Raw genomic sequence first — 72,089 nt, 5'->3', positions numbered from 1 at the left:
CAATGGGGTTAGGCCAGGTTCAGTGGGAGGATGGTCCCACTGTTTTTGAAGTAGTAGTCAGAAAAACCCTGACAAGCCAAGAAAGAGCTATAAAGATGATTGAATTATTCAGGATCAGGAAGAATTTATGTATTGTTAGTATTATACACAAAGCCCAAAATTTCCAGATAGAAGATATTCAAAAAGATTGAGAAATTAGAGGAATGAAAAATACTTAAATGAGAAAAACTGTCTAAAGTTTCAAATGCAAATTTGCATTCATTAATACAACAGATCCTTGAAAATATTACATAGACAAAGAAACCTTGAGCCACCTGGAAAAAAAGAGGTGATAAAGTGCAAAGTATAAAGAATAAAACCCAGAGATTTCTGAAAGGTATAAAAAAGAAACATGGACATGGGAAAGAAAATGAAATCTGATATAGTGCAATATTTATTCAAAGGAGAAAGCCAAACTAAACAATACAAAAAAGCAGCTCCACGATATTTGAAGAGAAATATAAGCAAAGGCATACAGATATAGAAAATTTCACAATACAAAAATGGGAACACAAAGGGGGAGTGTACAACAGAAGATTTAAACAAATAGAAACTGAATAATTGGCTTTGTTTTTTGGGGTCATTCAAAGGGGGTCCAATATTTGTCAGCCTGAGAGGCTAACATACAACTGGAACATCCACAGAGGTACCTCACTAAAAGAACACAGGGCATAAGTAAAATGTCCTATGCAGACCGCCTCAAGGCCCTATCCCTGTATTCAGTCTCCTACAGCCTTTGAGGGGAGATCTATGCCTGGTATACAGAGCATTGTTAGACCCCATTCTGAAGGACCTCAAGCATATCCACAAAACAAACAGCACCAGAATTACAAATTTTAAACACTTAAACCTTGCCTGTGATATAAATAGGGCCTGCTGGTAAGATAGGTATGTATCCCAGAGACTATCCCATCTATGGAACAGGCTCCCCATCCATGTGAAGCAGAGTTCCTCCCTAATCCAATTCAAGTGCTACTTAGACAATTAGATGGGAAACCAGAAGTTCATCCCTGGTTTAGCACCTATGTCTCTAATGGACACAGGTAACCTATAAATGGTTCATCTCCCAGGCCCATGCTTACACTTCTCAAGGGTATCAGAACTTGTCAGAGATTTGGGATCCATGACTAGGCTTAACAAGACCCTTGTGGTCATTAGCCTAGTAAACACCTATGAGCATATGATATGATCGACAGACCATGCTGGTTCATCAGGGATGGCCTGCATCTGTCCCATCTAGGGTTTTGATTATTAGCAAAGACATTGTCCACCTCCATAGTGCCTTTTAAGCAATGTCAACCCGATAAACCCATCAAGATAATGAGGCATGCTAAGTAAAAATATGAAGGTGTTACTAATCAGTGCTAGGAACCTGAACAGGAAACTCCACTCCTTATAAGCCCTCCTCAGCCTGGAAGAAATTAACATCTGTGTAGTGACAGAGACATGGTTTCAAATAGCGGAGATCACTCCAGCTGTGCAGGCCTGTAATGCCTTCCCCAAATTTAGATTAGCTACTGTGCAGGAAGGGAAAATGGTGGAGGTGCCAGAATCTACATCCAATAGAGCACAAAAAGGCTGGCAAAGCACCATGATGCACTAGAGCTTCTTTATGTCCAGATAACAAATAGCTAGCTACAGAACTCACTCTATGACAAAAGAAAGCCACAGCGCCTATTTACACAAACTAGAATAACTCGGTATTAAACCCAGTACCATTTTCCTAACTGATCTAAACTATCCAATTATAGACTGAGAAACTTACACCATCATTGGTGAACAAGCACAGAGATTCTGGACTTTGTCAATATAAATGCCACAGAATAATTACCCACTAGGAAGTATAACATCTTGGATCTTGTCCTTTCTAATATGGTAGCATCTTGCACCATCCCTTGCATATCTTCATCACTTATTAGGGCTAACCATATAAAGCAGTCTCCTTCAAAATAAAACAGAAACCAGAGATCCCTTCTAACTGAGGTACCTTTAGAAATTTCTTTAAGACAAACTACCCATGCCTAAGCAATATACTGGCAAGCTTCAAGTCAAAACAAACCCACTTAAGTCCATTGAATATGCAGAAATGTACAACATAACACTATACCAGTATGTAAAGGAACAAGTGCAAGGCAAACTCCAGAACCAAACCCATATGCTGGAACTATAATATCATTTATAATTAAAGGAAAAGAATTTTGACCAAAAGTAAGAAGAGTAATTCCTAGAATGCTAGAGCCCTTATCAGTGAAATAAACAACTCAGGAGCTTAATAAAATCCACCAAAGCCATGTTTGGGGATAAAACAGCTAACCAAGCCAAAGACAATCACAAGGCATTTTTAAGAGCAATAAACTTATCTCTGATTTTGAGATTTCCTTTTTTTAGCATAATAAAAAATAGTAAAATAATATTTTTATGTTTGTATGTTTTAATACCTCTATTAACCTTGATGCTATACATAATTTGTAATATAAAGCCATGAAATATCTTGTGTATTAAAAACAAGTTTATGTGTATATATAACATCGACTATACAAATTTAACAACTTACACTGAAAGCCATAATCCATAAATCTATATTTCTCTAGTCTTTTTGTAAATCTCCTTTGGACTTCTTCAAGTTTTTTTCCATTGACCCAGAGTATAAATACAAAAAGTGTTACTGGACTCCATTAATGGTCTTATACAAGTTTTAAATACCAAAGTCAATACATGTTCATCCCTAGTAGATAACTACCTTAACAGGTACCCCATCTACTTAGTTGCCTTTATAGATATTTGATCTACATTTGCATTAAAAGCAACTTAGGTGTAATAAGTATACCCAAGTTTTTATACTCCTGTATCTCATTTAATGGGGAAGACACCAAATATATAGGAAGCATTGGGCATCTGTTTGAAAAATACATTATCACACACTTGTTTAGACTGAATGTTAAACCTTTTTCCAGTGCCCAACAACTTAGATACTGTAAATGATTATTTAACTCATTTACATTACAAGAATTTTGAAATCAGAAACCAATCTTGCAATCAACAGCATACTTAGAAACACAAAATGTATCATTCTTGGTTAATGTAGCAAACACCATATTATACAAGACTGGTCCCAAGACAGAAACCTGAGGTACTCCAGCTCATACCTCTCAACCTGGAAACATCAAAAATCTGGACAAAGGCCCATGAAAAATAGGTACAAATCCACATGCTGATTAACATAAAATCTGCATATACAATTAAGTAACCACACCCACTTCAATGGAACTGTGGGACACCAACTTTCAAATGCAAACTAGAGAATAGACAACCAAAATATGGCCCCAGCCCAAACCCTGTAGTAAATGGTAACCATTTTTAAATGTGTAGCAATGATGTTCACTGGGAAGGGAGAAGATGATGAACCTTAGGATTTTGTTTTTGGTGACTTGCAGTATGTGGGCTTTCTGGTAAAAGTAGGGCATTTAATGGTAGGCAATATTCTAATCTTAGCAAAAGAATATTATAGCTTGCTAGAACCTCCAAAAGTCATTCTCCATGGCCTACTGATCAGTGGCATAGCTTAAGTTTGTGCCGCCCGGGGCTGTCAGAGTTTGCCGCCCTTCCCCCCCTCACAAATTCATGGTCAAATGGGGCCCCCATACACAGCCCTCCCCCATGCAGCCATTCCAATGTTCCATTACTTGGCTATTTCGACCCATTTACCATAAACATTGTAATGTGCGTACTGGTTTATTTCTATGATGATCATATGGATTTCATTTAAAACTTTTATTTTACACTTTATAGCACAAACACTAATAGACATCTGCTAAACAAAGCAATAGTCTCACAATGAAAATACATTTAGCATTAAAACTTCTCTGCCCTTGAAACTCACATTCATTAAAACAGCACTGAAATCCACATTCAAAAAAAATGCAACTAGCCAGTGGCTGATAAAGATTACTTTTGGGCTGTTTTTGAATCATAGGCCCCTTGCACATGAAACATACATGTGCTCTTTGATACACCTTTGTGACTGTATTAAATTACATTCCTTGTATAATACAGTGCACTTGTTAGAGCGCGTTTTAATTTTATTGTTTTGAACATTTTTCCAGTAAGCAATTAAACAAAAATGCATGAACCAATAATGACAAAACTCCAATTCAGAACATTTCCATCATAAAAGTCTGAGTAATTTCTACAATCCACCAGTATCAGTAAATATGCACAATCTCTGCAGAATAAAAGTCATCTAAATAATTCCACATGAAAGAGATATGTAAGATCTGTAACTAATGAAGAGGTTGCTGCTAGTAAACAACTTAATATTTCATTGTTTCATCTACAAAGAAAGTGCCTGTTACCCTTGGGGAATAAATTGCCTATGCTACATTAAAAAAATGATAAGCTAGTAGTATTGCAATACGGAATGGATGGCAAACTGATAACAGGTTCATAGTTAGTATCTCTGCCAAGGAGGACATTCTCAGGACTGCAGCATCCACCCCCTTTAAAAGTACAACAGTACAGTATCAGTAATCCATCTACATACTGTGAGAGTAGAACCCACAGCCTTCTGCATCAAAAACAAGTATTCTACCTGTTGTGTTACTAACAACACAGACTTGGCATAAGCAGCACTAAACTTTGCTCCCCTTTAAGACCTACACAGCACAAGAAATCTGGAAAAAGCCAAAATTTATTGGGGGTGGGGACAAAAGCCCAAAACCAAGGACAAGTTTTAAACATTGCTTGTGTTATCTTAGAAAAGTTGCTAGAATAAAATATTTTGTGTTACCATGCATTTCCTGAAACCAGGAATACTGAAATTTAAATGGCTATCATTATTTAGGGAAATCAGTTCTCACAGATTTGCCAGAAACCACAAATGTTAAGCGGAACAGACCAAAAGTATGGGCCAAACATTCCAGACATTCTGTAAAACATTGGAAAGTTGAGAACTGTGGTTAACTCCTTGAATCACAAGCGGTGGTGGTATAGGTAGAAATTTCAGGCTCTTGCTCCTAGTACCTAAGGTACGGGGTTTGAGTCTGAGTACCTCTAACTAGCAACTATAACTAACTGGGGCATTCACACACACACACACACACACACACACACACACACACACACACACACACACACTCATCTGGGTTTATTCCCAGTTTACTTAGCTTTTCTACTATGCCTGAGCCTGCAACTGTTAAATAAGAAAAGATGCTGCTGTACACATCCACCCCAAATGAAAGCACAGTATAAGTAATCACATAGACAAACTAAAGCTGCTGCTGTTTGTCCTGCAGCTATTACATAAAAAAGCTGCCCCTGTTCATATAGGTTTACTGTTTACATTTTTACCTGGAGGAGAGCCGAGCCGGGTAGAAAGTTGTGCTGTACACACACAGACCGGTCTGCAGAAGCTGACATCATCATGCACTCCCTGCACGTGATGATGTCAAGAGTAAAAATATATCAAACAGGAAATTAAAGGGGCCACGCAGGAATTCGTGGCACCCCAATATTTTGCCCTCAAAATTGGAATTTACAGAGGAATTCAGTATGGTTGAGAGGTATGCTCCAGCTTTAACCTGTGAGTAATCAGAATACAAATGTTGTATTCTTACACATTGTTGTCTTCCATGTAACCAATTACCAGTCCACCTTATGATGTATGTATTACCTTTATGTTCCTGAAAATATTTAATAATACCCTTGTGAGGTAAACTCTTAAAAGCTTTCGCAAGATCCAAAAAATTAACTCCAGGATATAGGCCTAGATCAAAGGCCATGGTTATCTGTTCATAAAAGCTAATCAACTTACTAAGAATAGATCACCCTTTTATAAAACCATGTTGATTAATATCCAGGATTTTTATGTTTCCTTCTGATTTCTCAATAAGATCTAATAGACATCTCGTAATACATTTTTCCCAATAAGGAAGTTAAAATGAGAGGTTAAATTACCCATCTAATCTTTTGAGCCACCTTTATGAAATGGAGTTAAACAGGGAAGTTTCCTGACTTCTAGTACAGTTCCCGATTCTAAAAGTTTATTAAATATTAAACTTAAGGTAGGTAAAATAATAGTTTTTACAAAATTCAACATCTGACTTGAGATCAGATCAGGGCTCATGGACATGGCATATTTACCCTGTTACAGAATAGCTATAGACATCATACTTATCTTTACTATCTTGCCAAATGCTTAAGAATAAATTAAATTAATTGGCAATTTTACTAGTTTCAATAATCCATGGATCCATCTCTGCTTGGATTCATCAAGGGGAGGTCATGCTTACTCAACCTGGTGGATTTTTTGAAAAGGTCACCAAAGTAATGAATGAAGGTAAAATGGCACACACCATATACCTGACTCTGGCCAAACCTTTTGACACAATTCCCCACTCAGGCATAGTAGAAAAGCTAAGTAAACTGGGAATAAACCCCTATGTCACCCCTGGATTGCCAATTGGATCAGAGATAGGATGCCAATAATCAAAACTCTGGAAGGTATCTCCACAAAGAGACCAGTCACGAGTGGAGTTCCCTAGGGTTCTGTGCTAGGACCTCTCTTGTTTGGCATCTACTTTTCTGAAGTAAAAGCTAATAACAACAGGCTCTTGCTGACTAAGTTTTCAGATGACTGCAAACTAGGAGACATCACTGAATCCCCAAATGACTTAGCCATCCTGCTGGAATGTTTATCTCAAATAAATAACTGGTGCCAGAATCACAGACTGAAACCAAATGCCAAAAAATGCATTATATCCTTTGGGAAGTCATCTACCACAGACAATTACTATATTAGCAATATGCCCCTAAGAGTTGACACAGTTGCTTGAAATTTGGAAACTTATGTAGACAATGACCTAACTTTGACCAACATGTACTTGTTGTAAGAAAGTTCTTCTATATCGCAGAACTTATAAACAAAGAGATTCTGTCTAGATCTCAGGATGTCATCATCTCCTTTACTCAGCCCTCATTAGACCAATCATTGAATATAATGTTTCTTTGGCACATATCTGTCCAGATACATGTGTTAAACTGAATTATCAACAGGTTATACAAACTGATATTGTACAACTGTATATTCATATATTGTAAGGCTTATTGAAACAAGCTGACCAAGCACTACTGATAAGATTATAACATTTTCTTCATAACGCAGATCACTGTCAGATACATTGCACTTCCTCAACTGACTCAGATTACAAAATGTCCACCAGATAGTCTTTCACAGTCACTTTTATCTAGTTTCAAAACTTTGCCCTTGATGAAACATTCTTCATGTATTGAAGCATTCTTTGTCTGCATCTTTATCTTATCCAGAGAAAACCAATTCTCAGCAGGCGAAATGTTCTTTCATTGATAGGATAGTCTGTAACTTTTTCTGCTGCGTTAGCCACTTCCTTATAGCAGGATTATTCACTTGAATATCTGTATACATTCAACTGTTTATGATATTTTAATACAACTCTATTGCCAATGGCATTTGTTACAAAAACATTCAGAAGTATAAAACTCTATTGTCAATGGCATTTGTTACAAAAACATTCAGAAGTTTAATACTCTTTGTTTCACACAAGCACATTCTGTTAAGCTAATCATATTTGTTTACTGCATATTTCTTGTCTGTACTTGCAGATGCTGTGTTCTAAAAATATCACACAGTTACTATGATAGAAAGCAGTTTTACCAAATCTGTTACTGTGAAGGAAAAACAGTTCTACCAAATTATATATCTATTTTTCTATCAAATACATCTTATTACTATGAGGAAAACTAGTTTTACTTTATACAATTCTTTCAAAATGGAACAACTGGAATGCCCACCACCATACCTTATTAAAAGGACACAATGCCTAAACAAGTCCTACATCAAACAACTCAAAGCCCTGTCACTAGACTCGATATCTACAGACTGCTAAGAGGTGACATGTCTGGCATACAAGGCATCCTCCGACCAAATACTGATGGATTTACTGCACATCAGAAAGTCAAATAGCATCAGAAATACTCAGTTTAGGGATCTAAACCTCTTCTGTAACATCAACAGAATGATTTGGAGAGACAGGTATATCTTGCAGAGGATACTGTTGCTACTGTGGAACAATACAGTTCACCCCCTGTTCATATTCAAACACAACTTAGATCTACGGATGGGAAACAGAAAACGTACTCCAGGACTATCCCCTGTACTACTAATGGACAGTGGTAGCTCTTAAATGCTTTATTTCATGCATGGGTCCCCTCAAATTATCTATGGTATGATCCCAGTTATTCTCATTAGGGGTGATATATAATTATCAACAATGGGATGGGTAAGGCCAATCTATAACCAAATGGGATAGGTTATTTTGAGCACAAAAAGGGAAACTGGCTAGACTTAAAATGGCCCACAAGGGCAGCTAGCCTAGTGCTTACCTATGAAACTATGAAGTTATTGAATACCTGTGAAGTGAAGGATTTAATGTAGAAAGTCTAGCACAGGTTAAGTCACAGCATGACAGAAGGATAAGTCCCAAAATTAAGGAGAAATAGGTGGAACAGGAAGCATCTGACCACTTGCCACATGATGATGATCTGGAGTCTTCAGTAGGAAACCAGTACAGTTTAGTTGGACTTGCACAGCAAGGGAAAGTGCAGGAAACTGCAATGTTGTGGACTGATGGATCAATGGGTTCTCATATGAAAGAGCAATGGATGATGCCGGATGCAGCTGAAGAAGATGTGACACAGGAATACATTCTGGACCTTTCTATGAAATACCCACATGATACACAGACCATAGAATGTACTCTCAATTTAGAAGAAAGTGATCTAAAGGAAGAGTTGCCTTATTTAATATAGATGGATAGGCATATTAAGAAAGATGAAAGAAATAGATTGTAGAAAGTAAATAAGATCCAAAATGTTCAAACTCTGATAAAACAGACAAACATAGTAATCGTACTTTTAACAGAAATTCATGTGATATAACAGAAACAAACAGGGTACATTACTGTGCAGCTAAATTAATAACAGATAAGTTTTATCACAAATATACAGAGTAATAAGGGAAATGAAAGGAAGAAATAAAATGCCATCATGAAAGTATCAAATAGAGAAAAATATAAAGCAATTAAGGCAAGAAGTGTCACTGTTAGAAAAGGATAGATGAGGGAACAGATCAACAAAAGTACTTAGAAAGGTAGACATGGTAAAAGTAACACACAGTATCAAACACAGGAGGGTTATGGCTGACAAAGTTTGCAGATGACTCGCAACTGGGCGCCATAGTCGAAACACATCTGACACAGATATCCTCCAGAAGGGCCTCACAGAAATGGATAACTGGTGCCAGAGCCATGGCCTGAAGTTAAACGCCAAAATGCATAGTCATACCCTTTGGGAAAAAACAAGGCTACCCTAGCTACCATATAGGTGGCAATCCACTGAGCACAGAAAAGTCATCAGAGATCTGGGGACCCAGGTTGACAGTAGCCTTTCGCTTGACACTCATGTTGCTAAAGTAGTTAGGAAAACCTTCTATATCACCCACCTGATCATGAAGGGATTCACATCTAGATCAAGGGAGGTCATCGTCCCCTGTACTCATCACTTATTAGACCTATGATTGAGTACAATGCCCGCTCGGAATGTATCTGACCAGACACCTGCTGCAGCTTGAAAGGCCCCAAAAGTTCCTCACCAAAAGGATAAAGGGTCTCAAAATATGTCTTATGCTGCCCGACTGAAAGAACTCCAGCTCTATTCAGTCTCATACCGCTTGCTCAGAAGTGACCTGTGCCTGACATATAAGGCCATGTCAAACCCAGATTTGATGAATATGCTTCACCTAAAAAATCTAGATCCCTCAGAACCACAAGGGCGGGAGACTTAAACCTTGACACGGTTATAAATAGAACGTGCTGGAGGGACAGATTCATCACCCAGAGACTCCCTATGCTGTGGAACAAAATCCCGGTACATGTGAGGCAGAGCACCTCTCTGGTCTTGTTCAAGAGGAATCTTGACCAATGGATGGGAGATTGCAGATATACCCCAGGGATTACTTCAGCGTCACTGTTTGACAGAGGCACAGCAAAATGATAGGCATAGTTTTTATTCAAACTAAAGGGGTGGCGAAAGCCACATAACTATGGGCTAGGCTTATAAATGCCCTTGGGCAGATAGCCTAGTATGAACCTATGAACCTATGAACATTGTAATGTGCGTACTGGTTTATTTCTATGATGATCATATGGATTTCATTTAAAACTTTTATTTTACACTTTATAGCACAAACACTAATAGACATCTGCTAAACAAAGCAATAGTCTCACAATGAAAATACATTTAGCATTAAAACTTCTCTGCCCTTGAAACTCACATTCATTAAAACAGCACTGAAATCCACATTCAAAAAAAATGCAACTAGCCAGTGGCTGATAAAGATTACTTTTGGGCTGTTTTTGAATCATAGGCCCCTTGCACACGAAACATACATGTGCTCTTTGATACACCTTTGTGACTGTATTAAATTACATTCCTTGTATAATACAGTGCACTTGTTAGAGCGCGTTTTAATTTTATTGTTTTGAACATTTTTCCAGTAAGCAATTAAACAAAAATGCATGAACCAATAATGACAAAACTCCAATTCAGAACATTTCCATCATAAAAGTCTGAGTAATTTCTACAATCCACCAGTATCAGTAAATATGCACAATCTCTGCAGAATAAAAGTCATCTAAATAATTCCACATGAAAGAGATATGTAAGATCTGTAACTAATGAAGAGGTTGCTGCTAGTAAACAACTTAATATTTCATTGTTTCATCTACAAAGAAAGTGCCTGTTACCCTTGGGGAATAAATTGCCTATGCTACATTAAAAAAATGATAAGCTAGTAGTATTGCAATACGGAATGGATGGCAAACTGATAACAGGTTCATAGTTAGTATCTCTGCCAAGGAGGACATTCTCAGGACTGCAGCATCCACCCCCTTTAAAAGTACAACAGTACAGTATCAGTAATCCATCTACATACTGTGAGAGTAGAACCCACAGCCTTCTGCATCAGAAACAAGTATTCTACCTGTTGTGTTACTAACAACACAGACTTGGCATAAGCAGCACTAAACTTTGCTCCCCTTTAAGACCTACACAGCACAAGAAATCTGGAAAAAGCCAAAATTTATTGGGGGTGGGGACAAAAGCCCAAAACCAAGGACAAGTTTTAAACATTGCTTGTGTTATCTTAGAAAAGTTGCTAGAATAAAATATTTTGTGTTACCATGCATTTCCTGAAACCAGGAATACTGAAATTTAATGGCTATCATTATTTAGGGAAATCAGTTCTCACAGATTTGCCAGAAACCACAAATGTTAAGCGGAACAGACCAAAAGTATGGGCCAAACATTCCAGACATTCTGTAAAACATTGGAAAGTTGAGAACTGTGGTTAACTCCTTGAATCACAAGCGGTGGTGGTATAGGTAGAAATTTCAGGCTCTTGCTCCTAGTACCTAAGGTAGGGGTTTGAGTCTGAGTACCTCTAACTAGCAACTATAACTAACTGGGGCATTCACACACACACACACACACACACACACACACACACACACACACACACACACACACACACACTCATCTGGGTTTATTCCCAGTTTACTTAGCTTTTCTACTATGCCTGAGCCTGCAACTGTTAAATAAGAAAAGATGCTGCTGTACACATCCACCCCAAATGAAAGCACAGTATAAGTAATCACATAGACAAACTAAAGCTGCTGCTGTTTGTCCTGCAGCTATTACATAAAAAAGCTGCCCCTGTTCATATAGGTTTACTGTTTACATTTTTACCTGGAGGAGAGCCGAGCCGGGTAGAAAGTTGTGCTGTACACACACAGACCGGTCTGCAGAAGCTGACATCATCATGCACTCCCTGCACGTGAAGATGTCAAGAGTAAAAATATATCAAACAGGAAATTAAAGGGGCCACGCAGGAATTCGTGGCACCCCAATATTTTGCCCTCAAAATTGGAATTTACAGAGGAATTCAGTATGGTTGAGAGGTATGCTCCAGCTTTAACCTGTGAGTAATCAGAATACAAATGTTGTATTCTTACACATTGTTGTCTTCCATGTAACCAATTACCAGTCCACCTTATGATGTATGTATTACCTTTATGTTCCTGAAAATATTTAATAATACCCTTGTGAGGTAAACTCTTAAAAGCTTTCGCAAGATCCAAAAAATTAACTCCAGGATATAGGCCTAGATCAAAGGCCATGGTTATCTGTTCATAAAAGCTAATCAACTTACTAAGAATAGATCACCCTTTTATAAAACCATGTTGATTAATATCCAGGATTTTTATGTTTCCTTCTGATTTCTCAATAAGATCTAATAGACATCTCGTAATACATTTTTCCCAATAAGGAAGTTAAAATGAGAGGTTAAATTACCCATCTAATCTTTTGAGCCACCTTTATGAAATGGAGTTAAACAGGGAAGTTTCCTGACTTCTAGTACAGTTCCCGATTCTAAAAGTTTATTAAATATTAAACTTAAGGTAGGTAAAATAATAGTTTTTACAAAATTCAACATCTGACTTGAGATCAGATCAGGGCTCATGGACATGGCATATTTACCCTGTTACAGAATAGCTATAGACATCATACTTATCTTTACTATCTTGCCAAATGCTTAAGAATAAATTAAATTAATTGGCAATTTTACTAGTTTCAATAATCCATGGATCCATCTCTGCTTGGATTCATCAAGGGGAGGTCATGCTTACTCAACCTGGTGGATTTTTTGAAAGGGTCACCAAAGTAATGAATGAAGGTAAAATGGCACACACCATATACCTGACTCTGGCTAAACCTTTTGACACAATTCCCCACTCAGGCATAGTAGAAAAGCTAAGTAAACTGGGAATAAACCCCTATGTCACCCCCTGGATTGCCAATTGGATCAGAGATAGGATGCCAATAATCAAAACAGTGGAAGGTATCTCCACAAATAGACCAGTCACGAGTGGAGTTCCCTAGGGTTCTGTGCTAGGACCTCTCTTGTTTGGCATCTACTTTTCTGAAGTAAAAGCTAATAACAACAGGCTCTTGCTGACTAAGTTTTCAGATGACTGCAAACTAGGAGACATCACTGAATCCCCAAATGACTTAGCCATCCTGCTGGAATGTTTATCTCAAATAAATAACTGGTGCCAGAATCACAGACTGAAACCAAATGCCAAAAAATGCATTATATCCTTTGGGAAGTCATCTACCACAGACAATTACTATATTAGCAATATGCCCCTAAGAGTTGACACAGTTGCTTGAAATTTGGAAACTTATGTAGACAATGACCTAACTTTTGACCAACATGTACTTGTTGTAAGAAAGTTCTTCTATATCGCAGAACTTATAAACAAAGAGATTCTGTCTAGATCTCAGGATGTCATCATCTCCTTTACTCAGCCCTCATTAGACCAATCATTGAATATAATGCTCTCTTTGGCACATATCTGTCCAGATACATGTGTTAAACTGAATTATCAACAGGTTATACAAACTGATATTGTACAACTGTATATTCATATATTGTAAGGCTTATTGAAACAAGCTGACCAAGCACTACTGATAAGATTATAACATTTTCTTCATAACGCAGATCACTGTCAGATACATTGCACTTCCTCAACTGACTCAGATTACAAAATGTCCACCAGATAGTCTTTCACAGTCACTTTTATCTAGTTTCAAAACTTTGCCCTTGATGAAACATTCTTCATGTATTGAAGCATTCTTTGTCTGCATCTTTATCTTATCCAGAGAAAACCAATTCTCAGCAGGCGAAATTTTCTTTCATTGATAGGATAGTCTGTAACTTTTTCTGCTGCGTTAGCCACTTCCTTATAGCAGGATTATTCACTTGAATATCTGTATACATTCAACTGTTTATGATATTTTAATACAACTCTATTGCCAATGGCATTTGTTACAAAAACATTCAGAAGTATAAAACTCTATTGTCAATGGCATTTGTTACAAAAACATTCAGAAGTTTAATACTCTTTGTTTCACACAAGCACATTCTGTTAAGCTAATCATATTTGTTTACTGCATATTTCTTGTCTGTACTTGCAGATGCTGTGTTCTAAAAATATCACACAGTTACTATGATAGAAAGCAGTTTTACCAAATCTGTTACTGTGAAGGAAAAACAGTTCTACCAAATTATATATCTATTTTTCTATCAAATACATCTTATTACTATGAGGAAAACTAGTTTTACTTTATACAATTCTTTCAAAATGGAACAACTGGAATGCCCACCACCATACCTTATTAAAAGGACACAATGCCTAAACAAGTCCTACATCAAACAACTCAAAGCCCTGTCACTAGACTCGATATCTACAGACTGCTAAGAGGTGACATGTCTGGCATACAAGGCATCCTCCGACCAAATACTGATGGATTTACTGCACATCAGAAAGTCAAATAGCATCAGAAATACTCAGTTTAGGGATCTAAACCTCTTCTGTAACATCAACAGAATGATTTGGAGAGACAGGTATATCTTGCAGAGGATACTGTTGCTACTGTGGAACAATACAGTTCACCCCCTGTTCATATTCAAACACAACTTAGATCTACGGATGGGAAACAGAAAACGTACTCCAGGACTATCCCCTGTACTACTAATGGACAGTGGTAGCTCTTAAATGCTTTATTTCATGCATGGGTCCCCTCAAATTATCTATGGTATGATCCCAGTTATTCTCATTAGGGGTGATATATAATTATCAACAATGGGATGGGTAAAGCCAATCTATAACCAAATGGGATAGGTTATTTTGAGCACAAAAAGGGAAACTGGCTAGACTTAAAATGGCCCACAAGGGCAGCTAGCCTAGTGCTTACCTATGAACCTATGAAGTTATTGAATACCTGTGAAGTGAAGGATTTAATGTAGAAAGTCTAGCACAGGTTAAGTCACAGCATGACAGAAGGATAAGTCCCAAAATTAAGGAGAAATAGGTGGAACAGGAAGCATCTGACCACTTGCCACATGATGATGATCTGGAGTCTTCAGTAGGAAACCAGTACAGTTTAGTTGGACTTGCACAGCAAGGGAAAGTGCAGGAAACTGCAATGTTGTGGACTGATGGATCAATGGGTTCTCATATGAAAGAGCAATGGATGATGCCGGATGCAGCTGAAGAAGATGTGACACAGGAATACATTCTGGACCTTTCTATGAAATACCCACATGATACACAGACCATAGAATGTACTCTCAATTTAGAAGAAAGTGATCTAAAGGAAGAGTTGCCTTATTTAATATAGATGGATAGGCATATTAAGAAAGATGAAAGAAATAGATTGTAGAAAGTAAATAAGATCCAAAATGTTCAAACTCTGATAAAACAGACAAACATAGTAATCGTACTTTTAACAGAAATTCATGTGATATAACAGAAACAAACAGGGTACATTACTGTGCAGCTAAATTAATAACAGATAAGTTTTATCACAAATATACAGAGTAATAAGGGAAATGAAAGGAAGAAATAAAATGCCATCATGAAAGTATCAAATAGAGAAAAATATAAAGCAATTAAGGCAAGAAGTGTCACTGTTAGAAAAGGATAGATGAGGGAACAGATCAACAAAAGTACTTAGAAAGGTAGACATGGTAAAAGTAACACACAGTATCAAAAACTACTAGGCTCTACCATACACTATTGCAAATAATAAACTAAATATATCAGCACAGACAGAAAAACTTAAAAGATATGTAGAGACATCCCTGAATATGATTGCCTTACATTCCCCATATACTAATATTACTCTGTGTCCAAGACTGGGCTATCTATATATCTATGTTGGTTAGCAAAGTAGATTTACCATGTGTGTGAACCAGAAAGAAAGTGATTTGTTGGCTGCTCTTAAACCTGATACATCCTGCATTAGGTAAACTAAAATATGTGATTTAACTTGCAATTTCTATGTTTTGCAGATGTAGAAAACATATATAAAGTTTGCAATGAAAATTGCAACTTCCTTCTGTTAGAAACTGCAATTACATAATCTTTTGTTCTTCCTTGCTTCACCTGGAGCTGAAGGCATTATAAAATCTTGAAGAGGTATCTCCTCTAAACTGTTTATATTGTAAGATTCTGTTGGGCAACCGAGAAACAGTCCTCCTAGGCATTCTGGAAGAAAAGCAGCAGTTGCGATTTGCTCTGTAGTCCAATATGATTCCACATCTTGTTCCAATAATTTCCATAATGGCATATGTATAGCCGATATAAAACAAAACTTTGAAAGATACTGCGTCATATAAAGAAAATTTCATTAATTTGTCCATGCACTTTCTGAACCAATACTTTTTTACATGATAGCCAAAATAAGTAAGAAGTTTCACTTCAATGACTTCAGTTCATTCTCTTTCAAAGTAAGCACTTCAGATATTTAGACATACTTTGTATTACACACTGCACTTATGTCTAGCCTAAACACCGTACTTTGATTAAAAATCTTAAGCTTTACTTCACAGATTTCCAAAAGATACTCAGGTCACAGCTTGCCTGTATATTTTCTTGCTCAGTATTCACTCTGCACATTTACAACACAAACCAACTTTCAGAACTCATTTTCATGACATTTTTCTAATACATGCAATCTCTGACTGAAAATGTGATTCTTTCATTTTACATACTTCAGCAAAATGACTAATTTCTCCACAGCTTCTACACACTTGGTTAATTATAGAACATTTAAATTTTCAATGTCACATCACATTTCTCAAGCTTCTTGTGTTTAGCAGTGATCTCAAGACTCACGCTTGCTCTTTCACTTGTTTTAACCTTATTTATTTATTTATTTGTGAGAAAATGTACCATATTTTTTCTCAAATTGACAGTATAAATTACTATTTTTGCCAACTAAAATGTTAAAAACCTTTACACTATAACAGATCAGGATGTGGGGACTGAGGAGTTGAATCTATCAGACATATGTTGAGCAAGCATACTGGGTTAGAATTCCACAACTGAAACAGCTCACTGGGTGAACCAGTTATAGAAAATACTTTGCAATTTGTTTTAGTGGAGAGACATATATTCAGATGTGTAGAATGGCAATGGAGGCCTCTGTTGTCACAGTTATGCTAGTTTATATATAGCATATTGAGAAAAAGGGTGTCTGCACAACACGACTTTAAATCGTATTATTGTAGATTCACTGACAATGCTTTTTTTCCCCTTCATGCAAGTAGATATGATGAAACGTCTTGTTTTCTAAGCATCAAGGAACAGTATAAAGATAGAAATGAACTATCACTTTTGAGTACATTTTGATAGCGTTAAGTGATTGCATATAAAGAGTTATGAAAGTTTGGAAAGCATACATATTGTACAAGAATGTTACCATCTGTAATAGTATAGTGTACGCGTCTTGCTGTCATCCATCCATCTATCCATCCACAACCCTCTTTTCCCATTTTTATACAAGGTTGGCATGTCACTTCAACAGTGACAATAATCTACAGCCAAGGTTCATACCACTGAGTGGCTAGTCATGTCATATTACTAATAATGCATCTCACTGACAGTTTTAAGGATGTGCAAAAATGTTAAGTGAAAATTGGGTGTTTGATGTTAAAGTGCAAGAAATGAATAAACAATCTGTTCAGTGGGGATATAACTACAGAAGACCAAATAATACAATTACATTTACAATTAACAGTTATAGGCTACAGGTCTAACAGGGCACCAACAGTTTCAAGTAATCTTAGAAAGATAAGGTTTCACTTATAACATACAGGACAAGTGGTAAAAAAAAACACAGATGCAGTACAAAACACTGGCAAATTGCACAGAACAAGACTGCCAACAAGGAGCTAGCTGGAAACAGGCCTACATTTGTCTAATAAAAAGAGGATTACTGTTACGATTATGCAATATGTAAACACAAAGTGACTCAAATTTTATTCATTCAATTGCAAAAAGTTTTTTTGTTTTTTGTTATAAAAATTATGTTATGTCATACGAGGGGTTTATATATATAACCCAAAGCCTATGTAAGCGCTTCTACACAGGTAGGACCCGTGGAATACTAGTATGAATGTGCATACAGCTAATACTAGGAATGAAAGGATTACAGCACCTTTTTTAAACATGCTTCTAATACTGAATGGTGAGCATTATTTAACTTTTTTCTTGATTTTTGGGATATAGAGCTAATACATACAGTATAAAAGAGTACGTAATTAAGCTTGCTTCTTTCCTCTGTTGGTCTACTGAATCCTGATGCCTAAGGATGGCAGAGACTATAATGTAGTTAAAAGCATTGATTCTGTGTTGGCATCAAATTATGTCAGTGACTTACAGACATCAATACAAGAGTTTCTAGTTAAAACATACAGTTGTACCAAGGGAAACATATTTAAAGTTATTAACTTTAAAATAAGCCGAAATATTGGTTGAAAAGTTAATCAGAAATATATGTAATTAAAGATGATTGAACAATTTTGCATGTTTATCATCAGCAGTCCAACAGTGGGTAAAAGAGCATAAAAAAATCAAGAACACAAAATGTACCCTTTGTGGGAGATTTCTTGTAAGCAAGGCAATCAGGGTCAAACCTAGTGCCTACACATTTATGCCCCCCCATGCCAGGGATAAGACGGAGGTCCTAGATTCACTAACGCAGGAATGCTGAGTTCTGCTTTATCCATTATATACCTCTAGTCAAGGTCAACTATTTAGACAGAAAGTAGCTGTAGTCAAAAAAATAATATCACGTTTCAATAGTAAATGTTCACAGTGCTTAAAAGACTCTCCCTCGGATTCAGGCATTAGACAAAAAAAGTTGCTATAAAATGTATTCATGATGATTTTAAGAACTATTGATTGTAATATAAAGGTCATAAAAATTCTGGTAGGGTTAATAATTGCATCACCATGCCCTGTTATATTCGGGACACATTTTTGTGCATTTTATTTATTTATTTATGTTTAGAAAAAAAACAAAATGCGTCAACAATCATTACTACAGAACAAAAATGTGCATTTGGATGCATCCACTATGTTTTAAAAGATCAACAAAATAGCTCCTGTTTACAAAATATGTGGGTAAAATCTTTAGCTAAACATAAATATTTTATATTTAAAATTCATTAAAATGCCGAAGCATCCAAACACAAAGGAGTAATTTCTAAAGTTGTTAATTTGCTTTAGTTATTAAAAATTCTTATTATAAAAAGAATATGAGCATTATATGGGATCTCATTAAGGCAGTCAATATATCTAGCTAGGAATGGCCAGAGATGTAAATGAATATTGCCAAACTTGTGAGTTATGTGAATTAACTTCTTTTTCTTACAAGCCAAAAAAACAATGCCGTTGTTAGCCTTACATTTTGTTACAAATCCCTTTATTCAATCTGGTGTAGACAGCACAGTCTATAATGCATCATTGATGTCAACGTATATCAAGATTCAAGAAGATCAATATAAATTTAGTAGTGCAGGTGTACTACAGCACGCTATAATCAGGCAGCTAATATCAGTGTGACAGTGTTGAAAGAGATATTTGTTTGTCTGTCTTTGTTTACTAGGAAAGTCTGACTGGGTAATACTTATTTTCAACAGAGGCCCAAGGAGAAAAGCTTGTTTGCTTACATTGCATTATACTAAGTTCCAGTTAAACAGAGAGTAGTTATACAGGTAATATGAACTTCACCATACCATCAAAAGTTAGACATCTTAAAAGAAGGATTCAAGAAGACTTCTAAAACAATGTTGTAAAAAGTTCTTGGATATTAAGTGTGCTTTTGATATGCTTAAATATTCTTACCACAACCTTGTTCAGCAGCTACAAGTATGAGGGATAAGAAAGCCAATATTATACATTAGTATCTAGGAATGCAAAATTATATTTTTATCCCAAGCACTTAAGTGTGTAGGCAAAATTTTTATCTACATTGCGCAGTTGTGGACAAGTGCAAGAATAATATGAGACCACATAAGGCAATCTTAAGTATGTGTTAGCACAACAAAGAAGAAGCTATAAACAACACTACTCATATACATACCACTATTCATACACATAGTAACCCATCAAACATGTAAATCCAACTATGCAGAGGTTCTCTCGAAAAACTTACCAAAACACCAGAGACCTCCAAAACATAAGACTGCTACAGATAACACAGGCCCCACAGCACCCATGACGCATAGCAACACCAGTGTCTCACCCACCAAGCCTGTAAGGGGTAACACTGAAAAAACAAGTTTTCTTGTCATTGGAGACTCAATAATGAGACACACAGATGTCCCACTCACCAGGGTGAACAAGGAGAAAGTCACGGTCAGCTGTCTGTCCAGTGCCAGGATTCATCAAATCACACATGCACTCAGATCAATCAACAAGTACTGTTACAACTCTGTCATAGTTCATGTTGGTGTGAATGACTTGAGATGTACCTCACTGAACTATATGAAAAGAGACATGGTTGAGCTCTCTGAGTATGTGTCCCAAGCAGTTATGTCCCTAACCTTGAGCAGTATTCTACCCTCACCTAGAATGAGGTCACAGTCTAAACAAAAAAATGATTGATTTCAATAACTGGCTCAGTTTTTGGTGTCATTCAAAGGGGATCCAGTTCCTGTCAGCTTGGGAAGCCATGGATGACAAACCTCGCTGCTTTCTTGCCTCCCCCATAGTGCCGTTTTTACTCAAGGTCTCGAAAACATTATCGATGTGAAATTAACCAATCAGAACAAAATAAGAGTCATGCTGCTTAATGCTAGGAGCTTCAATCAAAACTGCACTCCCTGGAAGCACTTCTAACATTAGAAGATGAAGATGTCTGTGCAGTCACAGAAACATGGTTTAAGGCCTCAGAAAGTACCTCGGCCGTTCAAGGCTACAATGCCTTCTACACCTTTAGACCGCAGAATGAGCATGAGAAAACCAAAGGAGGTGGTGTTTCAATCTATATTAAAGATAAATTCACCTCCTGTCTAGTGAGACTGGACAACTCCATGGAGTTACTCCAGGTCTAGATTACAGTGGGTAATACCCCCATTCAAGTCTTAGCCAGTTATAGATCCCCCTCCATGGGTCACAACACCCACAAACCCTACATAACCAAACTGAAGACAATCCAAAATTTGCAGAACACATAGGTTATGGGGGATTTCAATTATCCTACCATCAACTGGGAAACCTATGACAGCCCAAACTCACTAGCACAAAAGTTCCTTGACTTTGTGAATTCAAATGCCCCGGAACAAATTGTCCATACCCTGACAAGATGAACAAACATTCTAAATCTGGTCCTCACCGATATGTCAAATAGGTGCACTGCTGCAACTGTTGGACCCTCATTAGTTAAACTGACCACAAATCTATCACCTTTGAACAGACACTAACATCAGAACTCACAAAGGGTGAAATCAGACTAAAAAACTTCACCAAGGCAAACTATACCATCCTAGGTGAAAGTATAAATGCATTCCAAGCCCCATCCCAAATTGGAAGTGGTAACTATGTCGAAGCTTACACTAAAGCCCTGTACAATCACTTGCATATGTGTATAAACTCAGCTATACCGGAAAGTATCAAAACCAGAGCCCCAAGAAAAAACAAGCTGCCATGGTGGGCATCCAGTATCAACAAACTCTACAATAAACACAAAAAGTTGCAGTCCAAGAAAACAAAGGCAAGTCCCCAACAAAGGAAAAGTACCCTCCTCAGCTTCAACTGGCAAATAAGACAACTTGTCAAATCCTCCAAGAGCTCCCTTTTGAGAAACCTAGAAAGTACAACCAAGGATAACCATAAGGCCTTTTACAGCTATGTACGTAACCTAATGGGTAGGACCCAAGCATGTGCAGAACTGGTGGCCAATGGTACCACACACACTAACTCCACAGAGATAGGAAATTTGCTAGCAGATAGGTTTGCCAAAAGTTTCACTCCCTTATCCCCCTCCTAACTTATAACAAACCCTCCCCCAAGGCAAAAAACAAAGCTTCTATGGGACCAGATGACATATCAGGCTGTCTTACAAACAGGCTAAAACATGAACTAGCATCACCACTAAGTACCCTTTTCAATCATAGCCTAACCACAGGCTTTGTTCCTGCGGAATGGAGAACAGCTCCAGTTATTTCCCTCCACAAAGGTGGCCTAGCAACAGACCCAAGGAATTACATACCCATAACCCTGACCAGTGTTATCTGTAAGGCCTTGGCATGTATCATTATGGACCTCATAAATAAAACATAGGTGACCTCCAAACCCTGGAACCTACCCAATTCGGCTGCGTGAAGGGCAGATCCTGCGTGTTAAATCTGGCGGATTTCTTGGAAAGTGTGACCAAGGCCATTGATGAGGGCAAATCTGTACACACAGCATACCTCGACTTGGCAAAGACTTTCGACACAATTCCACATTCAGGCATTATCAGTAAACTTAGCAAACAATGTAAACCCCTTTGTTATAAGATGGGTTGCGAACTGGCTCACAATCTAGATACACTCTATCAAAGTGCATCTCAATAAACACTGGCTTTGCTTCTGTACCAATCCAGATTAACTTTCCTTCTTCCTCTCTCTCTTTTCTTCTATCATAATTACTCTCATTCCCTTCTCCCTGTATCCTAGATAGCTCTCCCTTTACATAACATCTATGTAGATAAATGTTATCTCATATATACTGTATATCCTTGATAGCTACCCCTTTACATAACATCTATGTAGATAAATGTTATCTCATATATACTGTATATCCTTGATAGCTACCCCTTTACATAACATCTATGTAGATAAATGTTATCTCATATATACTGTATATCCTTGATAGCTACCCCTTTACATAACATCTATGTAGATAAATGTTATCTCATATATACTGTATATCCTTGATAGCTCTCCCTTTACATAACATCTATGTAGATAAATGTTATCTCATATATACTGTATATCCTTGATAGCTACCCCTTTACATAACATCTATGTAGATAAATGTTATCTCATATATACTGTATATCCTTGATAGCTCTCCCTTTACATAACATCTATGTAGATAAATGTTATCTCATATATACTGTATATCCTTGATAGCTACCCCTTTACATAACATCTATGTAGATAAATGTTATCTCATATATACTGTATATCCTTGATAGCTACCCCTTTACATAACATCTATGTAGATAAATGTTATCTCATATATACTGTATATCCTTGATAGCTCTCCCTTTACATAACATCTATGTAGATAAATGTTATCTCATATATACTGTATATCCTTGATAGCTACCCCTTTACATAACATCTATGTAGATAAATGTTATCTCATATATACTGTATATCCTTGATAGCTCTCCCTTTACATAACATCTATGTAGATAAATGTTATCTCATATATACTGTATATCCTTGATAGCTCTCCTTTACATAACATCTATGTAGATAAATGTTATCTCATATATACTGTATATCCTTGATAGCTACCCCTTTACATAACATCTATGTAGATAAATGTTATCTCATATATACTGTATATCCTTGATAGCTCTCCCTTTACATAACATCTATGTAGATAAATGTTATCTCATATATACTGTATATCCTTGATAGCTACCCCTTTACATAACATCTATGTAGATAAATGTTATCTCATATATACTGTATATCCTTGATAGCTACCCCTTTACATAACATCTATGTAGATAAATGTTATCTCATATATACTGTATATCCTTGATAGATCTCCCTTTACATAACATCTATGTAGATAAATGTTATCTCATATATACTGTATATCCTTGATAGCTATCCCTTTACATAACATCTATGTAGATAAATGTTATCTCATATATACTGTATATCCTTGACAGCTGCTCCTTTACATACCATCTATGCAGATAAATGTTATCTCATATATACTGTATATCCTTGATAGCTAACCCTTTACATAACATCTATGTAGAAAAATGTTATCTCATATATACTGTATATCCTTGATAGCTAACCCTTTACATAACATCTATGTAGATAAATGTTATCTCATATATACTGTATATCCTTGATAGCTATCCCTTTACATAACATCTATGTAGATAAATGTTATCTCATATATACTGTATATCCTTGATAGCTCTCCCATTACATAACATCTATGTAGATAAATGTTATCTCATATATACTGTATATCCTTGATAGCTCTCCCGTTACATAACATCTATGTAGATAAATGTTATCTCATATATACTGTATATCCTTGATAGCTCTCCTTTACATAACATCTATGTAGATACATGTTATCTCATATATACAGTATATCCTTGATAGCTCATCCTTTACATAACATCTATGTAGATAAATGTTATCTCATATATACTGTATATCCTTGATAGCTCTCCCTTTACATAACATCTATGTAGATAAATGTTATCTCATATATACTGTATATCCTTGATAGCTCTCCTTTACATAACATCTATGTAGATAAATGTTATCTCATATATACTGTATATCCTTGATAGCTCTCCCTTTACATAACATCTATGTAGATAAATGTTATCTCATATATACTGTATATCCTTGATAGCTCTCCCTTTACATAACATCTATGTAGATAAATGTTATCTCATATATACTGTATATCCTTGATAGCTCTCACTTTACATAACATCTATGTAGATAAATGTTATCTCATATATACTGTATATCCTTGATAGCTCTCCCTTTACATAACATCTATGTAGATAAATGTTATCTCATATATACTGTATATCCTTGATAGCTCTCCCTTTACATAACATCTATGTAGATAAATGTTATCTCATATATACTGTATATCCTTGATAGCTATCCCTTTACATAACATCTATGTAGATAAATGTTATCTCATATATACTGTATATCCTTGATAGCTCTCCCTTTACATAACATCTATGTAGATAAATGTTATCTCATATATACTGTATATCCTTGATAGCTCTCCCTTTACATAACATCTATGTAGATAAATGTTATCTCATATATACTGTATATCCTTGATAGCTCTCCCTTTACATAACATCTATGTAGATAAATGTTATCTCATATATACTGTATATCCTTGATAGCTCTCCCTTTACATAACATCTATGTAGATAAATGTTATCTCATATATACTGTATATCCTTGATAGCTCTCCCTTTACATAACATCTATGTAGATAAATGTTATCTCATATATACTGTATATCCTTGATAGCTCTCCTTTACATAACATCTATGTAGATAAATGTCATCTCATATATACTGTATATCCTTGATAGCTAGCCCTTTACATAACATCTATGTAGATAAATGTTATCTCATATATACTGTATATCCTTGATAGCTCTCCCTTTACATAACATCTATGTAGATAAATGTTATCTCATATATACTGTATATCCTTGATAGCTCTCCCTTTACATAACATCTATGTAGATAAATGTTATCTCATATATACTGTATATCCTTGATAGCATTCCCTTTACATAACATCTATGTAGATAAATGTTATCTCATATATACTGTATATCCTTGATAGCTCTCCCTTTACATAACATCTATGTAGATAAATGTTATCTCATATATACTGTATATCCTTGATAGCTCTCCTTTACACAACATCCATGTAGAAAAATGTTATCTCATATATACTGTATATCCTTGGTAGCCTTCCCTTTACATAACATCTATGTAGAGAAATTTTATCCCATATATACTGTATATCCTTGTTAGCTATCCCTTTACATAACATCTATGTAGATAAATGTTATCTCATATATACTGTATATCCTTGATAGCTACCCCTTTACATAACATCTATGTAGATAAATGTTATCTCATATATACTGTATATCCTTGATAGCTCTCCTTTTACATAACATCTATGTAGATAAATGTTATCTCATATATACTGTATATCCTTGATAGCTCTCCCTTTACATAACATCTATGTAGATAAATGTTATCTCATATATACTGTATATCCTTGATAGCTCTCCCTTTACATAACATCTATGTAGATAAATGTTATCTCATATATACTGTATATCCTTGATAGCTCTCCCTTTACATAACATCTATGTAGATAAATGTTATCTCATATATACTGTATATCCTTGATAGCTCTCCTTTACATAACATCTATGTAGATAAATGTTATCTCATATATACTGTATATCCTTGATAGCTATCCCTTTACATAACATCTATGTAGATAAATGTTATCTCATATATACTGTATATCCTTGATAGCTATCCCTTTACATAACATCTATGTAGATAAATGTTATCTCATATATACTGTATATCCTTGATAGCTGTCCTTTTACATAACATCTATGTAGATAAATGTTATCTCATATATACTGTATATCCTTGATAGCTCTCCCTTTACATAACATCTATGTAGATAAATGTTATCTCATATATACTGTATATCCTTGATAGCTCTCCCTTTACATAACATCTATGTAGATAAATGTTATCTCATATATACTGTATATCCTTGATAGCTCTCCCTTACATAACATCTATGTAGATAAATGTTATCTCATATATACTGTATATCCTTGATAGCTCTCCCTTTACATAACATCTATGTAGATAAATGTTATCTCATATATACTGTATATCCTTGATAGCTCTCCTTTACATAACATCTATGTAGATAAATGTTATCTCATATATACTGTATATCCTTGATAGCTACCCCTTTACATAACATCTATGTAGATAAATGTTATCTCATATATACTGTATATCCTTGATAGCTCTCCCTTTACATAACATCTATGTAGATAAATGTTATCTCATATATACTGTATATCCTTGATAGCTCTCCCTTTACATAACATCTATGTAGATAAATGTTATCTCATATATACTGTATATCCTTGATAGCTCTCCTTTACATAACATCTATGTAGATAAATGTTATCTCATATATACTGTATATCCTTGATAGCTACCCTTTACATAAGATCTATGTAGATAAATGTTATCTCATATATACTGTATATCCTTGATAGCTCTCCTTTACATAACATCTATGTAGATAAATGTTATCTCATATATACTGTATATCCTTGATAGCTCCCTTTACATAACATCTATGTAGATAAATGTTATCTCATATATACTGTATATCCTTGATAGCTACCCCTTTACATAACATCTATGTAGATAAATGTTATCTCATATATACTGTATATCCTTGATAGCTCTCCCTTTACATAACATCTATGTAGATAAATGTTATCTCATATATACTGTATATCCTTGATAGCTACTCCTTTACATAACATCTATGTAGATAAATGTTATCTCATATATACTGTATATCCTTGATAGCTCTCCCTTTACATAACATCTATGTAGATAAATGTTATCTCATATATACTGTATATCCTTGATAGCTACCCCTTTACATAACATCTATGTAGATAAATGTTATCTCATATATACTGTATATCCTTGATAGCTCTCCCTTTACATAACATCTATGTAGATAAATGTTATCTCATATATACTGTATATCCTTGATAGCTCTCCCTTTACATAACATCTATGTAGATAAATGTTATCTCATATATACTGTATATCCTTGATAGCTCTCCCTTTACATAACATCTATGTAGATAAATGTTATCTCATATATACTGTATATCCTTGATAGCTACCCCTTTACATAACATCTATGTAGATAAATGTTATCTCATATATACTGTATATCCTTGCTAGCTCTCCCTTTACACAACATCTATGTAGATAAATGTTATCTCATATATACTGTATATCCTTGATAGACCTCCCTTTACATAACATCTATGTAGATAAATGTTATCTCATATATACTGTATATCCTTGATAGCTCTCCCTTTACATAACATCTATGTAGATAAATGTTATCTCATATATACTGTATATCCTTGATAGCTCTCCTTTACATAACATCTATGTAGATAAATGTTATCTCATATATACTGTATATCCTTGATAGCTCTCCCTTTACATAACATCTATGTAGATAAATGTTATCTCATATATACTGTATATCCTTGATAGCTCTCCCTTTACATAACATCTATGTAGATAAATGTTATCTCATATATACTGTATATCCTTGATAGCTACCCCTTTACATAACATCTATGTAGATAAATGTTATCTCATATATACTGTATATCCTTGATAGCTCTCCCTTTACATAACATCTATGTAGATAAATGTTATCTCATATATACTGTATATCCTTGATAGACCTCCCTTTACATAACATCTATGTAGATAAATGTTATCTCATATATACTGTATATCCTTGATAGCTACCCCTTTACATAACATCTATGTAGATAAATGTTATCTCATATATACTGTATATCCTTGATAGCTCTCCCTTTACATAACATCTATGTAGATAAATGTTATCTCATATATACTGTATATCCTTGATAGCTCTCCCTTTACATAACATCTATGTAGATAAATGTTATCTCATATATACTGTATATCCTTGATAGCTCTCCCTTTACATAACATCTATGTAGATAAATGTTATCTCATATATACTGTATATCCTTGATAGCTACCCCTTTACATAACATCTATGTAGATAAATGTTATCTCATATATACTGTATATCCTTGATAGCTATCCCTTTACATAACATCTATGTAGATAAATGTTATCTCATATATACTGTATATCCTTGATAGCTCTCCCTTTACATAACATCTATGTAGATAAATGTTATCTCATATATACTGTATATCCTTGATAGCTCTCCCTTTACATAACATCTATGTAGATAAATGTTATCTCATATATACTGTATATCCTTGATAGCTCTCCCTTTACATAACATCTATGTAGATAAATGTTATCTCATATATACTGTATATCCTTGATAGCTACCCTTTACATACCATCTATGTAGATAAATGTTATCTCATATATACTGTATATCCTTGATAGCTCTCCCTTTACATAACATCTATGTAGATAAATGTTATCTCATATATACTGTATATCCTTGATAGCTACCCTTTACATAACATCTATATAGATAAATATTATCTCATATATACTGTATATCCTTGATAGCTACCCCTTTACATAACATCTATGTAGATAAATGTTATCTCATATATACTGTATATCCTTGATAGCTCTCCTTTTACATAACATCTATGTAGATAAATGTTATCTCATATATACTGTATATCCTTGATAGCTCTCCCTTTACATAACATCTATGTAGATAAATGTTATCTCATATATACTGTATATCCTTGATAGCTCTCCCTTTACATAACATCTATGTAGATAAATGTTATCTCATATATACTGTATATCCTTGATAGCTATCCCTTTACATAAATCTATGTAGATAAATGTTATCTCATTTATACTGTATATCCTTGATAGCTACCCCTTTACATAACATCTATGTAGAAAAATGTTATCTCATATATACTGTATATCCTTGATAGCTCTCCCTTTACATAACATCTATGTAGATAAATGTTATCTCATATATACTGTATATCCTTGATAGCTCTCCTTTAGATAACATCTATGTAGATAAATGTTATCTCATATATACTGTATATCCTTGATAGCTACCCTTTACATAACATCTATGTAGATAAATGTTATCTCATATATACTGTATATCCTTGATAGCTCTCCCTTTACATAACATCTATGTAGATAAATGTTATCTCATATATACTGTATATCCTTGATAGCTACCCCTTTACATAACATCTATGTAGATAAATGTTATCTCATATATACTGTATATCCTTGATAGCTACCCCTTTACATAACATCTATGTAGATAAATGTTATCTCATATATACTGTATATCCTTGATAGCTCTCCTTTTACATAACATCTATGTAGATAAATGTTATCTCATATATACTGTATATCCTTGATAGCTCTCCCTTTACATAACATCTATGTAGATAAATGTTATCTCATATATACTGTATATCCTTGATAGCTACCCCTTTACATAACATCTATGTAGATAAATGTTATCTCATATATACTGTATATCCTTGATAGCTCTCCCTTTACATAACATCTATGTAGATAAATGTTATCTCATATATACTGTATATCCTTGATAGCTCTCTTTTACATAACATCTATGTAGATAAATGTTATCTCATATATACTGTATATCCTTGATAGCTCTCCCTTTACATAACATCTATGTAGATAAATGTTATCTCATATATACTGTATATCCTTGATAGCTCTCCCTTTACATAACATCTATGTAGATAAATGTTATCTCATATATACTGTATTTCCTTGATAGCTCTCCCTTTATATAACATCTATGTAGATAAATGTTATCTCATATATACTGTATATCCTTGATAGCTACCCCTTTACATAACATCTATGTAGATAAATGTTATCTCATATATACTGTATATCCTTGATAGCTCTCCCTTTACATAACATCTATGTAGATAAATGTTATCTCATATATACTGTATATCCTTGATAGCTATCCCTTTACATAACATCTATGTAGATAAATGTTATCTCATATATACTGTATATCCTTGATAGCTATCCCTTTACATAACATCTATGTAGATAAATGTTATCTCATATATACTGTATATCCTTGATAGCTCTCCCTTTACATAACATCTATGTAGATAAATGTTATCTCATATATACTGTATATCCTTGATAGCTACTCCTTTACATAACATCTATGTAGATAAATGTTATCTCATATATACTGTATATCCTTGATATCTCTCCCTTTACATAACATCTATGTAGATAAATGTTATCTCATATATACTGTATATCCTTGATAGCTCTCCCTTTACATAACATCTATGTAGATAAATGTTATCTCATATATACTGTATATCCTTGATAGCTACCCCTTTACATAACATCTATGTAGATAAATGTTATCTCATATATACTGTATATCCTTGATAGCTCTCCCTTTACATAACATCTATGTAGATAAATGTTATCTCATATATACTGTATATCCTTGATAGCTCTCCCTTTACATAACATCTATGTAGATAAATGTTATCTCATATATACTGTATATCCTTGATAGCTCTCCTTTTACATAACATTTATGTAGATAAATGTTATCTCATATATACTGTATATCCTTGATAGCTCTCCCTTTACATAACATCTATGTAGATAAATGTTATCTCATATATACTGTATATCCTTGATAGCTCTCCCTTTACATAACATCTATGTAGATAAATGTTATCTCATATATACTGTATATCCTTGATAGCTCTCCCTTTAAATAACATCTATGTAGATAAATGTTATATCATATATACTGTATATCCTTGATAGCTCTCCCTTTACATAACATCTATGTAGATAAATGTTATCTGATATATACTGTACGAGCATTGTAATCCATAAAAAAAAAAAAAAAAAAAAACTTTTTATTTCATTTTTTTAAGACATATTATTATTACTCTTTTGTTTTTGCTCCTATCATATTTGCGTATTACATGTATTAACTAACTCTGTTTATAAATTTTAATCTTGTATTACCTATTTCTGTTTAAACTTGTAATAACCATTGGAGCTTTTCTCCCCGGGCCTCTACTGAAAATGGACATATATCCAGCTGGATTAGCCCGGTCAACAAATGTAAAATAAATAAATAAAATAAAGTGGGTGTCTCCACATCAACCAGCAGACCTGCTACCAGCAGGGTGCCACAGGGGTCAGTCCTGGACCCCATACTGTTTGGTATATACTTCTCAGACATTCAGGTCAAAACTAAGAGGTTGTAGCTGACTAAGTCTGCAGACGACTGCAAACTACGTGCAATCACTGAATTCCTAAATGAGGTCAGTATACTCCAGGAGGGTCTCATGCAGACCGACGACCATTGTATTAGTTATGGTCTCAAACTGAATGCAAAGAAATGCATCATCATTCCCTTCAGCACAATGTCCCTTCACACTATCATATCAACAACAATACCCTAAGTACCCATGAAGTGGTAAGGGACCTGGGATCATAAGGTTGACTGCAACCCTAACTTCGACCACCATGTGTCTACCATAATAAGGAAAGCTTTCCACATAACACACTTGATTAGTAAAGGCATTGCCTTGAGAGCAAAAGAAGTTATAACCTCGCCTATACTCAGTACTTATCTGGCCCATAATTTAGTACAATGCCCTATTCGGCATGTACCGTACTAAGCACCTGCATTAATTAGAGAGACCTCAGAGGCTTCTAACAAAGAAGATCAGGGGGCTGTAGCATGTGCCTTACACAGGCTGACTAAAGTCCCTGTCACTATACTCCATATCGTATAGACTTTTTAGGGAAGACTTATGCCTGACCTACAGAGCAATCCAAGACTCAAACCTAATGAACCTGTTGTATATCTGAATATCAAGTGGGTCTAGGGCTGCCCACTACAGGGACTTAAATATGGCCTGTGATTTAAATAAGACATGCTGGAGGAACAGATTTATCTTCCAGTGACTGCGAAGTCTATGGAACAGGTTACTAATTCATGTGAAACAGAGCACCTCTATGACACTGTTCAGCAGGATCCTAGAAGAGTGAATGAGGCACCATAAGTTCTTACCAGGGATAGCACCCACAGCCCTTCTGGACATGGGCAGTCATCACTAAATGCAATGTTGGGTATTGACTAGCACTTCTATGGTATTACATTGGGTTGAAATGGCTAGGCTTAAACTGACCTCTGGGTCAATAGCCTAGTAATCTCCTATGATGACAAAGCCTAAATACAAAATGTTTAGGCAAAGCCCCCTTTCTGCAATGCTTTATCTTTTTCCTAAATTACTGAGTAGTGTCCCCTGTAGTAAATATTTCTCTTTGGTTTAGATTTAGACTTGATTTATTGTAGTTTATGGATAGGCTTTGGCACTGAAAAGCTCCTTCAATTACCCTTTAAATGCTGCTACAGCAGTGTCTGCGTCTGTCTTAAGGCCATCATCTTAATAAGAATATAAGGCTATCTGCCTGCTCCTCAAATTTGCAAACCTCCATGTCAAACATTGCCATGCACTATTTCTGCTCAGGGAAGGTCAGTGCATTCTTTAAAGCCACTATTCCTAATTTCCTTGTTATAGTGATATTGTTTAGATGGGATACATTTAATACAGACCTTCAGACTATGTAAAGTCTGAAATAAAAACACAATCCCTACTATTTTTCTCAGATCTAATGTATTGCCATTGTCTTTAAACCTTATGACATTAAACATAACTCAATCTCTACTCGGTGTGCTGCTATGTATGGAAATGCTGCAAGACAAGTGAGTTTTGAAATTCTATTAAATAGCTTCTTGAAATGATTTGTAGAACGAACCTGAATCAGGCAATATGTTGTAAAGTTGAGAAATATGACATCAAATAGCTCATAGTAGTATGGGTGAAGAGCAGGTTTCTTGTCAAAGCCAGGCTGAGGTCACTGGAATGTGTTCTGCTGTTGTTATTGCTGAGGCTTTCTGTTTGTAGACTTCCTGCCATTTTTAATATAAAAGGGGTTTCTTGTTGTCGGGGAATAATTTCAAAAGCTTAGGGCTAGGTTCATGAAATGCTGTTTTACTGTTGTCCTTCTTTTGTCTTTTTTCTCCAGATCTGTTAACAGCCATCAGCTAGCTTACTAAATAATGAGTTAGTGCTTGTTTGGGCCATTCAGCAATAAAGTCTTATTAGCTCTAGACAGGACACTGTGTGAAACAATGAATACCTTCTTAATACAATTCTATTTTTTTTAAGCCAGGACATGCACACTTCAGCATATGCAGTCACAGTCTTTGTTTTTTATTTGGATGAAATAGCAAATGTCCCCATTTCTCTTTTATATATCATTATCATGCAAAGTTTGGACTAAGACCATAACTGTTATAAATCACCATGAGGAACAATAACTGAGGCCTCTATTTGAAAGGTAGTAGAACTGAATACCTTTTCTTATCTGTCTAGGATTCTGATTCTCTGCCAAAAGGTAAGGGAAGCCAAATGGAGAGTTTTCATCTGACATTGTTTTGAACTCAATGAAACAATAGTGGGATCATCCTTCAGATTGTTGTATAAATCTGGTTTCTCTCTGGAAAGTCTATAAATCCTGTTTGTTAGTGGCTGAAGCCTGCATAGGTGAATGCCAACGCTCTGCATGAAAAAATGTTTGTGAAAAACAAAGGAGGAACAGATTATTTGATCAATTTCATCAGATTATTTGATCAATTTCATTGTCATCATCTCACATTATCTCCCTTTATAAGATGAATCTACCCAAAAATGTTCCCATGTAGATGTTTCCTCACATATAATGTCTTAAGGAGAAAAAGCAGAAAATTGAGAAGATGTGTTATCATTTTTCTAAATATGGATACATAGGGAAATATTCTACTGTAAGCTAAAATATTTATCTTCATTAAAAAAAAACAAAACAAAAAAGAAAGCTACTGTTTTCTTCTTGTATTGTTTATGTTATGGGTACTGGATCTATAACAACAGAGGACCTGCAGCAGTCATATGCCATTGTTCGCAAGGGTTGTTTGGTTTGGATTTTGCCATCGCCTGCGCTATAGTGGAATATTCTCTTCTGAACACCTTCTAGTTAAATTATTTGGGAATACCAGGTGAAATTCACTGAGTTGTCTAAGAAACAGATGTCAGTAGTATGAACATCACATTCTTTTGAATGTGTGAGCCCTAGTGGATATTTAGGTTTCTCCATAATTAAGTATTCTGTGTCTTACTCCAGGCTGGAGAGATCTCACAACTGGGGAACAATTTTTCATGCTCTGCTGAAAACACCAACATTGGACTTGTTCAGATCAGTTGTCTTATGATGGTAAATGGCCATTAGTCACTTCTTTTTTATGCACCTTTATGAATAGCTTCTGTAACCTAGAAGGGGTGCCAATGAAGGTAAAGCTGCTTAATCCATGGGGACCAAGGAAGACAAGTTTTTTTGTGTGTGTTTCTTTGGTAGTACCTCATTTCCAGCCCCCTTTTCAGTCAATTGCTCCCTGTTTTCTTCCATTTTCAGAGTAGTTCAACCAGCAAACACATTGCTACCATTTTTTCTCTGAGAGTTTCTGTAGTTTTTACAACCTTTTATCTATTAAATATGAAAATAAACTTTTAACCTTCCACATCTAATAGCTTTTTTAATTTCAAACAATGTTCATAACTACTGGTATTATGGTCTGGGCCTAGCAAGACTCAATGAAAATCTTAGGGAACTATTGATCTACAATAAGCACACTTGTAACTGATATTGAATGAGAAGGCATACCCTCCCAATAAAACATTTCAAAGAAATGCAACTCTTAAAATGGGTAATTTGATGGAATATCAGTGAATTGATAGGTGGAAAAAAAGATCCAATGACCAAAAAACACAACTAAGAAACTAGTGGTTTAAAGACAATAGGAATAACTAATAAAACGCACATGCTAACACCACTTAAGCAGGATCCTTGTGTCACCTGTTAAACTGCCCCTCATCAAAGTGTTACCTGGTAAATATACATCTGGTCATGACTTTTTCCATGCTGGAACAGAAACTGAAATATGTACAAATGTCAAATCATGAACTGTTTGTCTAAAGGAGAAAAATAAGAGTACTGCAAATACACTCAATACCAATGACTGCGTAAGACCCTTAACACTTTAAAAGTGGAAATAAATATGAAAAGTAAGAAATGTGGGTGCAGTGCTTCTATTTAATAACTCACATATCCTTGCTCAACCCTAAAGAAGAGAGGGATGTAGCACTTCAGACAATACATCACCTTTCTTTTAACATGAAATATTAATTTAATATTTTGTTATAATTTTCCTAATGTTTTAGTGTCTCCGCAAACTGTGATGCAAGTTCCAGTCTCTAGTCTGGCTCACCCTACCATTGAGGTCATATTTATTCTTCAGCCTTGATCCCTTCCCTTGACACTACCTCTTCCTATTTTATTGTTCCTGCCCTAACTACATACTGGGTACTCTGACAAGGTTTACATCTCAGCTGTTCTGTTTACCAAGTTTCTCTCTAATTATCAACTCACTATTATTATGACTTAAAGTACTTTACTAGCAAAAGCCTCCTCAATATCAGTGTACGATCATTAGGTGAAAAACCAAAACGATACCAAACTTCCACTGAAAACAAAAAAGTAGAAGAAACGGCCACAGCAGAAGTAACAGAGCACGGTCTTTATTGTAAGCACTTTCAGTCGAAGTAATACCTCAACCTTCTTCAGACATACGCAATTAAAACAACCACAGAGACATCCTTAAATATGCAATGCATGATTAGAAAAAAGTGTATACTAATTAATCAATTAATTATTATGAACTCTTAAAGTTACAAAAAATAATGTCAAAACATGCTAATGAATTTAGCTTATTTTATATAGAATTATTATATATAATTATTGCACAAGACTCTCCAACAAACAAACCAGACTCATAATTCAATAAAAAACATTATATATGTAAATATATAAAGAACCATTATGTATGTAAATATATAAAAAAGACACCATGTTAATGAGTTTATAAGAGATAACCATATAGCTTATGGCAAATTAGAACACTTGCCCAATTTCCCCCAGGCTTGAATGAGTATGCATAGATTAAATGTATACTAAAATTAAGGGCATTGAGATAAATGGTTTATTGTTTATATGTTTTACATGCAACAGTATCAATTTTGTTGTTTTTTATACATTTTTACATAATGTGTGTGTTTATAGAAATACTCACACTTTTTTAGACAGCCTAGCCTTTAAGCTTTTTTCTAATCATTAAGGATGTCTCTGTGGTTGTTTTAATTGTGTATGTCTGAAGAAGGTTGAGGTATTACTTCGACCGAAAGCGCTTACAATAAAGTCCGTGCTCTGTTACTTCTGCTGTGGCCGTTTCTTCTACTTTTTTAGTGTACGATCATTACCTAACTCAAAACTGCTCCAATTGCTCATGCATCACTTAACTAGTTACAGACTTCCTACGGAGGTCAGGTTCTACTGGGTGCATACCTTCATGCACTCCCCACCAGTTAGCACAGAAGATATACACACACACACATATATATATATATATATATATATATATATATATATATATATATAAACACAGACAAAACACACACACTTTATTTGTATTTGTTTACCTGGATAGTGCGCTAATCAATATTGACCAATTTCAGGTTCAGCCCAGGTGAAATACAAGACATTTCACAAACAAAAAATACAGAAATGTAAGCAATAACAGAGTAGTTCATATTAATTACATGGGGGAAAAGAACTGTGTACATACATTCTAGTGAAAAAGCATACTGCAGTGTATAATCAAGCAGAGTGTAATATACGATATATACATCAATTTCTAAAGTGGTTCAATCTTCAGTAAATCTTGAGAGAGGAGAAGAGACTCAGAAAGGAGACAGGTTAGGTGTTATATCCTGTGTTGAAGCCGGAGCATTTGGTTAGATGAAGTGATTTTGAGTTGCATGCTGAATTTGTCATAAATGTTCATTTCCTTAATGTCAATGGGAAGAGCTTGCCAAACTGTAGGTGCCTGAAAGGAGAAAGGCATGTGCAGTGCTGTAGAGTTTGGTTCTAGGGTAATGAGAGTTGGTGTGGCTTGTAAGTAGATTCTCAGGTTGTATGAGGAGATTTTTTTCATGAAGTATAGCTGTAAGGGAAGTAAATATGTGCAGTTGGGGTAGTTTGTAAAGTTGGGATACTAAAAGTAGGTTAGAACTTTGTTTTATGGGTATCTGTTTGCTTTTTTAGGGTGATACAGTGATGCTCAAAGAGAGGTGAGCTTGTAATGAATTGGTAGATACTGTCAGATATAGTCTGGAGTGTGGCAATGTTTTCTTTGGAGGCAGAAACAAAAATTGGGAGCCCATATTTAAGTTGCCAATGGCTGCTCTGGCTGGGGGTAGAAAATTAAAGATCTTTTTGTCCCAGAACACAAGGAAACGTATTTTAGCTCTCACTTCGTCTTGGTGAAAATGGAAGTCTAGTGACTGATCAAGCCATACTCCTAGGTATATGAAGGTAGTGGTCGTCTCTATGGAATGGTTGTGTAGATCAAGGATAGTTGAAGAGTTAGGTGCTTGGTGAATTTTCTGTTCAGGTCCAAAAAATCATTGTTTTGGTCTTGGTGGGGTTGAGAACTAGTTTATGGTTTATGAGCCATTGGTGGAGCTCATGTAAGTCCGACTGTAGCTGGCATTGAATGTTGTATGTGAGAGTGACCTGACTGGTAAATGATCATATCAACACAGAGGTTATGTGGGAGATGGAGGAGATTACAATGAAATTTATTAATAAATATAGAGAAGAACAGAGGAGGGAGGGAGGCAAGAGTAGATCCTAGTGGTACACAATAGGTGCATATTTTGAGTGGGAGGATCTTATTTTGATTCTGAAGTGTCTGTCAGTGGAGAAGTTTTTAAACCAGGAAGCAGCATCTGGACTGATATCAATTTCAGTTACTTTGTTTATGAGACGATAGGGGTCAATGAGGGCAAATGCCTTTGTCAGATCTATTAATAGGGCACCTGTATGGAGGCCACTATCAGAGTTTAGCAGGATGTCATCAGTTAGGGACCAAATTGCTGTCATAGTATTTCATCAAGGCCAGAATCCATGTTGTTTTGAGGACAGCAGGTGGTACAGCTCGATATAGAGAAAGAGTGGGGTGAAGACTAATTCTTCAAGACGTTTGCCCAGAACTGGGAAGATGGATATTAGATGGAAGTGAGAAGTATCTTTTGGGTTGGTTTGCTTTGGGATGGGTTTAATTACAGCAGTTTTCCAAATCCATGCCATGATATTTTCTGTGAGCTATAGATTTTATATGTGGGTGACAGGAAGACATAGATCCTCTCTCTAGTGATATATGAACCAGGGATTTATGTTGTCAGATCCAGGAGGGGTTTCAGTGGAAATATTTTCAAGTAGAATAGAGACTTCTTTGGGATGCATGCATTTGAAGTGGAATTGAGGGGTGAATATTGATGGGGTTGGCAACTGATGATCTGCCGGAGGTGTGCAATTTATTTATGGGAGATTGCTAAATTCTTTTAAAAAAATCATCTAGAGAAAGTTTTATTATGCCACATTTAATGGTGTTTATAGACAGTGTATCATGAGGAGGTTTTCTTCCTGTAAGTTAACCTCTTTCTAAAAGTGCTTGGGGAAAAGTAAGAGGGTAATTTGCTTCTTTATTTGGAGATTTTTTTGTGTAGCTGTCAGTTGTTGGGGGGGGGGGCTGTTTCCAATTTTGCTTTATTTCTTAGAGTTACAAGATGTTTGAGTTCAGTGGATAACTGTTCAGTTTTTGGTGAGTTTATAAAGCCTGTAAATAAGCTGGAAGAATTTGTTGTGCAGCTGGAGTAGAAAGGTGGTTAAGGCTTACATATGTTGTATTAGAGTAATGTAAAAAACGTATAATGTTACAGTTGTGAGCTGTGGGAAAAGTTCTGAGTTTGTCTATGTTTGTGCTGCTCTAGTTTCTGAAGGCTTTTAATACTGGTGGTAGTTTTATAGGATGGTCGACAACTGTAAAGGTGATTGGGCAGTGGTCACTTAGTGATGGTTGCAGAATGTTTATGGTGGAGATGGAGTCTGGTATGTTTGTAATATTCAAGTCAAATGTGGATTATTTGGAGAACCTGAGGCTACGAGTTGAAGGAGACCTAGGTCTGCTAGGAAAGTACCCAGTTCAGATGAAACAGGCCCAAGGGGACTTCAGTCTTAATTATGTTTGTATTTGTGGCACACTTAAGGATGTTAGTGATGAGTGATATGAATTTATTTAGGGAGTGTAGTAATCAGTAATCAGTAATGGTTTGGCTTTGTGAGTTGCAAATTTTAGGAGACTCCACTTAGGACTGGAGTCTGAGGAAGTGTTCACTTGGGCAATGACTTTTGGGTTTAGGTTATTTCTGTACAGAAATAGAGAGAGCTTCCACCTCTTTATTTGCCGAGTCTGGCATCATTGACATACTTGTAGGAGATTGGAAAGTCTTGGAAGTTGGTGGAATCTTTTTTTGACCAAAGATTCTTTGACTGCTAGAATGTCCAGGTTGTGCAAGGAAATAAAAGCACTTATGTGGTCTAGCTTGTTTCTGATGCTATATGTCTAGAGAGGGGCACAGGCAATGTAGGAAGGAAGTAGTTCTGATGATGAGGAAAGGGAGTTGTTGGACCTGGGTTGGTTCAATGTTACTCTTAAGGAAGAGTATAAACATTATGGAGGACAGTCTGTAGGAGATCTTCAGTGTTTTTAGGCAGAGAGAATAATATTTTTAAGTGTTAGTAATCATAGAGAAGAGTGACCCTGACATTGGTGAGTTGGGGAATGGGTTTGGTCTGATTACTGGGGGTTGTAGTGGTGGTTTGTTGGTAAGGAAGTTATGGAAATGGGTAAAACATAGTAATATAATAATTGGCTGTGTAAGTGTTTTATGAAGATGTTTGTTATTGGCTGTAGGGGGTAAGGGAGGTGAGGAGAAAAGAAGAAGAAGGTAGAACAGAGTAAATTGTGGAAAGAGGAACATTTTACTGACTATATGCATGCTGTGTTTGCACAAGAGGTTGTATGCAGTAGCTGAGACTTCCAGTAATATTGGCGTACTATATGAATGCAGTGAGGTATGTAGTTTTATGGTGGTGTCTTTTTAAAATGTGTACCTGGAGGGTATATACACACACATATGTATGCACACAATATACACATAAATACAATATATATATATATATATATATATATATATATATATATATATATATATATATATATATATACACACACACACACACACACGCACACATATACACACAAACATAGGCACACACACACAAACACGTATGCACACAATATACACATAAATACAATATATATATATATATATATATATATATATATATATATACACACACACACACACACACACACACACACACACTTACATGTGTATGCATTTATATACATGTAAATATACATATCCATATATCACTCCAATTCCACCTTAGCCTTAATCTCCTGACTCCTGATATATATTCTTCCTCCATGTTTCTCAATGCTTATACATGGTTTTTATGAACTCATTGCATGCAATACTACATAAAACCATCATTCTCATCATAATTCAGATGATATTCTTCCTATAGCGTTATACATACCAACTGTATCAACCTATCATGAGGTAATTTATATGACTATGTGCTAGCTCCTTTACTGTAAATTTCCATTGCTGGCTCAGTACCTTCATTTGTAGTTTACTGGACGTATCATTTAGTTACAATACATGATTCTGATCTGAGCTGTGCATGAGTTTATTTATATCTGGTCTGGTCTGGTCATAAGTATGAAATCTAATTAACTAAACACAGCAGACATGAATAAATCTATGCATTACCCACATCTGAATAATGTATTATAGCTATTACACTATGTTTCTGAGCTTGCATAATAGTTAATATCAGTTTTGTGCCCTCACATTGAACTGTGGTTCTTGTTTTGTAATGTTATATTTTGCCTGTGTGTTTTATTGTTTGGTTAGTATTTTCTAGAAGTATTTTGTTAAGCAGACATTTATGTCTTTGATTTCATAAATATATTGCATGGTAAAAAAAGCTGAGATGAGCCGAGTTGCCTTTTTAAGTTATTTTGTTTCCATAATGTTTTTAATAGTCTCCTTTAATAACGTGAATTACTTTTCTGTAGTGCCTCTGTTGCCTGCATGAAGGAGGTATAGTTTAAGTGTGTTACTATTTCTAAAGGGGTATATTTTGCTATGAAGTCATTATTTGTATACATGTGTCCTTGTTTTGGTGAAATGTGAATATATTGAACAAGTACTGTGGTGTTTGCCAAAAAATGTAGCAAGGGAGTTTGATGCCCAGAATAACTATAGATTTAGCATCCCCAGCCCCTCCTTGGCCCCTAAATCCCACTGCAGTAAAACTATGCCAATGAACTAATAGTAACAGGTACTATGAAATATTTGAACTGTGCTTGTCTGACTGAAGTTGTGACAAGTGCATTTTATAAGACTGAACACACATTGCTGACATAGCACTATTGTGTGGTAATACTCTGTATTCTGAAATACCAAACTGCACTTCTCTGAATAGAGTTGTGACCCCGGGGGCTGACTGGAACTGAACTGTGACATTTTCACTGCAAGTAATAACCATGCTTAGCATGGCAAGACAACATTACTGGACTGGATCCTGCGACTTAAAGTACGACACAGTATGCTAAAATGTTTTCAGAGGCCATTACTTAACATTGTGTTGTTGAATTAAAAAAGAATTGCAATACCCACTGTTAACAACATAGGGCTACTGTGAACTAACAAAGACCTATTCTGAGATATACAAGATGACCATGATGGGGATATAACTGCAGCTGTGACACTTTGCACTGCACTTATAAGAAACATTGCACATACTATATTAAAGTAAATCTGAAAAGCAACATTTTCCACTGCAGTACTTTTCTGAGGAGCTGTAGTCTGCTTTGCATTTTTTATTAGCTGGATGTAACAAATGCAACTGACATAACTAATGTTCATAAGCTTAAATAAAACAAGACAACCTCCTGTTCTACCTTGTCAGTAACATCTATTTATGTATTTAATTTGCAGTTTGTTGACCAGGAAAGTCCATTGAGCCAAGATGAGCCCTTTTTCAATGGAGGCCCGGGGAGAAAAGCTCCACAGTAAAAGTTTTTACAAACAATTTCAACAAGATATAGTGTATACAATAATCAGCAAAAAATATTGCCAGGAGATATACCAGTAACAGCTCTTAAGAATATAGGTACAAACCTCTGCAATATGTTAGTTATAAAGTCATTAGCAGATAGGCCATAATGTTAACCAAAAGTGATGAATTTCACAAGCAGTTTAAAATTTCTAAAGAGAGAAGGTATGTTATGTCTATGTGGCAGGTAGCATTTCCAGCCTAGACTGGGGTATGCTAGATCAAAATCTATTCCCCAGTCTCTGGACAGTACTGCCGTGTATGCCTGTGTGCTCGGCTATCATTAACATCCCTGCCGCGGCTGCTCCCCTCTCCAACAAGCTAAACTGTGGTCTGACCCACTCCACATCACTGAACGAGCACCTGAACTGTTTCAAGCCATCCCTGGACTGATTCTGAGTATTGTTAACATCCCTGCCGCAGGTCCTCCCTCCCCAACAAGCTAAACTGTGGTCTGATCTAATTCTTCACCTTGTAGAACAACTCAGTATGAGAAGAAAATGTATACTATATTAAACAAATGTTATGAAACAACAGTAAGTATTTTGTCTGTATGTTACAAAGCCAGCAGTCCTCTTTTTATGTTACAAAGCCAACAGTCCTCTTTTTATGTCACCTGTTCTTCAACAGATTAAGCATGAGAGCTTCTTGTAGAATGCCTCCTCTTAGGCAGTATTTATTTCCTAATTTACTCCACTTTTCCTTGTACTTCTCTTTGCTAATGCAGAATTAAAGTGTCCTAACCAACAACATCTTTCTGAGCCATTAAATAAGAACATAATGACATCATTGAATGGTGCCTAGCACAGTTAATAACTACAGAACAATAATGCAAACCCTAAGTATTTGTTGCACAGTTCTTGTTTACTTGACATTGTTCATTTGCTTACTTTTGTAACTGTTGTCTCCATACATCTCAGCTATCCAGATTTTCAGAGAATCCCCATATTTTTGCCTCATATATGTATTTTTTTTTTTTGGTTTTCTGGCAAATCTCTGAAGACTGAAGTTAGAGCATAATGACAGACATTCCAGTTTCAGACTTCATACTTGCTAATGGAAAAACCTATTATTCTATCAACTTTCTAAGTTTATAAGAGCAACATTTAAAAACTGTCCCTATTCTTGGGCCTTTGCCCCCCACAATATATGGCTTTGTACAGATATCTTGTGCTAAGAGGTTGTCTCTGTTGTGTTTGTCACATGGCTGGGGAAATGACTGAGAACAGTCTTGCACCAGTCCACCTTCAAAATTAACAAACAATAAATAAAATATGTTTGTCTTTTTGGCTTTTCCTGGTTAGGGGTCGCCACAGCGGAACTCCGGTCTGCTAATGATTGGCAGTAGATTTTTTATGGTGCCGAGTTGCCAGCCCAACGCCCAACCTTCAGTGAAGGCACGCCCATTCACGCATGTCTTTCGGAGGCCACTTGACCGCGGGGAGGACATGCAGACTCCACACAGAAGGCACTCCAGCTGTGAATCGAACAGGAGAACCTCTTGCTGTGAGGCAACAATGCTACCGCTGTACCACCGCGGCTTCCTATTTCTAAAACTAGGCTTAATGCTTTATCATGTTCAACTAACTTTTTTTTCTTCCAAATGTAATTTGCACTATTTTAATGTTGGATAAGCCAAATACCCCTCCCACATATTTATATATTAATGTCATGTTTCGTTAGAATTCTGTGTATTACACCATTACTCTATGTTCTTATTTTTGTAGAGGTGTTTCATTATAACTTTGTGAATTAGACCATTGTGGTATGTTGACTCTATTTTTATGCTACGGATTTTCCTTAGAACTCTATGTTTTAGAACATTACTGTATGAATTTATATTCACATTGCTTGGAGCTTTCCTCTCCAGGCCTCTTCTGAAAAGGGGAATCTCTTACCAGACTATCTCAAGCAACAAAAATAAATAAATAACCCTTCTAGTTATCTATTACTTGTCTATTTAATTAAACTTGCCACCCTAGACAATTCTTCTCAGATAATAACAACATCCTCTCCTTAAAACATTCAATACTGTCTATTCTTGATAGAAATAAACATAATATCATGAAGACCTATTAGTTCTGCCCTTTTAAACAAACACCACTGCATACCATACCTCCTAGACCTACTTTTCTTGATTTTCGTGTACAGAGTAAAAATGCACATCTATTTTTCAACATTTTAGCAAGAAGTCATAATTCCCTTTAAACAAACTTTGCTTATTCTTTCTTTTTACAAGACTCAGGCCTATGATAGAATTTCCACTGTCATATTCTTCCTCTTCCAATTTCTCTTCACCATCTTATTCTTCCTCCTCTTGTATAAGAATTAATTATTTTCAAGCACTCATTTTCAGCCAATATATCTCCGACTTAAACACTTCAGAATATAGAAGAATAAAAAATAAAAAACACGAAGTACCAAATTTCAGGAGCAGGTGTAAAGCTTTCATTCTTTGTTAGTGTGAAGAACTTCATCAGGCAAAACAATGAACATCGAAGCAGTAGTTAAATGAGTATCCCTTCACGTTCTTTTCTTTTTCTTAACAGTGACAAATACATGTTCCCTAACCTTCATACTATGTTTCTAAATTTCCTAACTCTCCACAACTTGCTCTGCATTATTACAGTTCTTTATGTCATTATTCTTAACATTACAGTACAGCCAGAATTATTTTCTGACTTTAGTACAACTCTTTATGCAGTTTTCTACTACATAATCCTCTTGGCTATAATCTGCATTGCACTTCAAAGAACACTACAGAGCTTGCACATCTCCCCCTGACTCATGAGTACACGAGCATAGACACACACACACACAAACACGCACACACACACACACACACACACACACACACACACACACACACACACACACACACACACACACACACACACACACACACACAAAGCACACACACACACACTCACACACACACACACACACACACACACACACACACACACACACACACACACACACACACACACACACACACACAAATAGACACACACACACACACACACACACACACACACACACACACACACACACACACACACACACACACACACACACACACACACACACACACACACACACACACACACACACACACACACACACACACACACACACACACACACACACACACACAGCAGAACAACAGTGTGATTGTCCTAGGAATGTTATGACGCCATCATTATGTCAGTAACAGTAATATTGGGCAAATGCTTTGAATGTCCTTTTCAGCTGGTAAATATAGCAGTCCATCACATAGCCACAGTTTATCCCTTATTTTTGAGGCATCTTGCACATTGTTTAGTTTACTTAATTTAGAGATAATTTCCTGTCCTTTCAGTGAGTCATTCCTTAATTATATCTGAAGATTTCATAATTTTAAAAGATAAAATTATACGCAGAAAACTTGCTCCAAAGAAAGCAATCATAATTTCTTTCAACAAGTTCAAAAACTGCTTAAAGAAAGATGACTGTCAAATCCTACCTTGTGGACAAACCCTGACAAACACAAACAAAGCTCTAAACTGAACTGTTCTGAAACAGTGTTTTCATACTTTTGTATCGTGTGAAACAAAACCATAGGAACAATGTGATCATGGGAACTGTAAGATGCCTAGCCATACACACCATTAAGTAGACATGCATAAAAGTCCTTGTCACCCCCTTCAAGCCCTCAATAATGCTCAAATCTGATATCAAGCAGGGCCGTGCATGATAATCCTCACATAAATTTGTGTCTACCTATCCATTCATCAGGGCTAGTCTTAAATGTAGTCAAAATAATTCTTTGTTTGACCTGTAGCCTAACGTATTTCACATATTGGGAATATGTTGAGTTACAAACTTATCCCTCCAGTGTGTCTTGTTTATTTTGTTGCTGTAACTTTTAGGTCCCTAGTAGGGTGTTTGCTGAGCCACTAGCTTTACAAGGTAGAAGTCAAATAGGGCTAGCTGTTTTACGGCTTGACAAGCAAGACACAGGTCACCTCAGAGCAGCCAGTAGGCTAATGAGCATAAGTAGAGTTATGCTAGTCATATGGGAGAGCTGAAGGTTTTAAGACGTTTAATTTTCTTGGTTAGAAGGTTTTGGGACCTTTCCAATTCAGCAAATTCCTTGGATCTGTGCATATCAAAGGAGACATTGTATTTGATGATGGTTCTGATAAGGGAAGAATACAGTTTTAGGATGACTTCTTTGAATCTTAAAGATACTCTTGAAAACCTAACTGGATCAGATAGAAGGATTTGTTGACTATGGCACAAACATAATGACTGAATGAGAGAGGAAGAGAGATATGTCTGCATAAATACCCAAGCCTCATTATCATATCTGTCTGAAGAGAAGCACCATTTACAATATGTTATATTCATCTGTACATTCACCTATTCATACTTCCTCCCTACACTCTCCACACATTGCACCAAACCTATTTAATGATCCCTGTCACCTTTACTCCAAATATACACTGATTAACTCCATTTCAACTCAAAACCAAATCAACTTGAGTGTTAAAATACTCTCAAAAAAAAAAAAAAAACAAGCATCAGTATTAGATGATGTAAATGTCAGTTAAATGGACATAAACTCTAGCTCCCATACATCTAGCATGAACTTATTTGGTTTCATACAACTAATTAATAGCACCTCACATTATAGCAAGACATCAAATTCCCTATTAGACTGGATCCTAATATCAGACTCTAGCAAATGCAACACCTCAGGCAAAATGTCTAACTGCTTTAGTGATCATCTCCCAAGCTATACAACCACACATCCACTTAAACAACATGCTTATAAAACACAATGCAACCTTTCCAAATTTAACCCAGAAATGTTCATTACTAACCTATCATTTATTAACTGAAACATCCTATAAATCCTTCCCTTAGATAATGCTGGAAATTAATTCAGTGCAACTTTCCTGAATATCCCAAATAGCTTTGTACCCCCTAGAAGGAAGAGTCTAAAAACAAATAATGCAATTTGGCTATCCAAAGAGTAGAGTGTTAATGTAGGATAAAAAAGTATGGAAAATATGTCAAAAATATAAAACACCACAATATCTTGAAAACTTCAGAATGCTTCACAATTGCACTAGAAAGTAAATTAATGAACACAAAAAACTTTACTATGCTATAATAACTTTCTAAATAACAGTAAACACAACCTTAAAAAATTCTGGACAGCCATTAAAGAAATCTTGCATCTTGGCCATAAATTCAACCCTAACTCCTCCCCAAAACCTCATCACTTGAAACCACAATACAGTTCAACTTTTATTTCATAGCATCTACAACCAAGAATTCTCCAACATCTAATCCAAATCCTACCCAGTAGCATTGTATCACCACATCCACCCTCATCTTCAAACCTATACCCACATTCTACATAAAACTACTCTTAAACAAACTCAAACTGAGCTCTACTTCAGCTGATAACCTTCCAAGTGAATACATTAAAATAGCAGCCAATAGCATTGCCTACCCTGTCTCAGTCTTATAAAGTATAAGTCAGTCCAAGAATCCCACATTCCCTTTCTCTGGAACAAGTCACACATTATCCCCTCGGCATAAAGGGGGAAATCCAACACACATTACTAACTTTAGATCTATAGCAACCCCCCCCCCTCCAAAATACTTGAAAAATGTATTCAAAAACAATTGCTAAACTATCTCCTGAAGGAAGAACTCCTATCCCCCACAAAACATGGCTTCTGTCCTTCCCATAGTACGAACACTGCACTTCTAACCTATACAGATACTGTCAATACCTCTAAAGATAACAGAAAACTAGCTTCCTCCTTATCTGTAGACTTGTCTAAATCCTTTGACACAGTTATTCTCAGCAAACTTCTACTTCAAATGTTCTCATTAGGTCTCTCTCAGCCTACCCTTTTATGGTTCAAAAGTTACCTCTCCAAGAGGTATCAGGCAATAAAATTGCATCCCACCCTCCCTCCATACCTCCCAGTCACTACTGGGGCACCATAAGGTTCTATCCTTGGTTCCCTCCCCTTTAGCATTCTCATCAACACTCTCTACACATCCATACAACAGACCTTCCTAACAGAGTACACAGATGACTCCACACTGATTTACACATCTAACAATGTGGCACACCTCCAAACAATTCCACAGGAACTTTAACAGCAACTGAAACATGGCTGTGTAACTCATAACTCATGATCAACCCTAAAAAAAAACAAGCTACTACTTTTTTTCCCTTAAATCCCTCTCACGTGAAAAAAAAAACAAAACTTAAAGTCATGTCTCTTGATAATACAACAATTGAAGTTACTTCTCATAGAAAATTATTAGGGATAATAGAGGATGATAATCTTAAATTCAATCTGCATATACAAAATTGCATAAGAAAAATTCTTCAACACTAGGAATGTTTTATAGAGATAAAAACTTTCTCACTGATGCAACTAAAGTTACACTTGCCACTACTTATCTCCTCCCAACACGTCTTTATGGGACTCCCATCCTTACTAAACTTCAGGCATCATAAAAATCAAAACCTGACAATACTATAACAAAGTTGCTAAATTTGTAGCAAATACCCCTTTCAGAACCTATCACTGTATAGCATTAAAAAGCCTAAACTGGTTCAAAATACCCCATCAACTAATACACACACAGCTTCTTACCACCTATTAAATTATCCAGAATTCATCTGCTTGTCCAACACTAAATAACATTCTACACAACTATGTTCCTATTCGTTTATTATGATCCAATGACCAAAACCTCCTGTCTGTCCACAACCATATCAACTCTTCTGGGTATTGACTGCATTTATACCATGTTGCTAAAACATGGAACTCCTTTTCTGTATCTAGCAAGTCAACACCCTTCCTCCCATCCTTCAAAACCATTCTAGGATCATAGCAAGTTACTACGTTAATGGGCTTAGGGCCTTTACAAGCCTAGCCAAGTTCTACCCTTATTTTCACGATAAGCATCTAATGCCTGTGTCCAAGAGGGACACAGGTGGAACCCACAGGGTGAATATACAGCTGCCCATCCAATTGTCCAATTGAGTTAGAAGAGGGCCAATGAGGTGCTCTGTTTGACATGAAGTGGAACTTTATGCCAAAGGTGTGGTAACCTCTGGGAGACAAATCTGTCCCTCCAGCAGGTTCTATTACTGTCACATACCAGGTTAAGGTCTTTACAGCACGTAACCTGTGTACCATTTGATTTGTGGATATGCAGCATTTCCAATAAAGGAGAGCCAGAGATTGCCATATACGCTAGGCAGAGATCGCCTCTGAGTAGTCTGTATGAAAGAGAAGTGACAGTGATTTCAGACGATCCACATGGGATAGATGCTGAAGACCTTGAATTTTCTTTGTGAGGAACCTTAATGGGTTCTCCAATTCCTGCAGGTGCTTGGAAAGGTGCATACCAAAAGGGGTGTTGTACTCCATTATTAGCCTGATGAGGGAAGAGTACAGCGAGGTTATAACTTCCTTTTTTCTGGAGGCAATGCCCTTACGTATCAGATGAGCAATACAGAATGCCCTTCTTACCACTGTGGAGACATGGTGATCAAATGCAAGATTACTGTCAACCTTTGTGCCCAGGTTTCTCACCACTGAATGTGTATTTAGGGTGTTGCTATTGATGTGGTATTTAGCAGGAACATTGTTCTTACTGAAAGGGATGATAATACATTTTTTTGCATTGACTTTAAGGCCATGACCTTGGCATCAATCATTTGTGTAAGACCCTCTTGTAGGATGTTGACATCACTTTATGTGGATTCTATGTCCACTCCCAGTTTGCAGTCATCAGCAAACTTTGTCAGCAACAGACCATTAGTTTTTACTTGTACTTCAGAGAAATAGATTCCAAACAGTAGAAGTCCCAAACTGATCCCTGTGGAACACCACTGGTTACAGGTCTGCTGTTGGAAGCAAATTCCCCTATTTTGACTATATGTGTTCTATCAGTGAGACAGTTACTGACCAATCTAATGATATAAGGGTTGATATCTAGCTGGGTGAGTTTGTCAATGATGCCTGAGTGGGGGATAGTGTCAAAAGCCTTGACTAAGTCTAGGTAGGCTGTATGCACAGATTTCCCCTCATCCAGGGTCTTGGTGACTGTCTCAAGAAGTCCACCAGGTTTAATAGGCATAATGTCCCTTTGACAACTTCCTATCCAAAAGCTAGCTCTGTTCTTTCTCATCACCAGGATAAACTATATCCCTGTTCATACCTTACACCTTCTTACTCTCCCTGCTTCACTCACATCCTTACTTCTATCGATTTCTCTGCCCTGGGTTTCTCTCTAAATATGCCATAAGCCTCCTTTTTCTCTCACTTCATATTGCAATTCCTGTTTGTATTATACGAACTTATCTTTAATTTCTCTACAAGCTGGCTAAAATTTCTCATATAATATTCATATAATAATTGTCATATAACTTGAATCTATTCTTAACCAATGTTTTCATATCTAATTTGGTATAATTATTTAAACTGCATTTGTTTTTTTATATTTTTAAAGACTGTAAAATGATTGTTCTTAAAATGTTTTGTAATACTTTGGAGTTTTTCTCCCCGGGCCTCCACTAAAAATGGGCTCCTACCCAGTCAGACTTTCCCAGTAATAAAATCTCAATAAATAAATAATATAATATATACACAGTTTTTTATTATTTTTAATGCTACTACTCTATACTTTCTAGCATTTAGTTCATGACTGTGCTTGACACACCAGGTATAAGCATATTCTAGCCCTTGCTGGAGCTGTTTAATATCAGTTGATTAGCAGAAGTGTAGTTATGCAAGTTTGCTGATGACTACAACCAGTGCCCACCTTGAAGTCATCAACAAACTTGCTCCACCACACTTCTAGGATATAGGCTTGAATGTCTGCAAAATAAATGCCAAACAAGACAGGGCCCGGCACTGATCCCTGCTGTATCTCACTAGTTACAATTTTACATTGAGAGGGCACCAGCAATCTTCATACCTTGGTATCTGTTGGATCCAGCAGACAATACAGGATTTACATTAAGTTTGTGTAATTTTTCAGTTATACCAGCATGGAGGATAGTGTCAAAAGCCTTCGCCAGGTCAGTTTAAGCAGTGTGTATTAAGTGACCACTGTCTATAGCCTCTGTAACCTTTTTAAAGAAGTTTACTAGATTCAGAAGACAGAACTGGTCTTTCACAAAATCAAACTGATCGAGCTCTAAATATGTTTTTCTATGATACATTCCATGGTTTTGCATATAAGACTAGCGAGGCTGACAGACCTGTAATTGGGTATGTCTGTAATGGGGCCACGTTTGTTTAGGGGAGTCTCAGTAGCTCTTCTCCATGCAGCAAACACAAACCCTCTGTATAGGCTGTGGATGAACAGTGGTAAGTACAGGCTTGCTTAGTGCATCCATGGCACTGATAATTAATTAATTAATTCTTATCTGTCTTTGTTGACCGGGAAAAGTCCATCTGGGTAAAACCTATTTTCAGCAGAGGCCTGGGAAAAAAAGCTACATATTTAAGTTACACATGATGCATTTATAATTTCATGGCTAAAACATGTATACGTGCTTGTTGGCACATTTCTTACATGAACATAACATTTTAACGCAAAAACAAGACAGAAAGAAATTAATATAAATTGACCAATTATTAAATAGAAAAATAAAACAGTTAAGCTAGTTATAGCATGATGGCTGCAGGGGAAAAAAAATCAAACTGGATGTTTTTGAGGTTAGCAGTAATTTATAGACAGACAAGTAGTAATGCAGCTGAAAATTGATAAGAGAGTGCAGCCTCTTAGATTGTGTGGTTTCATGGTGTAGAGGCTTGCTTGGTGTATCCCTGGCACTGATGAGATTACAGCCTCTTAGATTGTCTGGTTCCATGATATAGAGACTTGCTTAGCGTATCCCTGACGCTGATGAGATTACAGCCTCTTACTTTGGTTCCATAGTTGTTTTAGTTGCATTCTCTGACAGAGATTCATAGACTTGTTCCAAGGTAATTTAAGGAATACAGCGGATAACAATGTTGGTAGGTGATGGAAAGTTATCTCTAAATTTCTCAACTTACGTATTGGCTAGATCCTTGGGAATGGAAAGTGTGATACCATTATGGTTGAACACAGTGCATTTTTGGATAGCATCCTTTGATTTCCTAACAAAACTGAAGAATGGTTTGAAGTTTTCCATTGGTAAGTGTAAAGACATTAAGCGTATACTCTGCTTTCTGTTTTTGTAATAGTAAAACAGAAGCTCCTTGTTGGCAGTCTTGAGGTAGAAGAATGTGCATTTCTTACAACTTTTCATTATTTTCTTTTTTTATCTTATATTTTATTAATATGCAAGTTCTGCCTGAGAGGTTTATTCCTGAAATTACCATCATATTCAGAGTGGACAGGTACTGACTTTTACCATTTGTATACAGCTGCATAGAAAAGACAGAAGTGAATGTAGCAGCCCTGTCAGCTGGAAACATTTGTAGGAGATTTTTGGGAATTTTGTGTAGGGCTTCTACAAGCTGAAGTAGGTTTGCCCTGGAGGATTCTTTACAGTCTCATTAGGTAGTGTGGTGGCACTACCAAGTCTTACAGGGGAGATGACTGATTTGTAGTCAGATTTAACCAAAGATGAGGATATGCGGGGTGAGGTACAGGCAGATGCTCAGTTGATAAGAACAAGGTTAAGGATATTAGAGCTTCTAGACAGGGTGAGCTTTACAATTTTGGTACAGCATATTGGTATTAAAGTCCAGGGAATGCTGAGAATATCCATTTTCAGAGGTGTAAATGCATCAGTTTATGCTTGTGTAACTAAACTGCCCTACCAAAAAGGTATCTTGTTTGATATTTATCTCCTCAGTGGTGTGAAGGTAATTTCTACAATCTTTTGGGATGGGGATCCGCAACTAGCAATGAAATAATATCTAGATTTGTTAAGGGTGATTTGAATCTCAAAGTTAAAGTTATGTGCAATTTAATGTAAGGTAATAGTGTTTCTGACAACAACAGCTATGTCCTTGCAGTTCCCCAGCAGCCTGAAGGACTGATAGGTGTTAAACCCTGGTGGAAAGGAGTTCAGTGAAACCATGTCTCAGCAACTACACAAATATGAATGTGTTTGAGTTGTAGGGGGGCCTTGAATTCATACCTCTGTGTAACTCGCACCACTGAGCAGCATCACTATGATATATGAGTTAGAGTTTCCTATGTAGGAGTGCCCAGTACGGGTCTCTGCATAAAGATATGAAAGCAGCAAAGGCTTAGCCAGTAAGGCTGCTACAGTGGCATAGAGGAATAAAGCCCTGACTGCAGCCCAGCTGACTCAGGTAAAAGGTCTGGTGACAGTGTCAGGGAGCAATGGACAGTTAGGAGGGCATTCTCTGCAACAATCCCTGGTACAGACTGGGGACATTATGTTGAACGGGTGTAGTTCTGGGTGGGGAAAAGGGGATGTTTGACTTGGATGAGCTGCCAGGGACGTGAACACACTGCATGTCTCCACTGCATGCCTGTCCTTTGGACACACTCCATGGAAACTGCACTGGGAGAGGAGTGCAACAAGAGTTGGCTCAAGTAAAAAAAAACAAAAAAAAACAACCAAATGTGTAAGATAGCAGCCAGACCTCCTGGATGCTCTTAGCGTCAACAACCTGCTTCAGCTGCAGCAAAGGAAGTCCAGAGGAGAAAGTGGAGACCTGGTAGACCCAGACCAGATATTGGGCACTAGGTAGAATAGGCCTTAGGATGATGCAGGGGAGCAAAATGTGCTCAAAAAAGCCTTTAGCCAGCATGCAGAACCCATGGTATAAGAGATGTCAGTCATCCTTGCAAAACAGGAAGTTTTATCTACCATATCATCCCAGGCTAACACATACTGTGTCCCTTAAAATGACTCCAATTACATAGCCAATTATTAAAGCTAATTATCTTGTATTGGTAACTAAGCATAATTCTTCATGAGGGGAATGTACTACTCAAGACCAGTGTCTAGCATAGTAAGTTCTATCATGTCATTCTGCATGCCCCTCAGAGTGGAAGGCCTCAGGCCATTGCCTTCAACATGGGCCACCACTAGGCCAAAGTTATTTTTGCCTGGTGTAAGGGAACTTATGATTTTAAGACAGCATGGATCCTAAGACTGGGCTAGCAGCTTACAGCAACCCTCTTCTCTTCCAGTATGAGAAGTGTGGAGCCTACATGCCTAACTGCAGAGGTGCCTATAACTAACACATTTCCCTATATGAAAGTGAGCTTGGTAGGCCTTATGGGCTAAGGCCTGCTTTCCTGGTGACTCTTGAATGAACTGTATGACTTTTCAGTATGTGTTAAGTGAGGGAAGAGAAGATGTTATCTTGTGTTCTGGAGGCTGGGATTTTTTACAGTTTGTACTGGAGGCTTTGGCATTTTTTTTTATATCCTCAGAATAAGTTATTGGCCTAGTGATATGTTGTGACTGATGTGCTGTTGCAGAGGTATGATGCTTACTAATATTATCTTGACAAATCAGAAGACAAAAATATCTGCTTATTTATCTGTGCCTCACCACAAACCATCTTCCATCTTGTAATGTTCCATTTCTTATACAGATACAGCCTGTGCAGAATGACTCCTGTTTGTACACTACATCTAAGAGCAACTCTATATTTTTTCTGCTCACTTCATTCTCCAGTTGAAGGCCAACTTCTACAGCCCAGCTCTTGTACAGTATCCATAATATCATTAGTGGCCATGGCAGGAGTTAAACAGCCGCATGACTTTTTTGTGTAAACCTCTTCTGCCACTTACTTGGCCAAATCCATAGCAAAACTTTTTCTTCTTCCACATAGACTTCTTTCTGGACAATCGGAACAGCATTCATATTTAGTAACATCATATGTTAAACCTCCAGTACTTGCATAGGGCATCTGTTTGAGGCTGGTAATCCTCTTTGTGAGGTATTTATGCAGCCTTTCCAGTTGTTGTAGATGTCTTGTGAGGTACATACCAAAAGGGGCATTGTACTCTATAATGGGTCTAATGAGTGATGAGTAGAGGGGAACAATGACCTCTCTTTTCCTGGATGAGAAACCTTTTGTGATGAGGTATGCCACATAGAAGGATTTCCTGACTACTGTGGCGATGTGATTATCAAAGGAGAGACTACTATCCACATGTGTCCCAAGGTCTCTTATCACACTTTCAGTGTTAAGTAGACTACCGCCTATGTGGTAGTTCATGGGTACAGAGTTTTTACCAAAAGGGATGATAATGCACTTTTTGGCATTGAGCTTGAGGCCATGGCTTTGACACCAAGCATCTGTCTCAACGAGGCCCTTTTGTAGGATGTCCACATCTTTTGGAGTTTTGATTATGGCTCCTAGTTTGCAGTCATCTGCGAACTTCATTAACCAAAGACCATGGCAATAACATTTGCCAAGAGGTAGATCTGGAGGCATGTATTTCTTTACTTTTTCCACTAGCCTAGAGCCCACTGTCATCCAAATATTCCATTTCATTTACAAACATGAGCTTAGCTTTACCTCAGACCTAACAACACACTTGTGACCTTCTTGTATCTCCCTCAGAACAAGCAATAATCATGAACTATGTTTTTCTCACATATAAAAATATTATCAGGGACTCTATCATGTGGAAAGTTTATAAAATAAAATGCACCAAACATGACTGATTTATTTTTACCATTGATATATCATGGTAATTAATGTAATAGCTCCTTCATTTTATCTCATTTCTTAGTGTTTATACCCATCTTTCTTTTCCATTTGATTGGTCCATGCAGTGCAGTAATACAGGTGGTGGATTCTATATGCTGAAGACATAATACTTCTTAAAGCTGGCAAATCACTCACCATTCTACAAACCTACCCACAAAATATTTTACTGATTTATGCCAATGATCTGCCACTAATAAAGGACTTATAAATAAAAAAGCTAATATGCTCTTTCTCGCACCCTAGAAATGATCTCACATACCTACATTTATAATCAATGAATTGTATGGTAATGTCATTCCAATTGTCTGAGAATATAAATACCCACTCATTACTTGAGTCTCCTCCTTAACAATCATACCAACAACCTGACAAAAGCTAATGTCTTAACTCATGTTATGTTGTAAGCGTCCCCCCCTCTCATTGTTAATAATGTGCATCTCCCTGCAATTGAATACAAATTAGTGTTACTTACACTGCAGTCATCCCATAGTACGCAAAGAATCACAATAGTAAAAAATGACCTTTTCAGATCCACACTGTTAGCTGAATCATGCACCCATCATTTTAATCATTAAAAGTGTGATGATGTGAGGTATTGCCAGCTATACCAGAAGTAGGACAGTGAATATGTAACATATGCCAGCATAGCTAGCTGTAATTTTTAAAGAATTATATGTCATTTGTATATGAAATGATTTGTACAGATGCTTGTGTTGAAAATGTATTTGTAAAGCTGCTTGTGTTAAAAATGTACCAACAGTAGGTCCTGCTGGACAGAAATGAAATAGACCTATATGTCAATCTGCATTGCACTGTTGAAATGAATATATTGTAACAAAGGATACTGGAAGAGAATAGATTAATCTCAGTTCAGCTAACTTTGAAAAATATTCTGAAATTAAATTACTTAGTTTACGCCAAAAAGATATCTTACAGTTCTGACTGTAGCCAGATATGAAATGTTTATGAAAAACCAGGACTAGGAATCCTACTGTATTATCTTTAGGGGTGAACCAATTGCTACCCTGGAAGGGTGGACATTTTGAAATGATTTTATAGCTTCTAGATGATATAACACATCTCAGCAAAGCACTATCTATGTGTATGGTATGCTAAATTCTGGTTCAGTTTCTAGCAAAGAGGGTAGTGTGGGAACCAGAGTCAGATAACCAGGTGTATGTGATGTTATTCTGTAATCCAGCAGTGAAATGATGTTTTAATACTAGATGAGACAGAAGTCTCAAAGCAGTCTGCTTTGAAACCTGACAAAGAAGGATCACCCACCCACTTCATCATACCTTGCTTTAGTAAGTAACTAGGGAATAAGAATTATTTACATCAGTCAGGAAAGTATAGTGAGATTAGTTAAGTACTGTTTTTCTGTACCTGTGTGAATCTATTCATTTGTATTATTTTTAATATTTCCTGTGATTGAAACTGTTTTTTATTGTAAATAGATATTTAGTATTTTTGTGTTCTTTTATTATTTATTTTTAAATATATTTAAACTTTTCATTGTGGCTGGTTTTTAGAGAATATTTTAACCTTTGAGAGTATGTATATTTATTTGGGGACACTGTGCCTGCTCCTGAAAACCTTGCTATATTGGTCAAACACTGCTATTTGTATTAGTATTAATTTTACTCAGTATAACTGGGTACCATTGTAAGAGTCTTAGAGTAGTTGGCTGGTGTGTGTGTATGTGTGTGTGTGTGTGTGTGTGTGTGTGTGTGTGTGTGTGTGTGTGTGTGTGTGTGTGTGTGTGTGTGTGTGTGTGTGTGTGTGTGTGTGTGTGTGTGTGTGTGTGTGTGTGTGTGTGAGAAAATCAAATCTCAAAGAGTGCGTGTGTCAGGTACTTGGAGAAGAGACACAGAGCATTGGTTATACAGAGACAGTGGTGGAGGACTTTGCTTGGAACACTCTGCTGAGGACTCAGCTCTACAGCTGTGCCAGTGGGGAGTCTTATTGGGGGCCTGGAGAGAGAGAGAGAGAGTGAAACCCAGACCCCCAGACTGAGTGTGTTCCCTGTGTCCCGTTAAGGGAAATTGTGCTTGGTGGAGAGAGCTATATCTGGAAATACTATGTGTATCCATTTTTGTTCCACGTAAATGTCCATCACTGGTGTCCGTGGTAAGGATGGAGACTCCTTAATTGCTGGCCCAGAGCAGGGATGACAAAAAGGGTCTAAATGTCTCGTTGTCACTGCAAGGGTTACTTTTCTGTCGAGCTCCCTGCTATTCAATATTTTCAGGAATGGCTATTGTCTCTCTCCAAAGTAAAGCACCATTACAAAATCAATCTTACTCATTCCAAGGAAAATGTTATCACCCTCACCTGTTCCCAGCTTCAAAACTACAATGGGAGGAAAAAGCATTTTCTCAACTTGGATTCACCACATGGAATCAGTTTCCAGTTTAAATCATATTATTATTAACAATAACCAACTTCAAAAAAGCATTGTGGAAGCATCTAATCAGGAAGTCATAGACAATTGTGTTAGAGATAATGACTAAGTACTTACCACTTAAACCTATATTAACTGCAATAGTAACTATTACTACCAACAACTTGTACTTAAAATATATTTACATTATGTTTATTAAGACTAGTCCCTACTGGCTCTGCTAATCCACTCTACTTAGGTAAAGGTTTTCTCTTAACTTTCCAAGAATGTGCGTAGCTGTCAAAAATTGAATATGCAGCAAGCATTTGTTCTAGACTAGGATTATCAACAAAATACTACCACATTTATGTGCCTTAATGTATATTTTATTGCATATCTATAAATATATGTTTTATTGAGTAAGAATTTCAGTTTTATTGTCTGTATTAACAGCTTTCTTTGAATTACCTCTCCTAATAAATGACCATGATACAGAGGGACACAATTAGGTTAGACTGCACAGCTAGGCTTATAAAGGCCATGGTGATAGCCTAGTATATACCTACAAACTATAAAATTGTGCCTTTTGTTGATGTAACTTTATCTCTAAAACTGCATCATGGCTGAAAAGGGTCGATGGGTCAGATTCACTCAGCAGGTCAACAAACAGTTAAGTAAGTAAATAAATAAACAAACAGTGGAAATCCCTATATCATAATTAGATCAAAATATGCAGCCTATGTTTCTGACTGAAATGAAGCAGGCAGTTATGTTTAGATGAATTTCTGTTTCATTTATATTTATAGAAAAGACATTTGCAAGTTTCCAACATCCGCAGCGGCCACTGAATAAACCATTTCATGCACAGCTGAGAATCAGGACTGAGACAAAGTGATATGTGTGTGTGTGTGTGTGTGTGTGTGTGTGTGTGTGTGTGTGTGTGTGTGTGTGTGTGTGTCCAAGCATGAGAATGCCTGCGCATGTGTGTACATGTGCACCTCTGAGGCAAATAGGAAACAACTTTATTTACTATATAATTCCAATGGAAAATAATAAACTGGAGACTTTTAGCATATCATATAGGATGATTGGGATAGAAGCTTCTAATTCTAATAGCAAACATTACAATTGTTCAAAATAAAAGGCAGTATTAGCAGCATGTTTTAGGATTTATTATTCTGTCAATGTACTTTGTTGTGTGTAAAGGAAGAAGCTGCCATTTAATGAAAGTAATTTATTTAGATTTTCAGAAAAATCATATCAGGCAAGCTGTAAATGTTAGCTAGTACAAGAAAGCCACTTTGAATGCTGTGGGCCATGGAGCTTCTCCTGAAAAATGCACATAAAATTAGAAAGTCATGCACACAACATCAGCAGTCCTGATACTACTTTTGAAACAAATACCAACTTACTATGGCCTGCTGCACTCACTGGAGGTGCTGTCATGTAACAGCATTTGAATTTTCTTATAAATTCCACCAAAGCAGGAAGCAGTGACGGAAAAGGGTTACACTCCCTCTAGTGGAACGTTATATAAACAGCATCCTTAAGTTAGTTCTAATTTTTAAGGAAAGGAACAAAGAAAACACCATCATTCTTGCTTTGATGTAGAAAGAAAGCATACCATACAAGAAGATTTGAAAAGCTGCCATAAGTAGGAAAAATATTATACAGAAAAAAGTGTTTTATCCACTTTGTATAACTGGTCAAAAATGAAACAAACTGTGGCATATGAATTAATTTGCTTGGCAATAATTTCAGGTTATACTACTAAAACTTCATTTGATTTCCATTAGTCATAATTAACGTTAAAAGTATTCATACTTCATCAACTGCATTTTGTATTTTCTCATGTTTAACAAGTAGCAAGTCAATTTTTACAATACTTTTGGACATTACTTTCTCAATTCCTCCAGACAACGGGAGTGCAGATATTTCATGCAGTGTACTTACAGTAGAAGTCATTGTATAAAGTTAAAATCTATAGGTTTAACAATACTCAAACATCAGAAGCTATTCTGAGCAGATGCCATCCTGCATATTGCAAAATTAGGGCAGTTTTCAAACCATATCACAGAAGTTTGTAACAGCTAAAAAGAAAATACTCTCAGACTACTCACTTTTCAGAGCAGTAAATATCACGTTGTTAAACTTTTGTTAAAATTAGCCAAAAAGTAAAGCATAAAATGTATTCATGACAATGCCTCACCTCCACAGTCTCATACAGACACTCCTTTCTTCAGCAAACAAAACAAAAACAAAGAGAGAGAGAGAGAGAAACAAAGTCTAACATGCAAGTTATACAAACTCAAATCAGCCAAGTGATTTGTATTTACAAAAGTAGAACTACTTAAAATCATATCTGCCTAACTAAATAGGGCATGCACACAAACCCACAATGACCATATAAGGGTTAAAGAGGCACAAAGCTACTTTCACAGTACCACTAACAGAAACTCCAAAATAGCATGGAAACACAGCTGCTTGTGCAGCTTTGGTGCAGTCAATTTTTCATTTAAGTTGAATTGATTATTTTCAGCTTCTGGAGGCTCTTTCTTTCCTAGGAGAAGCATAGGGCCCTAGGGCACTCACAGGGGCTCCAGATAGCGTTTAGGAATTACTGGGATGTTCTGTGTTAGTTATGGGACAGAGTCTCAGAAATGAAAGAAAAACAAAATAAAAAGGGGTCATGGACTCCTTACTTTGTGGTCCAGAAGCAGTGATTACTTATCCTTCTGTCAGCTCACCAGGTATTTCCCCCTTCGTCCACAACCTACTGCTGAACCACCACAGTGAATTTACCAATAATCGGTAAGGGCACATGCATCAGAGGGGTAAGTCCTTACTGAACAATACACCAGTCTACTTCCCAATTTTGCATAACTTGATAGTTGAGAAAGAAAAGTGTGCTTCTGTAATGGAGAATGCATTGATCCATCATAACTAGGGTCCAATTCAGCACTACAGTCCACAGCTCTGCAGGAAAGGATTCACTGCAACTGGGAATAAAGCAAAGCCAGTTACAATGTGAAGCATATACTAACATTTAATAATAGTGTTACAACATGTTTACACCTTCTGCACATTTGCATCTGGTATATGTCAAAAATAATGAGCTGGGTAGCACCAATAACATACAAATAAATGGATGATATCCTAGATAATGGTACGGTTACTGTTGCTAAGGCTTGGAACTCCTTATCTCTATCCATCAGGTCAATACCCTCCCTCTCATTCTTCCAAACCATTCTGAAAGACTTCCTAGCCAAAAGTTAGCTCTTTTCTTGCTCAACACCAGGATAAACTATATTCCCAAATTTGGAGAAATACATATTCATAGCTTACATCTCCTTATTCTCTCTTCTTCTGTCACTTCCTTTTATTATACTAAATGTTGAACATAGGTTAGTACTAGGCTAATTGCCCTTGTGAGCCATTTTAAGACCAGCCAATTATTTTTTGTGAGACTCAAACCCTGCACCTTGTGTTTGTAAGACAAACACCTTAACTATTAGGCCACCCTCCCAACCCCTTCAATGTCTCTCCCCTGGCTTTCTCTTTAAATATACCGGAGGTCTGCTCACTTCATATTGCAATTCCTGTTTGTATTATACTAACTTACCTTTATTTTTCTACAAACTGGTTAAAATTTCTATAACTTGTATATATTCTTAACCAATGTTTTCATATTATGTCTAATTTGGTATAATTATTTAAACTGTGTTTGGAGTTTTTTATATTATTTTTAAAGACTGTAAAGTTGCTCTATTTAAAATGTTTTGTAAATACCTTAGAGCTTTTCTCTCTGGGACCCCGCTGAAAATGGCCTCCTACCTGGTCAGACTTTCCCATTTATCAAATGCCAATAAATAAATTTCACAATAAACCTTACACTTCAATGAAGACTTTGCAGATTTGTTAATCAAGAGAGTAAACAAATGGAACACTGAAGGAGTAATACTTCATTATGCAAATTACAAATACAATGCATTTTATATTCAGTCATCTCAAAGTGAAAACTGACTGTCATATAGAAACAATGATACATCACTGAAGGCCAGTGTTGCAAGTGGTAGCCATGTACATCAACACTAATATAAGAAATATGAAAACTGCCTAAAAAAAGTCTCAGGTTGAAGAATTGCTAAATAAATATTAACCTGTATCTTAAAGACAATATGTTTACAGGAATGCTTAAACCCAAGTCACATTTTGAGATGGCTATAGCCACTTGAAGGTCTGCAGCTTCAGAAACTGTTTTAAGGTTCTGCCCATAAAAGTACAGGAATTCCGTTCCTGTTGTAATATAAAAATGCAGTTCCTATGTTTTCTTGCTCACTTGCATCACAGATAATGGCACATGAAAAAAGCAAAGGGATAATAATATGCTAAACTTACTATAATAACAAACTATGACACTGTTAGATGAATAACTAGTCTCTATAAATATGCTACTGTACAGAGCTGTTATTACTCAGAAGAAAAAGAAATAGGATATTACACATTATGAACACTGAATGGGCTTATTTATAAACAGGGTACATAAGTTTCCTAATGTTTGCAGAGTGCATTAAACTGTCATTATATGTGCCATCTCACGCAGTGATCTGTAATTTATTAACAATCTATGCTTATTCAATATAATATTTCTTATTTTTGTATTACTGCCTATGACATGTACACTGCTCACTTTACCCAGTTCAGTGCCTTTTTTCCCTTACTGGCATTATTCTCATGCATTGTGCTCCTTGTTATTATTATTATTATTATTATTATCACTGAATTGTTTTCTGGTGCTCTCAGAGGTTGACTGGTACTGCCAAGGCTTTCTCAGTTGCTGATGCATTTATCTGAAACACCATATCTCAGTGTTTAGTCCTTGGAATCCTCACATCTTTCTCCACTGAATCATATTCTCAGCTTCACTCTGTCCTTCCAGTAGTTGATTCAGTAAACTCCTCCCCTTCACACTTCCTCATTGACTAACCTACTTCATCATGTTCAACCCAGAAATCAGAAGGCCTTCACGACACTCTGTCAGCTCACCAGGTATTTCCCCTATGTTGGCCATCCATTTGGATATTATTGCTTATGGATATATGTTGCAAGGCAGTTGTAACTATATGATAATACATGACTCATACATGTCAGAGGCTGTGTAATATTACATTTATTCACCAACATTAACAGTAATCATACTTTTCTTCTTTTCTTCCTTCTTTCTATAAACTCATCCATCCATCCATTTTTTTTGCTACTAATGTCTAAATTAGTGAATTAAAATGTCCACATTTTTGACACCTGTGCCACACTGCATAGCTTTGCTGCTCACAGCACTTGGTTCTCTGGTTTGGTTCCACTCGGGGTACCTTCTATACAAAGTCTCCGTGTCCTTTCTGTGCCTGTGTGGGTTTCTGCCAGGATCTGCAGTTTTCGGCCCACATCCAAACAGCATGCTAATAAGTGAAAAGATATGTGTTTAAATCGTGTGTGTGTGTGTGTGTGTGTGTGTGTGTGTGTGTGTGTGTGTGTGTGTGTGTGTGTGTGTGTGTGTGTGTATTTACCTTATGATGGAATGGCATGCTATCCTAGACTGGTTTCCACCTCATGCTCACAACTTGCCAACACAGGACCTAACAGCCTATAGCTATAATATAAGGCAGAAAAATTAATTAAATATTGTACAGTATGAATGCTTAGTAGTTGGCCACAGTTCAAAAGAGGTAGGAGTGGAGTTGCTGTGTGGGTTCATTACCAGTAAGGCAAAGGGAGGGAGGGTCAGTTGTGATGCCAATCATGTGATATGCAGAATATGAATGAACTGTACTGGACTAAACCATGGTAATGGAAACCGTCTCTTGGGATATGGAATGACATCTCACTGCTGTGGAAGGAGCCAGAGCTTGTGCAGCAAGTTGAAAATTAACAGCTGAACACATCTGGACTTGGGAACAGACAACTCAATCTCTGCTTCTGGGGATGACACTTGGGAGAGGCCCTGGGAAGAAGTTGGATGCAAAAATTCTCAAAAAATGCCTGACATTTACCTGGAGTCTGTGCCTATAGACGAGAGTGTCTACTCAATGTGACTGAAAATTGCAAGAATTGCATAAAAGAAATATATGTTGCTTGTGAATGTAAACCATTAACACCCAACACCTATTTGGACCAAATGGCCTTCTTGGAGACGACAGAAAAGGTGCCTGACAGGCTGCAACCTACTGACTCTGCAATTTTACTGAGAAATGTTTAATATTCATGTGAGGAATGAAGGAGATATTGCAATGAATAAAAGTAATGTCTCCATGCATAGTTAGACCTGTAAAATTACCTTATCCTTTTAAATACACTGTCATATGCCCTCTCCCTAAAGACACCCACATTATACCTCAGAACTTGAATTCTATTGCAATGATTCATCCTTTAACTAAGATCTTTGAAATTACTTACTGCAGTGCTTTAAAATAAGTCAGCAAGGATGTATTTCTTTCTGTTATGTCTAGACATGTCTATTTCAGCTTCCACAAAGGGTTTAGAATACTTATTGCTATTTATAAGGCCAAAGGTACTATTCACTTACCAGGACAGTTTTGGTAAATATGAAGAAATTGCACAAGTCCATAGAGAACAATCTTCATTAACAAATTTACATATCCTGGGTTTGGTGAAGATGTTATCAGATAGTTCATAACTACCTCAAACACACATTTCAAGTGAGCTCTGAATCTCCATTCTCTGACTTTAATAGTTCCAAAATTAGTGTCCACCAGTGTTGAGTTCTAGGACCAGTCGTTTTTCCTTATTCATAAATGATCACACCTCTACCCTAAATGGAAATAATGTCACACTGTATATTACTACAGTAATAATAAATTCTGGAAAAACAACTGTAGCCATACAAATTGAGTTCCTAATTATTTTGATATGGTCTGACAACAGAAGCATAATAATAAACTGGCAACTATACCATAATAATCTGGCATAAACACCATTAAACAACCCAAATAAACCCATACTGAATCACAGATGTCTTGGAACATGGTTAGATCAGACCTTTTCTTTTAAGTCCCACATGGTGATCACTACAGATAATGTACTGAGAAATAATTTTGAATTGCAGAATATCTGGATTACTTACTCTAGAAGCTAGGAAAACAATGATATTAATCTGATTTGCAGATCTGAGTATAAATTGTTCATGCTACAACCAATTTCTCCCTACAACATAATTACAATATGTTGATTCATTTATTTGGTAAACTATTAATATCACCATCTTATGCTTCAGAAGCCAAAACAGATGTCACTGAACAGCTTGACCATTGTACTCCATATTTCTCTGATCTTTAAACTATTCAATATGGATTACTGCCCCCCATTGCAAATAGACTGATAGTTAAAGCTGATGGTTACTCTTTCAGGTTTCAAGATTAAGGATTCCCCTAATTCACAAGGCCAGATTGAACTTACTGTTGGGGAGAAAGCATTCTTTAAGATCCTCCCAGCATGCTGCAGCCTGCTAACTGCAGAAATCAGAAAGGAAAAATATTTTGCTACATTCCAAGCTGAAGTGAAGATGCATTTGTTTGGTTCATACAAATGTACATGCTCTTAAGGATGAAAGGTTGCTATTATCTATCATTGTCAGTACTTGGATCATCCACCCTGTCTGTAATCATTACCACTAGTCTCATATGACTGCAGCTGTGTTGGTCTTTCTTTCTCTGATGTACTAGATAGTTGATGAGCACATTTCCTTAGTGCAACTGAAATGTTCATGTGTTCGTATCATTATAAAATCAAGGATTTGCAAAACATAGCCAGTAAATCTCAGTCATGTTATTTGCTATTTATAACTGCAACCTATTCCCTAATACTTTTTACTAGATCACCTTGAGCCAAACATCAATGCCTGACTTTGTAGTCATGTCATCAGACCTGAAGCCATATATCCTGAACCCAAACGTGTGAGGGGGTCCTGAAAATAGCTACCAGATGTTTCTGTATGGTATGAGGTCAGCTCCCACTTCCAAAAGACCTCCTCTCATATACTGGGCAGCTGGAAACAATGAGTCTAAATGGATCCTTTTCAAGACCTCAGTAACTGAAACAACAAGGAACTGCAGTCAAAATGTAGTCAATTTAGTCAGTGCTTGACCAAAGACTCACTGGTGGCCACCAGCAGTAATGGAAGATGTAAAATTAAAGAAAGAGGCCTTGCATGTGATGCTAGCAAGAGGGATCTATAGAGCTGTCTGACAGATAATAACAGATCAGGAAGATATCAGCTGCAGTAGTTGCGAAAGTGAAGACATGGGTGTAGAAGGAGTTTGATGAGGCCATGTAGGATGACTTTCAGATGGCATCAAAGAGATTCTTACCATCTGGAACCCAGAATGAAGGAGGCAGTATCCTGCTCAGGATATTCGCAGCAAGGGTGAAAAATGCTGACCTCGAGTAAGGCCACTGTCAAGATTTGGAAGGAACACTGAGGAAACCTAGAACTCTCCAAACATGCTCTCCTTTCAGAAGGCAATACTATAAGCAATTGATGGGAGTACTTCCATTTATATAAATAAGATCATTAAAGCAATAAAACAACTCTTAGATGGAAAGGCTGTGGAAATATATAAACTATGTCTGGAAATGCTAAAGGTAGTGGGGTGTCGTAGTTAACACGTAATTTCAATGCTGTAAAGAAGATGGATATAGTAACTCTAGACTGGCAAACTGGGAAGAGAGTCCTTATATCAAAAAAAGAGGGCAAAAGTATGTATTTCAGTAACACAGAGATAATGCTACTGATGCACCCTAAGAAAGCCTATGCCAGTGTTCTGGAAAGGAAACTCTTAGATAGTTGTCCCTATGATTTAGGAGCACCAATGTAGACTCAAATGGGGCTCTGAAATACTGGGTCAACTTTTTGTCCTTATTAGGGCAATCACAGGTGGTGTTACAACAGTATGGCTTCAAGGGATACTGCTACAAATCATGTGGACCCTGTATTTGTGTGAGTTGTTTCCAAATTCCTGGAGATGGGTACATGTAATGTATGTATACACACACACACACACACACACACACACACACACACACACACATACACACACACTCACACACACACTAAATATACATATATATATATATATATATATATATATATATATATATATATATATATATATATATATATATATTGTTACCACAGGGTATAACCACTTTTTAGTAAGTGTCACAGCTGCAATGTTTTCAAAGGACTCTTTCACCCCAATAAGTTTTGGTCTTCCCATATGTATTCAGGTTCAGGAAGGACATTCTTCTCAGAAAAGGAAATAGTGCAGTAGGTTCTTCTACTAGGAGGATTTTGGGATCTCAACCTCTTTCAAGAAAACTGACAGGAAATGGTGTCAAGGGCCTGTTAAATGAGACAGGTTTGATATATGTGGATTCACTCAAATTGCATACAGTTTTTCTTTTACTTTTTCAATCTGATGTCCTAGAACTGAGGCTTTCAACTAGTAGGTGACTGTTTCTAGGGATGAGATTTGGCCACACTTATTCAATCCACCTAAGACAAATTCAGTGTTGGTCTCTGTATAATTTTCCCAGCATTCCTATCAACATAAAGTAATGGGCACTCTGGCATATTTCTTAGAATATACTGCAAAAAAAGGGTGCCAGTGATAAGTAAAAATCTGCAGAGGGTGTAATACATTGGAACAGATGTCATGCAGCAACCTTCTAGTCTGTCTTCTAAATGCTGTGTTACTGCTATACATGCAGGCTATTTAGTCTGAGACGACTCTCTGTTTACACAGTGACACCAGACCAATTCTTTGCTACACCAAGGATACACTGAGGTCTGCTCCATTGCTGCACAGGTTATAGAGAGAAAAACACTGGAACACAGTCGACTGATTTTAAGCTGGGGTTATGGAACACAAGCATATCTCTCTAATGGTGCTTTTCCACAGGCCATTTGTCATTCTAGGACACTATAGGATCAGGTTGGAGATGCCCACAATAAGCTACAAGTTCCTACACAATGGAAACCCACAGGAGCAGCACAGGGCATCACATTCATTATGTTCTCATTCACAATAAAAAACAGGAATGATAACAGGAGTCATCAACTACATAAGGGCAGAGTAGAAATTTAAAAGGGGGAAACATCTAATAATGGGAGATGTGATATTTTTAATGGTGAAGAACAAAGAAAGGAATATGGGGAATGCACTTAACACCATGGTAGGAAACAAACTCTTAAGACTGTCAGAATGGCAGCTAAGAGGGGAGTGGACTGTACTCTTCACTTGGGTAAACATTATTTGGTAGGAAAAGACAACGATGGTGCAGAAGGAGCTTCTTGAATTATGAAGGAACTTCAAAACAAATGGCATATAACACAACTTTCTCAAAAATGCTACCAGCCTACAGAAATGATTTTTGTTACCCTTAATGTTTCACTGACTGGCTGAAAAACTGCTGTGCACATCACTCATTTTCAGTCTTTAATGACTGGGGGTCTGTCTGGGAGATGCAGTTCAGCACTAGTGAGACTACCTTCATCACTGTTAGACAACTAGCCGATTATTAGGTAAGTTGGTTTAACTGCTTTAATCGAGAAGAATCATTTAAATTAGTGATGGGAAGGACCATTGAAAGAGCAGAGGAAATCCCCACCACCCCTTAACTCATAGTCTATTAATGATACAGACAACAGGCCACTGAACCTATAAGAAAACAGCATAGGACTTACCTCCCCTAGTAACCAACAAAATGAAATAATCCTTCAGAAGCTATAGGTATAAATAAAGTGACTATAACTACAATGACAGCAATCTCTGCAAAGGGCCAAGTTCTGAAAAAAGAGCTCTCTCTCAACTTGGCTGCAATGATGCAAGAGGGAAATATGAACACTGTTGCAATCATAGAAACATGACACAACCAAAAGAAGCTCATGACTGTTAGGTCAGTGTACCAGTGCATACAATTTACATGAGGGCCTCGGAAGATAAAAGAAGAAAGGATTAGCTAACATTTTATGAGAAGGTATGAAATAAATAGAGCCAATGGTTTAACCTGTAAAGGGATGAAGTACACTGAGTTGTACAACAGGAAGGCAAGGGAAACACATTTTCATCAGAAATTACCTGTATACAAATGGAGAGGAAAATTACATATAAAAATCCTTCAACTGGCTAAACACAAGTACATATCAGTAATGGCTAACCACTGCCAGCTCTGATGGTGTAACGAGATAAAGTCCTAACTATAACCAAAATGATGTGAGACTGAGTAGCATTTGGTATGGGACAGGATAGAAATTCATAGGCTTTGCCTGCTTACCTCTCTTATTGGAGAGAGGGAGGTAGCATGTATCTAAATGCACTCTCTGTGTTTGAATTCTCAGTGCAGAGTGCTGACCACACAGAGGTGCAGTCTACAGTAGCAGGGCTATATGATTACATACATGCAAAGGTGTGTATATATAATATAGTGGTCTATGATATCCTCACCACTGGATATTAGAAGCATGGGCAGGGGTGTCTAAGGCTTAACAAGGAACCCTTGATCCCTAGAAGAGAAATGACGGCTCCCACTCCCAGCTCATTCAGCTTAAACCTCAGGGGAATATAGGGTTCTATCCCCACAGAACAAATGGGTCAGCGGTCTGGCTAAGAAGCATAGGATTGGCGGCTCAGCAGGGTATGAGCAAACCCCAAAAAACTGGGTAACCAGTGTTAATTTTAACAGAAACATTTCTACTATAGTAATATTTAATAATAGAGTAATTACTGATACACTATATGAGGAATGTATGAAGCAATTAATACAGTAACCCATAAGGGAAGAACTGCTCCCAAACTTCATATTTACAAATGGTGATGAAGATAAACCTTCACATGTGGATTTGTGATGTCATCTAGAAGATAACATTTATATTACAAATATTTTATAATAAATATTGTTTTACACCCAGTTATAAAATACTACAATTTAAGTTGTCAATGTTATCAATATGACAGTGCATCACTATTAAATGAGCTGGAAACAAGAATGGAGGAAAAGTAGGAGAGAATAAAAACTGGTGTCTGAGGCAATAATCCAGTGCATAACAAGTAGATCAATAAAACCAACAAAAAAAAAAAAAAAACAAACAGTTATGTCAGTCAAGAGCAAAAGAAGAAACAAAGAAAAGAAAACAATGTTATGGAAGTACAAGGATACTCAAAAAAATAGCACAAGAGAGAGCTACAACAGCTAATTCAGGACACAGGGAAAGTACTCAGAATAATCAGAGACTGAAATGAGGGAAGAACAAGCACTTTTAAGAAATGAGGGTAGAATAAAATACTTTATATGACTATAAAAGAGTGAGGAGAAATATGGAATACTAACATTATTCCGCCATTCATTCCTTCATAACCCCCCTTACATACTACAAGCTCTCCTCTTGCCTTCTTTTTCTCTCTACTCCCTTCTAGAGTCATTTCCCTTTCCACTTATTCTTACTGCTAATTGTAAACATTGTATAAATATCTCACATACTTCTTCCATGACTATTTCCACAAACTGTACTATCACTATCATGCTCTTAAATTGTAAATATATTTAAGCTGTCCGTGTTACTTCTATGACTGTTTGCACACTTACGTACTGATATGGTTAAACCTTTCTTCTACTGCCTCACTAACCTTCCAGCCAAAACCTGAAAGTAAGCTGGGTTTTAGTTAGGGGTAAGAAGTACCTATGGCACACAAGGTGCTGCACACCATTACCTTACATGATTAGATATTATCAATGCAGAAGAGTATTAATACACAAGTTCTGCTGCTTTATTTGAAGTACAGCTCCCTCAGAATACCATCTAAGTTCAAATCCTGCTTAACAGCTAATGAGAATTTTCAGTATAGGAATGTGACTGTCCCTACTCTGGGCCAGTAATCAAGGAGCCTCAATCCGTACCACTGACAGTGGTGAGGACAGCCACTTGGAACAAAAATAGATACACAGTATTTTCATATGCAGCTCTCTACACCAAGCACAATTTCCAGTAACTG

This window comes from Protopterus annectens, chromosome 2.part0, assembly GCF_019279795.1.
Source record: "Protopterus annectens isolate FY-2018-M chromosome 2.part0, PAN1.0, whole genome shotgun sequence".
Lineage (NCBI taxonomy): Eukaryota > Metazoa > Chordata > Ceratodontiformes > Protopteridae > Protopterus > Protopterus annectens.
Note: the sequence above shows the minus strand (reverse complement) of the source record.